This window comes from Artemia franciscana, chromosome 10 (assembly GCF_032884065.1).
Source record: "Artemia franciscana chromosome 10, ASM3288406v1, whole genome shotgun sequence".
In the NCBI taxonomy this organism is placed as follows: Eukaryota; Metazoa; Arthropoda; class Branchiopoda; order Anostraca; family Artemiidae; genus Artemia; species Artemia franciscana.
In genome coordinates this window covers 33,093,572-33,165,660 of record NC_088872.1, presented here as the reverse complement: position 1 = coordinate 33,165,660, position 72,089 = coordinate 33,093,572, and the positions used below count along the sequence as shown (strand labels likewise).

Sequence of the window (72,089 nt, the reverse complement as noted above, 5' to 3'; positions counted from 1 at the left end):
TACATAAATATTGGGCAGGAGGGGCGTGGGAGGCCATCCCAGACACAGGGACACAAAAACAAACGCACAAATAAGAAGATCAAATAATTTAAATTTAAAATTTTAATTTCCATCATCAATGGTGAATAATCAAAATTTTTAGCAAACAATCTTTAATATTTGCTTTTTTAAATTTTAGCTCAGACTTTTGGGATGGATCAAACAGAATTTTATCATTCAGCTTATGATTGTTAGCAATGAAGGGTATTTGGTATCTAATTGAAAACTTTGACCTTTCAGAGCTTACAAAAGGAATTTGATACATCCTAGACCTCCGACAATCTGAACGAGGAAGTAAGATTAACAGAGATTTGTCATAGAAATAATTTTTAGAATTTGTGTGCTTCAGGCACACTAACTTCCCCCTGCCTACAAAAAGATCTAGCAGCACTTCTCCATAACAGCTTATGTAAATTATACATCACTATACATAATTTTATAAAGCCTCAAATGAACCAACTTATTTAAATGAAGCTAGAAATAAATGTTTATATTAATCAGTTATTTTTTATAGACCAGTTGCATTTTTAGGATTGAATGTACCATTTAAATTTTCAATTGAAGCTTTTCCTCCATTGTTAGGACAAAATTGTTGCTTTCACCACAACATAATTAAAAAAGCCACTTTTCTGTGTCAAATTATTTTTCTACTTAAAAACAGCATTAAAACTTTTAATTTACATTTGAATGACCCTTTTAATGATTTTCCAGGACCACTGTTTTGTTATAATTACCCCTTAGAAATATAAAATAAACAAATATTCATGGTTATGTGGTGTTTCTTCTTGAAGAAAAATGCAAAGTTTTGCATTTTTGTAGATATGGGCTTAAAAATTTGTATTAGGGTTCTCTGATATGCCAAATTTGATGGTATGATTTCCATCTGTATCATACACCCATTTGGGAGGGTTTTGCTCCTTTCCCAAAAATCAGGCAAATTTTCTCATGTTTGCAACTTTTGTTGCTAACATTAAACTTATGAATTTTAAATATTTAGAATCACCATGAAAAGTGAATTCTTTTTATGTATATAAGCATGAGTTGTTCCTTGCTTACAACTTATGAACTGCCTGAAAACACAATTTAAATAATCTGAGTCATACCAGGAAACCTTTCCAAATTCAAAATAAACCTGAACAACTTCTGAAAAACCTATGAGTAAGGACTCAGCAGAAGTATGTGGCTCAAAACTCTTTCCTTGAATCTCATTTTTGCTGTAAATATATTTCTGAAAATTTCACTTTTGAAACACAAAGCTTGTCATAGTTAACCAAAGGTCAGTGCTTTTCAGAGGGGGAAAGGGAGAAGGTAGACACTTCAAAATAGCTTTCTGGAGCATAATTCTGGTTCTTCTCTAACAGTTTTTATACACATAAATCAACTATAAGTTTTTAAAATTATGAATAGCCTATCATCAAGAATTTTATTTAAGCCATTGTTAAGTCTAACATGTGCTGGCAACAATTGTTAGAGTAGCAATAATCATATCCTGTAAATAGCACATGCCTGAAGCAAGCTTGTCTTGTAATATCCATCCTTGTTGATTTTGCTTGAGTTAAGCAAAATACAAGACTAATTTGCAAGCCAAAATAAACCCTTGTTATGAATGCTTGACTCAAGTCAAATTAACAATTTTGTAACTAGCAAAATGATACCTGCAAATACAGCATCCCCACTTTTCCCTTGAGGATTTATGTTCCTTAGGTCTTTGTCTCTAGTCTAAATTCTCCTAGCTTGACCTAAGCGATTAGAGGCATTATATCTTAATTCAGTTCTGTGAACAATGAGTGAAAACAATCACAAACAGTAGGAAATTAACCTGGTTACTAATTTGTGTTTCATATTTCAATTCTTAATCTGTAGGCCTATTGTACATATTAATATCATGCAATAAATGTATTAGTTATTTATATTCAGTCTGTGTTTAACTTTTTATTTGACCCCTGGTTTTAGCAGTAGGCCTAACATATTTCTGTCATACCAACAAAAACTGTTTGCTAAGACTTGTATTGTATCTTTTAACCTCTAAAATTTACTCTAGTAAGTCTTTGATATACTGTTTCCTACTTAATAAGGGCATGATTGGCAGCAGTGAAAAGAAGAACTCCAACTCCATGCAAACCAGAGTTGTCATCTATGCGTGAGCAATACAAGTAGATTGACATTACCTTCACAGCATATATTTTATGCCCTGGATTCATTCCTGAAAATTTAATTCACGTAACTTTGTCAGTTTACAACATGGCAGTAAGCCCCCAAACTAGAAATTAACCCAGGATGGTGTACACAGTGATTTAAAAACTTACCAATCTTCAAAAAGTGTGACTTCCTGGTTCCATCATTTGCTAACCAGTTATCAGTAGAAAAAGCGACAATTATAAAGGCAGAGCTTACAATCAGCAGTAAGACTGCTGATTTTGATAACACATTCAAACCAAAATCAGGCATTTTTAAGGAAGTTTGAAACTACTGCTAAATAAATATCACATCTAAGATACTCATATATAGATGGCAGGGAATACATCTTGTTAACGGCAAAATCGGCAATAGAAAATGGAAAGGCACCGTCAAATCCAAACGTATAATTTCCATGTACAGAAAAAAGGTAAATGGTATTGATTAGACCCCAACGCCACAACAGTTTCTTATTCAGTGGTAAATAGCTGATTTTTACAGGAAACAGACACACCGAGTGACATACCGTTCAAATCCGACTAAACAGACAAGTCTATTAAACCCCTTTAGAACTCCGAGGGCACGTACTACATAATGTTGCACGAAAATTCGAGGAAAACGCGACATAAGCAACAACACTTAAAAAATCTGTAGTATTTTTTCAGACTTTTTAATCTCTTTCTTTTCAATAAACGGTAGCGTTCACCTCGCTCCGTATTTGTGTTTTCGTGATACTTCTCGTTGTACTGAAAAAAAAACATTAATCACAGTGTCATACCTTTCAACCGTGTGTATCACTATGTTGATACACTATGGTGAAACTCCTTTTCTTTGTATGCAGCAGAGTGCACAAGAAGTTCGTACCCGGATTGTTTGGAAAAAGAGACACCTACTGGAAATACCTTATAGCATTTAAAGTAGACCCAGTGTGGAGGCCTTGACTAGGACAAGATTTGAACAATAGAAGTTGTAATGCATGTAAATAGAGTTTGATTCAGCTTTCCATCTCCATCATAACGGACAGGGGCGTCAAAAGGAGGGGGGTCCAAGATTCAGAAATACAGTTTGTAAATTTTGCGGAGGAAGTCTGGCAGTGATAAATTTAGTTATTAAGCATAGGTAAAGCCCAATCAAAATTTAAAATCATTCCACAAGTTTGAAAAAAAGTTAAGGAGTGGTTAAATGTTGCGCATAATTTTAATCTTATTACTTTTTTTTTCTGAAAACCAAGCGAATTTTTTGGAACGGATATGGTAAAATGCAAAATTCGTAAACTTTGCATTTTCGTTGTTTCGCCAAATCGACAAAATTTAAATTAAGAAAGTAAAATCTGTTTATCATTTTAAATAAATTATTTGATTATCAAATTTAATGCTTTTGTATTAGTTTGACCGTTTTTAATTTCTCATTTTCTTTCGCCAAAGTTGAACAGCGAGCAATAAAATTAAATAAGCTAATTATGGCCTTGGTTGCAAGAGTTCAGAAATAAAATTTCAACTCATGGCTTCTTAGAAATATTTTTAAATTAGAATCGTTGATCTGAGGTAAAATTTTCATCAGGTGCTTTATTCGGGCGGTGTCAAATGGGGGGGAGGAGGGTGGGTAGTTTCCCCCAATAACATGGAGAAAAACATTATATATCCCATGCCCCTTGACTATCCGGATGTGGACCCCTCTTGCACTCCCCCCCCTCCAATAAAAATGCTCAGTTTTTATTATGTAAAACTCGAAAAAAAAATTAAAACTTTTGTGGCTCTTTCAATACAATCGTAAATTTAAGCAGTTCAAATAGCAATTCAGACATTGTGAGGTTTTTTATGGTGCGAAAAAAATTTTATGGAAAAGGACCATTTAAAATCCTTTAAATTCCAAATATCTTGCCGCTTCGCGACATACTAAGTCACTTGAAAGACGGAAAGTGATAATTCTTATACCCACATTAAAACTAAAAGAAGCGAAAATTGTGTAATGAAATTGGCTGAAAATTAGAGTACGGAAATGGAGTGACTGAGGAAATACAAATTACGGCTAATGACGTGAGATAGGTCTTAAATGTAAATAAATAAAAACAACAAGTTTTTTTCAGCTGAAACTAAGGAGCAACATTATAATTTAGAACGAACAGAAACTGTTCTTCGGACTACCCCGTCCTCAATCCGTCGCTCTTCAAGCTGAAGTTTTTGAGCAGTTCAAAAAAGTATCTTTCTAATTAAACGACCCCTGTGTTTCAAGGAGTCGTTCTTAAATAATTGGGACAAAAAGTCAAACTTTAGCGTAAAGAGCAAAGTATTGAGGATGAGGCAGCCCCCCTTTTATACTTAATAATTTTTGTTCGTTTCAAATTTTAATGTTGCTCCTCACTTTCAGTTGAAAACAATAATTCAATTTCTGATCGTTTTTCTCAAAATGTATGAGTATGTTTAAAAAAATTTTAAAAGAAATATTTGTATGCCAAATGTTTGGTCCCTTCCCTTTCAAGGGAATTTTTGTTCCACCTGGCCTGGGAATTTCTTAAATAAGTTTCTAGATCTGTAAACAAATGAAATATGACTATGAATTGATAATTAATAGCTGCCACAGCACACTGATCATCAGACTCTTCTGCAACTTGAAGATGGCGTGTAGCGTCGTTTTTGGTAGCACTTTCCTGCGGTAATGATGTTAAAAAGCACCGATACTACTTTTTACTTAATTTAACTTTTTAATTTTTACTAAAATTAATCGTGAACATGTTAAATTTTAGATCAAATAGTTGCAGTGAAAAAAAAATTTACGGAAATTTTGAAAAGATTTTGGAAACTCTAGAAAACTGTGGCGGATAAAAATAAATAGTTTCTATTCATTAAACTGAAATTCCCTTGTGTGGGAATCCTTAGTGGAGGTTTTTAGCCCTCTATACCAGAAACTAAATACAATAAATTTTTAACCAGTGTATATAAAATCGCCTTTAAAATACTAAAGTAGAATGCTTTTTTCACACAAAAAAAACCTTTTTTGGTACCACTTCCGTATTATGACTGATGAAGTCACAGCATCACGCTAAAATGCCTCAATATTTAAAACGAATAATTTCAGGTACATCTGTAAAGACAATAGCTTCAATTGTAACTACCGGCAATGGCAAGTAAAGTAAAAATTGAAATAGTAACTATTATAATTGTTATCATTCATAATTCCATTTCAAATGACACTTCTTCTACATATGAAATTTATTTTAAATGTGGTTTAATCCTAGTGTACCCAATTATTAAGTTTGGGACGGAAGTCAGTGGCGTGACTCTGTAAGCTCAAACAGAGTCGACCCAGCTCTAAATGGGTACTTGGAGAAATCTGGGGAAGGTAAACAGGAAGGGCGTGCGAAAGCACAGGATGATTGGCCCCCAACCCCCCATTGCACTTCCTGGCTGAAGGGCCGAGAAACGGAGATCAGCACCGCCGGTGGGGACTGTAAAGTCTAATGCCGTATTCTTTACCTTTTTTTTTTTTACCTTACTATGGATTATGGTTCAATGAATTATTGTATAACTCTGTATTTTTTTTTTAGTTTGGTATGAAACTACAGATGTTAAGAAGTCTATACGGCCGTTTCTAAGAAACCATGTGCCTTCTAGTCTTCGATACATTTCCCCAAACATTATTGAACTCGATGCCATTTTGGAAAATCTAAAGCTAAGTAAGTTTAAGTCATGTTCCGTTGAATTTTGAAGGTTATGGGTATTCTTATGAGTCTGGGGGGTCTTGAGAATTTGAATGTCTGAGTTTTATATCTTCAGTTCTAAAATAAAGAAAGAAAGAAAGAAAGAGATAGAGAGAGAGAGAGAGAGAGAGAGAGAGAGAGAGAATTTTTTCCGATTGATGATCCTAAGCAAATTCAGCTGAAAACACAGAAATTTTACGGATTATAATTTTGAAACCAATTTATTAGACATAGACTAGAAAAATTCCAAAAATATATGCCAAACAAAGAGAAAAAATTCGATGTTCAAGGGGTATACCCCCCCCCACTTCAAAAAACTTACAAACTGATAATGGCGTGAGGGATTAAGCCTGAGCGGGCCTAGGGAGGTGACAACTAGTTAAATTGCTGATTAAAGAGCTGGCAAAGTCTGTTCTTTTGCAAGTACAGGTAAAATCAATTTTGTGCATGTACACTTTTTCGTGGGCGCGTAAAGATAAACTAAACCAAATTCATTGATACTTGAAAAATCTTTATTGCGTCTACAGGCAAGCGTTGGAAGGCAATGGTATATCTGCTTCAAATGTAAAAATCGTGGGCAAACAAACTATGCAATGTTCATGTATGGCTCTTACTTTTCTTCGGAATTGTGCCTTAGACATTTTGAAATGTTAAGACTTTTCCTGTTTCTGTTTTGGTCTTAAGAATAGCTTGATTGTAACTTAAAAGAATCCTTGCTTTTAAAAATTAAAATTCATGTATAAGATAATTAGAAGAGTATTATTTTTCAAGAGGCATATCAGCCTCTTCTTAGCATTCTTATCGCCTCTATTTTACTTATTATTCTTTTCTTTGTTGTTTCCTCCTTACTCTATCTCCTTTCTTTACAAGACAATTAGACAATCTGTAAATGTGAATTCCTTCAAATCTAAGATAAACAAGAAAAATACAAAGATGTTCTATTTAAGCATTATGAGTGATATTCACCTTATTTGCGTTAATGTCCCAAATCCAAGGATCCTTGTTACCGTTATAAGTCAGTTTAGATGAGCCACTTCACCAATTAAGACGGGGTTAAAGCTCTTAGAAAATTTTAATCGCCTCTTTCGCTGATATTGAATCGTTTAAGCACTAAATGTATACTAACCAAAAAAAGCTATGATTATGCTAACGTTGCCTAGGAACAATTAATGTTAATTCTGTTGCTTAAAATTTACCGGTTTTAGTTTCAAAATTTTATCAACAAGGAGCAATAACGTAAGTTTGACTCATATTGCAACTGTTCAAATATTAATAATTTCATCAAACACATACGATGGAATTTATTCCATGGAGTGATGGTTCGTTGAAACCCCTAAATCAGACAAATTATAGGGAAATTGAAAAAACTCGCAGCGGCCCCATGGTTGCGTGATAGATTATGAAAAAAGCATTTTTCCGTATTTTCATGCCTGCCTCTTTCCTGTCCCCCTAGATTCGGTTCTGCCTCATAGCAGTAATCCTATAGCAATGTGATTTTTGTGGCCAATTATTTTAGCTGAAGGCACATTGAATATATACTGTTTTACTTAATAGTTGGTAAAATATTACAATTTTCTACATTTAAACTAACTTCTTGTTGGCTTTTAAGCATCAAATTATTGACTAGTTTTAGATCCCTATTAATTTTTCTCCAGATTTTTGCCAAGTCATTGGCATACTGATTTTTTCTCTTATTTTTTTTTCTATTGGTAGACTCCTTTGTTGAGAGAATTCGAAAACTATTCATAAAGCACATCTTGTGACGCAGAGGGAATGATGGACATCATAGCAAAATAAGGACCATGAAAGCTAAATTCACTTTTGTGAAGTAAGGTTATTGAAGTCTCTTCATTTGATATCTAAGCGCAATATGTTTCTATTGCCCAATAGAATCTTACAATTGTATGTTTTCCACAAAAAGTTGAATTAGCAGCTTTTCCCTTAAAAAATTGTATCTCCTAATCCTTTTCATTTATTGAGAAGACTGATATCTTCAATATTATTTGCGATAAGTAGAGTAAGCGCATTGATCTAAAAATAAAAAGGCAGCCGCCAACCAGCTTCAAGTCTTTTGAAAGCGGCTATTCATGAGGCTCTTGATGAATTAAGATTGAATTAAGAAAAAAATTACGTTAGGACGGTTATACGAATGTCCTCTTACAAAGCTTTATATCCGAGTATGATCACTCTATTCCAAGCAGGTTAATGACACTATTTAGCAAAATTCTTCCAATCAGTACCAAATTTTCTAATGCAAGGTTATAAAAAAAATACACATAAGACCAAAGTTCCACTTTTGTCAGGAACGACGTCATTTTATCCAGACTGCACCATTCCGGCGAAACATACAGCCTATTGCTGCCTGAGCTCAGGTAAAGAACATCCTGAACTGTCTGAAAAATTAAAGTAAAATGCTGCCAAAATACCTGGTTTTCTATAAGCATTAGCCCGTACATTTATGGTGACGGAATAAAGTCTGTTTTTATGCAACTTTTATTCGTAATTTTTTTTATTATGTTCTTTTTGTAAATACACATATATAACGAATATTAAACTCCACAGGAAAAGTTGATACACGTCTATGCGGAAAAGACTTATTTGAATCCGTTTCCGAGTGCTGCAAAGAAATGCTGGATGTCATTCCAAACATTTTGGTCACAATGGGGCAACATGGTATTGCGGTATGTTTTTCGTTGGTCTTTCACTTTTCAAAAGTTAAAACTACAAATTGTTTCTAGGTGTTGATACATCTCTAGTTCTCTAGTTGATAAAATATCTTTGTGTGTTTTAAGTCTAAAAGCAAAGCAAGCTCTCTCTGAAACCTTCGAAAAACACTAAAATTGAAAATATCTTTTGATTGTGCATATTTTTTTTGTAGTCATAGACGGAGTAAATGTGCCGGGCCTTCCCTTAATGTCCACTACCCCTTCCTCTAAAGAAAATTCTTTGATTTTCCCTATTACGATACAACAAAAAATATATAAATTTCTCACTTTCAAAGCCAATCGACTTCAGTTCAATATTGTTTACTTTTCCGTCAAATAATTAATCTCTTATTTCTCATTGTGGCTGGCCTTTTAAAAGTGAACCCAAGTTTTATTGTGTGAAAACGAAAAAATCTGATCTGTTTAAACTTTAACGTCTCCTAATGCTTTGGGAACATAAAAGAATTTTTCAATAGCTTGTTTAGTTCAGTCATTCTTCCATTCAGTGTTTGTCATTCTCGTATACGGTACAAGGCAGAAACAGGTCGAAGCAAGAAGATTGACGATAAAAATCCACAAAAAAAATATTAAAAGATCCGCCATCTTTCCTAATAATGCTACTCAGGTAAGTGAAACTACTCATCTGATGGATTTTCTCGTTACCTGACACCATTTTTTCACCTCACTTATTCCTAATTTGAGTGACTAAGTCATCTTGACATTCATTTTCAAAACTATTTTTGCACCCTGAACTCTCAAAACTCCAAAAAATTTATTTATTTCCTTAACAGTCTTGTCTAGGACGCTTAAATCGTATGTATTATCTAAACTAGGAAAATTTCACCTTTCCATTACATACCATGTTCTCCCATAGGTTTTACCGGATTCCTTGAGACTAGGTTCATTATACTAATATAAAGGGGAGAGGATATAACTCTGTTGAATTCTTGGTTCCACACCAAACCTATTGCTAATACCACATCAAAGCACACCTCACTTCTTAAATTAACCGCAACACTTTTATTCTTGTGCATAGAACAGATCACTTTAATGTAGTTAAGTGGAGCAGCATACAAGGACAGAAGGATAGGACCTTAACCAGCAGAGTCCCTGCAGTAGTAGATGTAGTGGCTGGTACTTTGGCTATTCTCATCAAGGCAAGCTTTGGGAGTAATATACTATTACACGGCCCATTTTAGCTAAGGGATTGCTTTGGTAGACATCAAACGCCAGGATTCTTTGAGGTAACTCGTTGAAAGTCACTACGCACGTGTTTAACCGGTATATTTTGAACTTTGAGATAAGAGGTTTTATATAACCATAATATTGAGCCACTGCAGGATTCATACTTTCAACTCGGGATTAGCAGTATCTTCCAATTGGAATAACTGGATCGTTAAATGATTGATTGTTCATCTGTCTTCAATTTTTCTTTACACATGTACTATGATTGGTTGATTGCGCATATGAGTGATTGATAGTACATCTGTTATCAGTTATTTTAACAAAGATGAAAATTCTTTGCTGTACAAAATTATTAATAATTGATTATTAACTAATATCAATTACGTAACCTTGGATGTCTGCCGGAGCAACGCAAGTAAAGATCATTGTTCGTAAAGGTGGCCTTGGGGGGCAGGAGCAAAAGCCACGAATTTTACTAATACAGGGATTCTACTTTCACCGAAGGTTTTCTATCAGCTGAAGCAAATGCTTGTTCAAAATCTAAATAGCTGAGACTAAAAGGAATTGACTATTCAGTCACTCCTCAAATGCTCTAAAAGTGAAATTTTGTTCGACAAAACATCTGTTCTTGCCAAAACTTCATTGTTCTTCTCTTAAAACTCAATCAAGGTATTTTTCTAATACAGGCGTTTAACCGAAGTTTTCCTTAGATTCCGAGGTACTTCCCTTTTTCAAAAATTAAATAAAAAAAAACTAATTTTTTAGCTGAAAGTAAGGAGCGACATTAAAACTTAAAACGAACAGAAATTACTCCGTATATAAAATGGGTTGTCCCCTCCGCAATCCCTCGCTCTTTACACTAAAGCTTTTAATTGCTTTAAAAAGTAGAATTGTGGCAAAGAGTCAAACTTTAGCGTAAAGAGCGAGGGATTGCGGAGGGGACAACCCATTTTATATACGGAGTAATTTCTGTTCGTTTTAAGTTTTAATGTCGCTCCTTACTTTCAGCTAAAAAATTAGTTTTTTTTATTTAATTTCTGAACGTTTTTGAATTAATGCATGTTTGGTTTTGGCTCTCCGCACATAAATTATTCTTATTTTAATAAGTATATTAATTCTTTTTTTGGCTAAATGACTTTCTCTTAGTTTTGATCAGACGATTTTGAGAAATAAGGGGTGGAGAAGGAGGCCTAGTTGCCCTTCAATTTTTCGGTTGCTTAAAAAGGCAACTAGAACTTTTAATTTTTAACGAACGTTTTTATTAGTAAAAAATATACGTAACTTATAAATTAGCAACTTACGTAACAAACTTTCATAATCTTATATTTTTATTATGTATACGAGGGGGTTTGTATCCTCTTTAATACCTCGCTCTTTACACTAAATCTTAAGTTTTGTCCCAATTCTTTAAGAATGACCCCTGAATCAGAAAGGCCGTAGAATAAATAGTTGAAATTACTAAAAATACTTTAGCATAAAGAGCGAGGTATTTATCTCCTCCTAAATACCGCTCTTTATGCTAAAGTATTTTTAGAACCCCTCATATGCGTAATAATCTCTGTTCGTTTTAAGTTTCAATGCTACTCCTTCCTTTCATTTGAAAAAACGTTTTCATGTTTATTTTTCATTGTTTTCTTATAGTAATGCTAGAAAATCATGCGCCCTTTTCCTTGAATTTTTCTTCCCCCATGACAGATTCCTCCAAGGCAAGATCCTCCAACATAGCCCCCTCTCCTCAGCCCCAACCCCCAAATAAAATAAAATCCCCCTGAAAACGTCTGTACACTTCCCAATAACCATTACTATATGTAAACACTGGTCAAAGTTTGTAACTTGCAGCCCCTCCCCCAGGGATTGTGGGGGAGTAAATCATCCCCAAATACATAGTTATTATGGTTTTCGACTATGCTGAACAAAATGGCTATCTCAAAATTTTGATCTGTTGACTTTGGGAAAAAATGAGCGTGGGAGGAGGGGGCCTAGATGCCCTCCAATTTTTTTGGTCACTTAAAAAGGGCACTAGAACTTTTCATTTCCGTTAGAATGAGCCCTCTTGCGGCATTCTAGGATCACTTGGTCGATACGATGACCCCTGGGAAAAAAAAAAACAAACAAAAAAAACAAATAAACACGCACCCGTGATTTGTCCTCTGGCAAAAAATACAAAATTCCACATTTTTGTAGATAGGAGCTTGACAATTCTACAGTATGGTTCTCTGATACGCTGAATCTGATGGTGTCATTTTCGTTAAGATTCTACAACTTTTAGGGGGTGTTTCCCCCTATTTTCTTAATTGAGGCAAATTTTCTCAGGCTCGTAACTTTTGATGGGTAAGACTAAACTTGATGAAACTTATATATTTAAAATCAGCATTAAAATGCGATTTTTTTGATGTAGCTATTGATATCAAAGTTCAATTTTTTAGAGTTTTGGTTACTATTGAGCCGGGTCGCTCCTTACTACAGTTCGTTACCACGAACTGTTTGATCACATTCATAATCTTCAGGAATTTATTTGTAACGGCGCAACCACCGTATTACAAAAACGTCTTAACCAAACTATCAGCAATTGATGTTCGAAGACAACTGATTATGTCCTTGAAAAAAGAAGAAGAAAAGAACAAGAAAGAAGGAATGTTTTCTCAAAAACGTGACTTTATTATTCTATTGTTTAGAAATCCGGAATTTCTTGGTTCTATTCCCTCAAACCTCCACCGAGAACAGATGGAAGATTTTAGAGCCCAAGTGAGCTATGCCTAATTTTCAGAATCAAAGGGAAACTACCTAGAGACAATAAATTGCGATTACACATTATTATTGAAGACTTACAGTGAGTAACAGCAAGTAATAACAAATAGCACCGATGTCCAACGTTGCTACAAATATAGCTGTAGAGATAGTTCAATTACTCTTTCCATGAGGTTTTATGCTCATGAATATTTTAAAAAGAATCACTTCATGGACTGTCCTAAATTTTGTGACTAACAAATTGTAATTTTCTAATCTACATATGCGAGCAAAACAATGAAATATAAAATTGCCAGACTAGAATGTGTAAAACTTTTGAAGTTGAAAATAACAAACTGATAAAGATATAATTGATTCGTGCAGAAAGTATCTTATTTGTAATATCAAAACCTGAAGGCGCCAAACAATAAGTTATCAATAATTGTCAATTTGGAGCGTCCTTGCTTAAGACGCTCCAATTTTATGCACTAATAGTAGTTGTGTGGTTCTAATTTCAACAAAAACTAGCATGACTAAATCGGCTTTTATTTGTTTTCTGTTGGTTTTTAATCCATTCATTCCTTCATTTTTAAAGTGTAATTTCCATTCATTTCAAACTTGATATTTTATTTAATATTTGTATTTTGAAGGCTATGACGAGAGGAAGGGATCCAATATATTTTCCACCACCAAAAGTTGACCCTGAGGACATTGTAAGTGTTTCTGGAGCCGGTGACTGGTAAGTTGTCAATACAATTCTGCTTAAACAAGATTTGCAGAAAGAGAAAATTTAATGATTTCACCTATTATAATGGATCCTTAAATACGAATTATAGATCTCAAAATGAATCAAAGATACTCGATGGATATATGGAGATGAAGGTACTTCTAGAAATTAAAAAATGTAGTATCTACCTATTTTTGCCTTGAGGCATCTGATTAGGGCTGTAATTTTTTTTATATATTTAAATTAAATTAGCAGCAACATGAATAGCATGATGATACGTTGCTAGTCTAGGAAATTGAACAATAGCCAATTGCACAGATAGTTCACCAAAGCAACAAACACTAATTCTCCAGATACAACATTGCTTAAAGATACAAAATTACTCCTGACAGTTTATATCAAATAGTCCATGATAATATAGAAAGTTATTTTAGACTTTCATTTAACTGAGTTTATTTATTAGAAGCTTCATAGAAATTAGTTACCCTGGTGTATAGCTGTGCATAAGCTGACGAGTAGGAGGGTTAACGGATCTATTTCTATGAGTGGGTAGGGGCCTGAAGCCTCAAAAAGTACATTTTCAGGTCCAAATATTTTTATAGTTTCCATTGATTATTAAGACAGACATAGAAGAAAAAGGGGGAGGGATTGAAGAATCTACTTAGCCTACATTCATTCTATGGAACATTTCTCGACTAAGCCTGTAACATGAGTGCTGCGAGATGACAGTTTCCCTCTTAAGGAAGAACTTTTGTAGGCGTGACACAAAAATTACATACATAAGCTTACCTGGAAACAAAGAAAAAGGGTTGGAGGATCCCCTATAAAAGGGATTTGTAGAACACTCATTGAAAACTGTAAAAATGATTACCCTAAAACTATCTTTAATTAAACTAGTGTTTCAGATGCCCCCCCCCTAAATATTTTAAATGGTACATTTTTTTCAGGGATGATCAAAGGGTTGTTGTACCAATAGACTCGAATCCGAGAGAAAAACAGATGTGAGAGAAGGCATGTCACACTTCCCTTCACAATTAAGAGAACCCTGGATGAAACAGTTCGTAGTAAAAAGCTATAAGTAAAAAGCAACAATTGTCAACAGAAACCATAATTCTACAGGCAAAGTTTGGATTACAATAGTTCAGGAATAATTTCTGTTTTAGAAAAAAAAAATACATTTTCATTCAATCTTGAACAAAAGCGATACAAACCTTCTGAAGAGTTTGGAGCCTGTTGCAGTTGCTGCAGTTGAGCCAATACTATTTACATTTATTTTGGTCAAAGTAGAGATGTCACCTTTAAACTAACCAAGCCTAATGCAAATGTCTAATAAATGAAACTAACATAACTGTTATTGCTTATTTGTTCCCTTGCTTCCCCCAGAATGTATCGGGTGAAAGAAAACTGGGGACAAACCTTCGTTTCGTCAATGCATTGTCTTTACCACTTCCCCCTTCAAGACCACAAAAATTAAGTCAGAATTAGAAAATATGTTACTTAATAGAATGTATCGTTCTATTTTAAATACAGCGTAATTTTACTTGTCAGCCTTGAGCTGTTTTCTGAAATCTATTTTGTTTATTGGTTTTCCTTGGGCAACGGGAATTAGAAGTTTGTATTTCAACTTTAGATACCTTAAGGTCCCAAAATTAGTAGGCTTGTTGTTTGTTTGTTTGAATGTAACTGATTTGTATTTATCTCTCGTATTTGCTGTATTCTGCAACTTAAAATGTAAGATTTTCTTCTTTTTTTTTTTGTCTTTTCGTTTTCAACAGAAGATTTCTGCGGACGAAATAAAAACTTTCGGTACTTATTTATACGGTTTTCAGTTTCTTCGTTCATACGATTTAATCCGTTTACCTATTGTTTTGCATCAGCTACCTGAACCTTTTCTTTTAGTTTTGCAGCTGGTTATATATCGGGTATTCTTCAGAACTTATCTACCAATCAATGCCTTCACCTTGGAACGGAAGCAGCCAAATTGTCACTATTGGACTTCCCAGCAGTTCCAGAAAGTATAACCCCTAACTTGTCAAAACCACGATAAAGATAAATCACGATACATTCCTTCCTGAATTGTATATGAAGATGCTCTTCTACTTTTTATACATGCAATGTGTTGTGTTAATAAACAACGTCATCGACGCTGAAAGTTGTAAATAGCAATATGTGTTGAACATCCACACATGGATGTCTTGACCACAAATCCATGGCAAAATAATAAAACATGGCGACATAAGTAAATTGCATAAAAACGCGGTAAAATCCTTGGTCGTGGTAACTCATTATTTACTGACTAAAAAGCACGAAAATACACTTCTTAACCTGCAAGGCTTTTCAGTATCCTCAATTTTATCACGGTTGGAGCAGCAGATACAACCTAGTAAATAGCCTACTCTTGTCTAGAGTAACCGGAAATTTTAAAATGTGTCTGGAAAAATAATAATAAAAAAACTGTCAAGTGAGGAAGAATTGCAATTTGAAGCATATCAAGGAATAGTAACTATCATTTCCGTTATCTGTTAATGGTAAAAGTTTACTACGAAAATAAATTTATGAGAGTTTCTAGAAATCGCCTGAAACGCAACGAGAATTGCGTCAGATCGAAATAAAACTGCACCATTGGAATCATCATAGCCGAACACCTCATTACAGTCTCCCATCTTGAACACCAGAAAAAGTTATTTTTTTTGCGCGGGAAGCGGTGATGTGTCCTTTTTCTTTTTCTCTCCTTTTTTCTGCACTAATTAGGGCCCTGAGGCTCATTTGAAAATGAATTTTTTATGTCTACGTGCTTTTTATAAGTAATACAAGTTAACATTACAATCAAATTTGATTTTTGACAAAAATGATATCTTTGTATACAAGATGATATCACTCCCTTATTTTTTGACAATATAACACGCGTATCTTCTGAAGGGTTTTAAGAACAAATATATCCAACGGGACAGGATTTGTCACACTCGGTATTAAAGCAAAGGCGTGTTTTCCATATACGCTGTCAAGCATTAAATACGATGTAGTATACGTGGATTTTGAAAACATTGGCAAATATTACAACGCTAGTTTTTATTCAATCGATCACTCGTAATAACTTGCCATGTCTAATAGAATGAGCCCCCTCTGAAGTTTATAAGACAACCCCTTCCATATGAAGTGCTTCTGGGAAAAAAAGTAAAATAAATAAATGATAATAATAAAACATTGAAGCCGTATGGCCTTTACTATAGGCAACGCTATAGTGTTGCCTCTGATTACTGTGTTTACTTTTGAACTTTTGTGTTACATTTTTGACCCTGTTTTCGAAAAGCTAGGAAATCCTTGAACAGACGCTTTAATGGATATTGAAAGCTATCTTTGAAGAATACAGACCGAATCTCGTGCATTGTTAGAGGACGCTCAAACTGCACTATCCAGCTCATATTAGTAATTGGTTACTAAAAAAAACCTTAAAGATAACACTAGTGGAAATCAAACACCCTAAATATTTGCTTTTCCACAGGGTGTAGGATCTTTCTATCAGAATATATGCATCAAGTATCTGTTTTAGGTGAGCTATCTGTATAACCTAAGGCACTTGTTTTGGGGCTGAACGGCAGATGCGTCATCGTAGCCACATCTTTTGCACACTTCAACCGTCATTACAGAAATAACTATTTTGATATTTGAATCCAAAAAGATTTGAGGCAGTGATAAACTAATTACATATAGTTTATTGCTCTTATTTTTTTTTTCAATGCAACAGCCGAGACAAATCTCGTTGACCTTTTCGGTTCCGGTTCATTAGAATTATCTGACATATTACGTGGACAGAGGTCATAGCTCTTAGGTGAGGTGATATTTCATCACCTATTCACTGTCAATAAAAAGGTATCATCCCTATTTTGAACTGTTTTACTTTCGTCATGGAAAGGCAGTGTGATCTTCGAAGTTATCTATATCTATTATAGATTAAATAACAGACCCATTGTGTTATTACAAACCAAAAGACGACTCTAATGCTTAGTTTTCCACTGAATTTGGAGAAATATTCATAATTCTTCATCATCAGCGATTTTCTTAGAACCAGGGGTCACCAGCGGAATAAAGTGCAAATCGATTTTTTTTTTTTTTTTTTTGAAAACACAATTTAACTGATAAAGAATATTTAACTAGTATGCATTTTTATGATAAATTCAAAAACACAATGACATTTTTTTCCCTTAGCTCACTGACATTTAGCCCAAGGAAAAATAAAAGTTTTCCTTAAGAATGACATATTTTACCCTATACATTTTTTTTTTTTTAATTTTCGGAAGTTGTTTTGTGGGATTCATTGTTTTATTTCAGAAAATAAAAGTGAAAAAAAAACAAAAAATATAGCAAAATCGTTAATAAGAGGTTTTTTAATTATTGTCGTATCAGGACCACTTTCTTGAAGTATTCTGTTAAGAATTAAAAATGTCCTTTTGTTTGAAAAATCTTATGCAAAATCGTAGGTGACAGAAAAATTGTGACTGCGTTCCTGAATTCAGTGGCAAAAGTCGCAATAGAAGCGAAACTAAAGTAAGGCGTTGCTGGAAACTGTGTTTCTCAGTATAGTCACTAAATAGTCATTGCCTTGAAAATAAAAAAGAAAATTACGGATATTCAGCTACAGAATGATTAATTTGAGAAACTGTATGACTCTCAGCGATAGCTATCACGTAATCTTGAGGATCAACGCGGTTTTGAGCCTTCCTATTGTCTAGCCTTTCTTTATTGTGGTCTAAAGACCAGAGCGGCGGTAGAAACTTTGGTTCCATTGAGTCGATAAAATGCTTTCTCCAAAGTCTTTCAAGATTTACTAAACCATATTTCTCGGCATAACAGCTTACAACTTTAAGGCCATGGGGTTGATATGCTTCGTTAACCGATCTGAAATTACAAAATTGTAGTATTAAGTCTTTCTTAGTAGTCCCAATCATTCTAACTTAAAGGGTGATCAAACAATTTAAGTTAGAAATCCCCTACAAATATACCTATCCATGTTTCTCCTGAACTCTGTGTCTTGTGTCTTCAAAAAAGCCCAGATTTTATAGCCCAAAATAAAACTTTTATTTGAGATTACGCTCTTTTTCCCTTAGGTAAGTAATGTTGTAACGGAAGACAACATGATCTATTGGGTAATTAACATAGTTGGAAACAATCTGCAAGATAAAACCAAGATTTTTAAACCGTGCTTAAAAGATTCCGGCAGATTCAGCATTACCTAGCAATGCTGAACAATTAAATGTTAAAAAATTACCTGGTATGCTGTTTCACGTCGAAAAGTACATTTTTCATATCTCTATCTCTTAAAGTTTCAAACGAAAAATTTAATACGACACTAAGTCAATATGTGTACTTTTAACAAATCTTGATAACAGTTTTTCACTAGCAAGACCGGCAAACTTTTAACAGCCATTCAGGATATAATTGATTGTTCTAAATGTCGACAATTTTTAACAACTACAATCAAAAGGGTGCATGTGTCACTTGTCATCCTCTGTCTAAATGAGAGCTTGTAGGGCATTATTTTCTAAATCATAATTTGTTACCGGTTTTACTCTATCTTTCAAACTCTTGACAGATTAAGTGTTGTATATTTAAAATTGAACAAAATGCAAAATATTTTAAATAGGTACTCACTATTCTAAGCAACATCTGGAAAGAAAGGAGGAAAAAAGAATTAGAACAGTCATTCCCATACTGGGCGTCACAAACTTTTCCACTCACTGAATTGAAACCTACTTTATGCTACAGTCGTACCAGCCGAGTAAAGAGCGAACCTTGTCCCATAATTTGCTAAAACTAAGGGCTCAACCTAGGGAAAAACATATAATAGGAAAGTGTAGTGTTCGCAACAGGCTCTGTAGGACATTCGATTGTTTTCTGTCAAGAGATAACCATTTTATCGTCACAAATGGGTCTTTCCAGATGGGTAGAGTTCTAAATGACCGATTGGCTCGGGAATTCTACTCATAAGTTCTCTTTTGAGGAACTCCCATCCAAAGGGCCACATTTTGACAACTACTAACGTCTTACCAGTAATAGTAATGATTTTTAGTAAGGAAAGATAAAGTATAAAAACGATAATAAAAAGGGAAAAAAAAAGTAAAAACCAAAGGAAGAAAGAAACCACCAAAAATAGCATAGTCAAATTATTGTTTAGAGGTTAGCTCCAGGAGAACTAAGGAGAGAACACGATTTTTTGAATTCATACATCGTAATGACTTAGATTCCAAAAAGACATCCCAAGCGATTGTTTACTTATCAAATCATTTATTTGCTTAAATGAAATTCATAAAATTATCTTCGTAATTCTTTATTTACCTTTGAACGGCCTAGACGATGAGAGTAAAAAGGGAGTAAATGGAACCCACAAAAATACGTAATTAAGAGGGGGAAAAACGTCCTTAAAAACAGTCAAAAAAAAAATAAAAACATAAAAGTAAAAGACGAGCCCTTGGTTATTCCAAACTGTCAGCAATATAGGAAAATGAAGTTTGGATGAATAAAATCAGAGAGTGAGAATACAAGTTTTACAAAAGAGCGAAGAACGAGCTTACCGTGTTCCTATCCTTAGGGCTTTTTCGAGAACATCGTCATTTAAGAAACTGACATTGTAATACTCAGTAATTCTGGCTTCAAGTTCAGAAAGCCTGTCTGCTGGAATTTTATCTTTAGCAGATTTGATGGCTCTTGCCGCTGACACAACTTTCTTCAACAAAAAATCTTCAGTTACCTAGAATAAAGGTTTAACAGGTAACAAAGACTTGAAAAACCGAATAAGGGACAACAATGCAACTATAGGCATGGAAAAATAAATAACAGCTACAAATGCTAAAGTATTAGTTTAAAAACGGCATCCCCAACAGAATATCTCCTCCTAATAATGGGCGTTTAACATAAATGAGCGTCAAAATGTGACCGTTAGTTTGCGGGCTTAAATCTTTTAAAGAAGAAACTTGTGTGGTCTGAAGGACTTAGAAGAACAAAAAATGCTATTAGCATTTGGCAAATATATATAGAATGATACTGAACTTAGAAAAAATAAATAAAATGAAAGAGAACAAAGAAGCCAAAAATTGTTGACCGAGAAATGGGCAAATACGAGTAATTTTATTTCAGGACCATAAAAGAGAGTGTTTAACATAAACTTATAAAAAAAAACTAAATAGACATGGCAAAACCTTCGAACCTAAAATTTCTTAATTAAAACACAATCTTAGTTATTCCAGAATCCACACTAAACTAACTACTAAATTCAATTCCTACCTTAAAAGCAGCAATATTGCTCTTATATTCAGCAAAAATCTTTTTAATGTGCCAATCGGGAATACGATACAAGGATCAGACCATCCATCCAAGACTTTCATCTCAGAATAAAATGCCTGTTCATAATCTGTTGATTCTGGCATAACATGCCTATCTGAGATACTATGCAAATAGAGTACCTTCACTAAAGCTTTCCGTCACTGAATCTAACGTCTTTTCATAATCTATAAAACCCAGGACCAAAAGGCTCAGATGATTGAGGTACTTCTCAATTATTGATTAACCGTGAAAGCATCACACGATATTCCCATACCAAAAGCGCACCATTCCTTACTTTACACTTTATCGACAGCCCCTCTAAGTCCGATAAGGATACTTATACTAATCAATTACAACTATATTCAAACTGAATATAATGGTTGGGCGAGAATAAATGAAACACAAGAGAAAAATAAGTATTTATCGAAAAAATCGGATAAGGCTGCGGCAAGGAGACAAATATGCACACGACGCACACCATGAGTATTTTTTTGCCACACCTCTAAGCTTGAAATTATACCGGAAACGCTTGAAGTACTCACAAGAGACTGCTTTTTCTTGTCCGAGGTGGAAGATTAAGAAAAAGAAGATTAAAAAAAGATTAAAAAAGAAGAAAATTTAAAATTTAGAACAGTTTATTCGGATTCTATTTATATAAATTATTCTTCACTTCTAAATTGTCATTCATATTCACAAATATAGTTCATCAACGTCATAACTACCTGGTATGTAGTTATCGTTCCTAATACTAGCTTTAAACTAACTCTGGATACCGCTAGATGGTGACCTATACTTCGTATATCCTTAACAGCAGTTATATATACTTGTCTTGAATCGCTCCTGCCAATTCACAATTCCTGTCTTCAATTCACAATTGAAAACCTTTGGAGGTGATGGAGTTCGTCTGGAATGATGCAGACAATGTCTGTTGACCACGTACCTCTGGATATGGGGTTTCCCCTAACTAATCGCTCCGATCAGGGTGGCCTCAACCTCATGAGGTGGGTGGAGCCCACCCCAGGATTCTCAGTATCCAGGTAAATCCTGGCTCTAATCAGAATCCAGGCCTAGGGTCGGTTGGGCCTGCAACCCTCCACCTGAAATCGATTGCAATGAATAGCTTAGCAAATGCCTCGGATGACCGATCTTCTTTTATCCCATCACGACCCTTGCTCGCCCCTGGACTGAGAAGTGACCAGCGTTTGAATCTCCTTGACCATGGTGGCCTCCGGATTGCCACCTGAAATGTATTGACATTGAATTTTCCCGGAGCAAAGACGCTTCTGGCGATGGAACTGAAGCGATTCCGCATCTCTATTGCTGGAATAACAGAAACCCACCTAGCCGGGAATGGGACTGATCCCATAGGTGAGGGATACCACCTTCTATGGTCTGGACAGACAACGACTAGGAGAAATGGGGTCGGACTAGTACTTGATAACAAGTCCATAAAGTGTCTACTGTCATTTAATCCCGTCTCGGATAGAATAGCCAATGCTCGACTGAGTCATAAGCAAGGAAAAATGAAAGTCCTTGTCTGCTATGCTCCGACAAATGAAGCCGACGACGAAGCAAAAGAAACTTTCTACTCTGCCCTGGCTAATGAACTGTCCAAGATATCCCCCCACGATATTGTCATCCTTTTGGGTGATATGAATGCAACAGTGAGCGACAACCACGACCTATGGCGGCAAGTCATCGGACCAGTTATTCCGGACCCTCTAAATGACAATGGGCTAAGGCTCCTTCAACTGTGCAGCATGCATAACCTTGTCATTACGAACACGTTGTTCGCAAGGAAGGATATCCACAAATACACATGGTACAGCAACGACGGCCGTACCAAAAAAACGATCGACTATATCATTGTCTCACAGAGATGGAGATCCTCGATTAGTAACTGCAGGACGTACAGGTCAGCCGAGATTGGTAACACTGACCATCGCCTCGTTGTAGCTAATATGCGACTGAGGCTCCAAGCCCGGCGCTCGCAACCTAGACCGACCAAGATTGATGTCTCTCGTCTCTCCGATCAAGAGATACGGTCCAAGTATGCCATTGATGTCTCGAACCGCTTCGACGCACTCCTGCCATTTGAAAGTTCTGACGACGCATGGATCTCGTTTAAGAAGAATGTCCTGGAGTCAGCGACCGCAAATATTGGAAGGGCGAAGCGTGCTAAGAAAGCGTGGGTTCAGTTCGATACGCTTGACGTCATTGAGCAGAGACGCAAGGCAAGGCTTCTGGGCGACATGCCGACCTACAGGCGCCTCAATGGTGTCCGCAACAAGCTGATACAGCGAGACAAGAAACTGTTTGTGGAAAGGAAGGCAAACGAGCTGGAGGGCGCAGCCATGAAAGGGGACGTCGGGAGCCTCTACAAGCACCTCCGTGACCTCTCAAGCGACAAAGCCCCCTCAGTTGCATCTGTTGTCTCTGCGAACGGCCAGCCACTTAGTGACGAGGCCGCTCAGGTCAGTCGATGGAAAGACCACTTCTCAAGTCTCCTCAATGCCGATGCTGTAGCACAGACTGACCAGGAAATCGCACGCCTAGCTGCCAGCACTCAGGAAGTGCCGTCAAATGAACCAGAGACTTCCTTCACGACAGCAGAAATCCACTCTGCTTTGAAACGTCTAAAGAATAACAAAGCGGCAGGCGTATGCGGAGTATCCGCTGAGCTCCTGAAGTATGCTGGACCGGCGATGTTACTTTGGCTGCAAATGCTGTTTTCCGTGGTGTGGCGCACAGAATGGGTCCCGAAGGACTGGCGACTTGGCATAATCCTGCCCCTTTGGAAGAGAAAGGGGAGCAAGAGCATCTGCTCTAATTACAGAGGTATAACCCTTCTCTCAGTCCCTGGAAAGCTCTTTGCCATGACCCTGCTAGACAGATGCACGAGTATCCTCCGAAGAAAAAGGAGAGTTCAGCAGGCCGGATTTATGCCAGGGAGGTCCACTGTCGAACAAATCTTCACTATGCGCCAGTTAATTGAGAAAACTAGAGAATTCAAGAGGAACGCATACGTGGCCTTCGTAGACTTCAAAGCTGCTTTTGACTCCGTCGATCGCAACTCTGTTTGGCTAATACTTAGATCGACGGGTCTACCTGATAAATACTGCAAGCTCGCAAAACTGGCGTTCGCCAAGGGTGTGCCGCCGCCCCGGAATTGTTCAATTGTGTGATAGACTATGTGATGACAAGAACTACAAATCGCCTGCCCTTTGGTCTGCAGTTTGGAGATCGCATTCTGACGGATGCGGACTTCGCAGACGATCTTGCTCTCGTTGCCGACTCAATCGACCAGCTGACCGACGCTCTGGAAGTCCTGAAGGAAGAGGCAGCAAAAGTGGGGCTGAAAATCAACTGGCTCAAAACTAAGATTATGGCAATTGAACCCCCAGGTCCAGTCTCGCACCCTGATACCATAACTGTCTGCGGAACACTTGTTGAAGTCGTTAAAAACTTCACTTACCTCGGCTCTGTGCTGTCCAATGATGGCTCCGTAGACGAAGAGGTATGCAGCCGAATATCGAAAGCCTCTTCCATCGTCGGTAGACTCAACAGTCTATGGAGAATGCCGCACATCTCAAGGCGTACGAAAATGCGAATTTATAACGCATCCGTAAGCTCCGTCCTGCTCTACGCGGCGGAAACCTGGCCCCTCAAATCAACCATCCTTAAAATGATAGACGTCTGTCAGACGAAACAGCTTCGCCGGATCGAGGGATTCCGGTGGGATGATTTTGTAAGCAACGCAAGGTTGCTTACTCTCACCTCCCAGGTGCCATTCTCCGTCCAGATAGCGCAGAGGTCTCTCAGATGGTTCGGACACCTCCTACGAATGCCGACATCAACGCCAGCCCGAATAGTGTACGACTTCGACCCAAAAGCCCATGGCTGGTCTCGCCCGAGGGGCAGACCTCGGACAAGGTGGAAAGACAGCCTCGACAAATTCTTGGTGATGGCCAACATTGCTGTCGACGAGGCGCCTCATTTAGCAGCAGACCGGTCCGCCTGGAGAAGTCAAGTTGCGAAGCTCTCTACGCCGCACCCCATGCGGCAGGAGCCTTAAGTCAAGTAAGTCAATTCACAATTACTAAATCATCAAGGCCAACCATCTTACCAGCGTCCGAGTAAAGCGTTTACTTATGGGCCATTTTAAAACATGCGGTCATGGTTATAATTAAGCTACCAAATCGACAGAAGGTAGGAGAGCTTCTATACCTATTTATACCAATATGGGGTTTTCATGTCCCACTAATGAAAATACTATATATATATATATATATATATATATATATATATATATATATATATATATATATATATATATATATATATATATATATATATATATATATATATATATATATATATATATATATATATATATATATATATATATATATATATATGTACCAAGAAGCGTCTCTATTTATTTCAGCAACAGTGCACAAAACCCTCAGCGTTACTACCATCTCCGGCAACTTGTTCCACATGGAGTATACCTCAATGGTTGATATCTTGCAATTTTAATAATATAACATGGAACTAAAATATCATCATAAACACCCTCTCAAACTAAACAAGACCTAGAAGCTTCCAGGTTTGCCATGAATCCTACTTGACTTGACTTGACTTAAGTCTCCTGCCGGGTGCTACTCGGTGTAGAGAGGGACGTCTGCCTCCTCCATCCACTTCAGTCCATGGCGAGTATTTGTTCATCGCCCTGTCTGATGTTTGCCCTCGTCAAGAACTCGGAGAGGCTGTCGAACCAACGTTTCTTCGGTCGGCCGCGAGGTCGCTTCCAACCGACTTTGATAGGGTCAAAGTCGTAGATCGTCTTTGCGGGTAGATGTGGTGGCATTCGAAGGAGGTGCCCGAACTATCGTAAAGTTTGCTCGGCTGCTTGAGTCAAAAACCAAAACTGCTTTGTGAGCTGCAGAAGTTTTTCGTCGCTAACCGAAGTCGCACCATCGTAGGCCCTCGACCCTCCTCAGGCTCTTCGCATGAAATGCGTCGATTTTCTTGAGGGTTGCAGCTGATGCTTGCCATGTCTCAGCTCCGTAAAGCCTCACAGAACCGACTAGAGCGTTGATGATCCACAGTTTCGTTTTACGACTGATGTTCGGCTTTCGCCAGAGGTGACGATTCAGTCTGCCCACGACGGAAGACGCTTTGGATAATCTTACTTGCAGGTCGGGGAGAAGCGAGCCATTTGAAGAAAGTATGGAGCCCAGGTAGGTGAAGTGTTGAACAACCTCGATGCCAGTGGTGCTGTCTAGGCTAACTGGAGAGTTAACAGTAGGAGAAGACGGGTCTATGGCCATAATTTTAGTTTTGTTCCAGTTTATATACAGTCCTACTTTGGCAGCCTCTTCTCCTAGAATTCGAAGCGCTTCCAGCAGCTGCTCCATGGAGTCCGCTAGAATGGCCAAGTCCTCGGCAAAATCAACATCTGTGATAGAACGATCTCCAAATTTGAGCCCAAATCTGAGACGTGAAGTGGTTTTTGTCATAATGTAATCTCCGATGACATTGAAGAGCTCTGGTGCCACTGCACATCTTTGGCACACCACTATCGTGATTTGAAAGAACGGACTGCACTGACCATTTACTTGTACACAGCTCTCTGTCCTACGGTGCAGCGCCTTGAGAAGTCTGTCATATTTCTCAGTTAGGCCAGTCGACTCTAGAATCCGCCAAACAACTTTTCGGTCGACTAAGTCAAATGCAGCACGGAAGTCGACGAAGGCAATAAGTGTTTTCTGTTGGAACTCTGTAGTCTTCTCTACTATTAGTCGAATCGTGAAAATCAGCTCGATGGTTGAACGATCCGACAAAACCAGCTTGCTCTGGTGGCCAGATTTTTCTAATGATACTCCAACATCGATCAAGCAGAAGCATTGAAAACAGTTTGCCAGGGACAGACGGTAGGGTTGTTCCCCGGTAGTTGGAGCAGTCGCTTCTTGAGCCTTTCCTCTTCCATAAGGGGATGACGACACCCTTCTGCCAATCCTCGGGAATTATCTCCGTTTGCCAGACTGTAGAGAACAGGGTGTGGAGAAAACGAGCATTGCAAGACCTCCATATTTTAGCAGCTCTGAGCTTAAACCGCAGATACCAGCAGCTTAATTATTCTTGAGCCTTTTAACTGCATATCCGATCTCTGAAGGGCTGAAAGACTCGTCTGGAGGAGCATCTGTTTTAGGTCTTTGTTAGCAAGGTTGACTGGGACTATAATTAGGAGGCACAGACGGGCTAGTATTGTTGAGGAGCGAACAGAAGTGGTCCTTCAACCGCTCAAGACAAGAACCTTAATCAGAAAGAAGTGTCCCATCCCTGGACAAGACAGTACCCAAAGTGGGTGTTTCATTTTCCGTGAGGTCTCGGAGATGGTTGAATCGCCTGTCCATGTCTTCCTTTTTCGCAGCTAGTTCAATTTCATCGGCTTTTCTTGCAACAAACTGGGTTCTATCCCGGTGAATGAGTCTGTTCCGCACTCCATCGAGCCTTAGATATGTGGTCATGTCTCTAAGAAGTCTTGCCTTCCGTCTTTGCTCTATGACTTGCAATGTTTCATTAGTTAGCCGCGATTTCTTTGGGTAACTCCTTTTGCCAAGCAATAGTTCTGCTGCTTCGCTGGTCTGCGATTTAAAATGCTTCCATAGATCTTCGCTGCTATTAAGTGAGTCAAGGGGTTCAAAGCGATTCGATATCTCAATACCGTACTTCTGGAAAGCATACAGTTTCTTTAGTTTCCCAATATCTTCAGAGACAGGTGTTCTTTCCGATCGTTGTGCATGAAGGCGAAGTTGGAGATCGGCGCATACAAGCCCGTGGTCTGCATTTCCAAGCTCTGCTGATCTGTAAGTTCTGCAGTTCTTCACCAATGATCTCCAGCGTTTGGAAATAATGACGTTGTCAATCATCTTCTTTGTACGACCGTCGTTACTATACCACGTATACTGATTAATATTTTTGCGTTGGAAGTAGGTGTTTGCGATGCAAACGTCGTGAGATCGGCACAGTTCAAGTAGGCGAAGCCCATTGTCGTTAAGTAGGTCGAGGGATACAGGACCAACTGTGCCGTGCCATACACCCCTATCATAGCGCATTATCGCATTGAAGTCGCCAAGGAGAACAGTTATACCATGGAGGGGGACACTGTCACAAGGCATCTGGACAAAGCAGAGTAGAAATCCTTCTTAGTCCCATCATCAGAATCGTTGTTTGGGGCATATCATTCGATGACAGTCATCTTGCCGTGCTTGTGTCCAAAGTGGGCCTTCATTAATCTGTCAGGTACAGCTTCCTGTAAAAGTAAGGCCTTTCATGTAAGGCTATTTAGTGCAAGACCAACGCCATTCCTTCTCGCGCTTTCTCCTGACCAGAGCAATGAGTCACTGTTACCTATTCGCTCTTCTCCGCTTTCGGTAAGACGTGTTTCTGTAAGACCCGCAATCAACACTTTATTCTTGCGAAGTTCTTTGGTGAGTAGGTTCTTTGACGCCGGTGCATTGAGAGTCAAGACATTCGAGGTGGCTGTCCGTAGCCCCCTTTGGTCCGTAAGCTTTAGTCTGCCAGTCTTTCTGACGTTGTCAGCATGTCCGTTGACACGCGATGGTCAGGATCTTAAAAGGAAATCCGGGTCCGAGGCTATGTTGTCACTTTTCGTAGCACTTAATTTTCGGGTGGAGGGTCGCTAGCCCAACCGATCCTAGGCCTGGAATCTGATTAGAGCTAGGTTAAACCTAGGTACTGAGATTTCCAGGGTGGACTCCACCCGCCACATGAGGTTGCAGCCGTCCTGATCGGAGTGTTTAATTAGGGGAGAAACCCCGTATCCAGAGGCACGTGGTCAGCAGACAGAGTCTGCCTCATTCCGGACAAACTCCATTCACCTCCAGGGAATCCTACTTCCTGCATATATACCCTATCCTTGCAAACAGAATGACTACGTTCCATATCACTTAACTTCGTGTTTCCTAACTCTAAGGGATGAGTTTCCCATGCTCCTGCCAACATCCAGTGAAAAACACTTGAGATAGTAATCCAAACAGCGGTTTCCAATCCTAATATTAAATTTTTGATATCTCATTTTTTGGTATTGATATTGATTTACGTCCTGACGTCTCATGTCATATTGTACAAGCCTGCGAGCCTTAAGAAAAGCATTTGGTCAAAACAGTGTAGGCAAGGGAATCATAATACATTTGCAAGTCTATCAAAAACACTTCAGCCAGCCTACGGCCGGACGGCAAGATGTACCCAGAATCTCCAATGGAATGTAGACTTTTGGCCAAGCATTAACCCATCTTGGTCATGGCACTATTTTCAGCACTTCCTACTAACAAGGTTCGTCACTTTTTGCCAAAATTTTTCAGGGCAACTATCTTTAAATGATCGATTAGTTACACTATCTGTTATCTAGAAATGTTACACTATACAGGGAGGAAACGATTATAAATTGTATAGCAGAAGAGGTTATATAACACACAAAAGTCACACAAAACAATAGAAAACATGCCCGTCACCAGTGGCGTCAATTCACAATTTTTTTTTGGGAGGGAGGGTAAATGTGTTTTTAGCATCTAGAGGGGGGGGGGGGGCAAATTTGTCTTTTTTTCGTTCTTTCAAGGAAAACACTAAAAAAGGCAGAGTGAAGAGGGGATACGGCTCCAACCCCAATTGATATCACCGCCCGTAACTCAAAATCGAGTTACGGGCAGTGCTTTCTGTATATATATTGTATAAAATGAAATATATTAACAATAACATTTGCCTTGCATGATTATTTTTCTTGCTTCTATTTGTAAATCATTACCAAAGAAAGCCTTAAAATTTATACAATATAGGGGAGGCAACTAGTAATACAATTGGATAGTAAGAGAAGGTTAACCAATCCAGAAATTCCCTAAAAAAAAGAAACTCGAAAAAACTACCCACTACTCAAAATTGAGCTTAACTTGCGGCGTCAACTAGGTTAGAATTCCATCAAGGAGACCGAGCCACCAAGGTCACCGTTACGGTTCCAGTTGAGCAGACTTATTAAAAGTCCACGCGTTTATGGGGCTGCTGGCAAGGTACAACTGACACATCAATAGTTGTCTGTTAGGCAAATTTAATCAAGTCTCAGTTAGGCAGGTAATTCCCTTTTGAAGACGGATCATAAAGGGCAAAGGTTTTTTCCTGCTAAGTTAATAATCTAATGACAATATAGTCTAGATACATGAACCAAAAGTCATACCCAATAGGGTTTTAATTTCCCACTGAAAATTCTTTATACTTGTATATCTATGAGCACAAAAACCTTGATAATAGCGACATCTCCCAAACATTATAAAAGCATCAAGAGTGTGTAACACCAAGGTTGCAGCGGTGATGTAACCTAACAAAGAAAAAACTACGGTCCATGGTAACAAAAATTCAAAACACGTTTTAATAAATTGCCTAGTGAAAAAATTGTCATTTGTAGCTGATTCAGGAATGGTAACTAATTATATCGAATAGTATTAACATCAAAATATTAATTCAAAAAGAAATTTATGAGAATTTAAAAAAAAATATCATAAAACCCATAAACAACGGCGTCGGATTGAAACAAAGAGTGCACCCTTGGTATTATCATGGCCGAAAACCCTGTACAGAAAACTTAGTCTTCTGGCTTGAATAAGAAGGAATACTAGGTTACCAGTAAGGGTAGCACTAATGTGTCATTTTTTTCACCACTGCTGGCAGGGCACTGGAACATTACAGAGAGCTCTTAAAGGGATCATTTAGAAGGAAATTTTTGTATCTAGTATCTAAGAAACGAAAGCTTCGTAGAACAACTTTAGACAGTCCTACAGAATCAAAAACCATAAAACTTTATTTCAGCAGCCAGACTTTAGCCTCCACATCATTGAAAAATGGGACCATCACTTTTGACCCTTGAAAAGAAATTAAATAAAAAAACGAGTTTTTTTTAACTGAAAGTAAGGAGCGACATTAAACCTTAAAACGAACAGAAATTACTCCGTATATGAAAGGGGATGTTCTCTCCTCAACGCCCCGCTCTTTGCGCTAAAGTTTGACTCTTTTTCTCAACTCTACTTTTTAAAACAGTAAAAAAAATCGTTAAAAGGGGGAAGAGGCCTAGTTACCCTCCAATTCTTTGGTTACTTAAAAGGCAACTAGAACTTTTAATTTTTTACGAACGTCTTTATTAGTAAAAATATACGTAACTTACGAATTAACTTACGTAACGAACTTCTATACTTGTATGTTTTTATTATGTATATGAGGGGGTTCGCCCCCTCGGCAATACCTCGCTCTTAACACTAAAGCTTAAATTTTGTCCCAATTCCTTAAGAACGACCCATGAATCCCAAAGGCCGCAGAAGAAATAGTTGAAATTACTAAAAATACTTTAGCATAAAGAGCAAGGTATTAGGAGGAGGTGAACTACTCACAAGAGTAATAATTTCTGTTCGTTTTAGGTTTTAATGCTGCTCTTTACTTTCAGTTGAAAAAACTTTTTCATATTTATTTTGTCATTGTTTTTTTTTTCAAATGCTAGAAATTCTTGCGCCCCTTCATGGAAATTCTCTTCCCCCATGACAAATTCCTCCACTGAAAGTTCCCACCGCATAAACCCCTCCCCTCAACACCTCCCTCACAACCAAAACAATCCCCCTGAAAACGTCTGTACACTTCCCATTAGCCATTACTCATTGTAAGCACTGGTCACGGTTTGCAACTTGCAGCCCCTCCCATGGGGACTATTGGGGAGTAAGTCGTCTCTAAAGACGTAGTTATTAGGTTTTTCGACTATGCTGAATAAAATGACTATCTCAGAATTTTGATCCGGTGACTTTGGGGAAAAAATGAGCGTTGGAGGGGGTCTAGGTACCCTCTAATTTTTTGGTCACTTAAAAAGGGCACTAGAGCTTTTAATTTCGGTTAGAATGAGGCATCTTGCGACACTCTAGGACCACTGGGTCAATACGATTACCCTGAAAAAAAAAAAAAAAAAAAAAAAAAAAAAAAAAAAAAAAAAAAAAAAAAAAAAAAAAAAAAAAAAAACATGCATCCATGATCTGTCCTGTGGCAAAAAAAAATACAACAGTCCACATTTTTGTAGATAGGAGCTTGAAAATTCTACTGTAGAGTTCTCTGATACGCTGAATTTGATGGTGTGATTTTTGTTAAAATTCTATGTCTTTTAAGGGGCGTTTCCTTCTATTTTCTAAAATAAGGTAAATTTTCTCAGGCTCGTAACTACTTGATGAAACTTGTATATTTAAAATCAGCATTAAAATGTGATTCTTTTGATGTAGTTATTGGTATCAAAATTCCGTTTTTTAGAGTTTCGGTTACTATGGACCGCTCCTTACTATATATCGCTCCTTACTACAGTTCGTTAGTTACCACGAACTGTTTTATATACGCAGCTTTCAGAAATTAAATGCCATGCTCATTAATACTTTATGAGGTCCAAGCTTTCTGTTGGAATCGTAAAGGTTATACTTTTTGAGCTTTTCTCGCAATATACTCAAACTGCCAACACAGGGAAAAACTGTCCTGCAGTACCGCAGTGGATTTGAAATTAGCTTGGCAATACGGGACCCAGAGATCGAACATTGCTGTAGCAACACACACAGAGCCAACACAGGGACCTTAGCAGCCAAGAAGTGTTGTTAATCCGATTACTTACTAGGATAAAACAATACACACTATAAGAAGATAATTTTGGTCATTTCTGCAATGACCTATTGATGATAATTGAAAATAGTAATGTAGGATAATAGCATAAGGGTAGTAGGATGTTACAATCACAAGTTCAGAAAAGCCATACTTTGGGTTATTACGAGTCACTTTTGAATCATGGTTATGGCCTCAGACATAGCATACTTATGGCTGCGGCGTCAGATGTAACCATGTAAAGAACAAACAATAGCCCATAGTAAATGAAAATCTGAAATCATGTTTTGAAAAAAAATGTCAAGTGGAGGCGTCATGTAGTGGCATCGTGGGTTTGACCCTAGTATGGTAATGCCGGACCAAGAGATTGAACATGCTATGTACGAGAATAACACCGCATGAAATCAGGAGTAAAGCGAGGTTGTGTTCTATCCCCCTTCATATGGATCATTTTGATGGACTGTGTCTTAAAGAGCACAGGAAAGGCAATGGGAGAACATGGAATCAACTGGGGAGAAAAAACTTTCCTGGACTTAGATTATGCTGATAATTTAAGCATCCTAGATGAAAGTGTAAACAAAATAAATGAACTTTTATAAGTTTTGAGAGTTCAGAGTGCTAGAATAAGTTTGAAAAGTAATGTTAAGATGACTAAGTCGCTAAGGCTAGGAATAAGTAAAGATGGAAAGGTGACCTTGGGTAACAAAAGATTGATCAGGTGGACGGCTTCATTTAATTTGGTAGAATTGTTAGTATAAACGGTAGGAGCAGTGAAGATGTTAAAAAATAGACTAGCCAAGGCTCAGGGTTTTTTTCACAGTCAAGAAAAGTTTGGAAGAATAGGAAGATAAGTGTGAAAACCGAGATTGATGGCTTACACTGATATAAACGATGGATCAATTTGCAAACTTTTTAATATCCCGAACTTACTTTTCGTCTATCATCAGTAGTGAAAATTATTGCAAAAAGATTAGGATAGTGAAAATGTGGAATAGCCAACGCTTTATACAATCTTTTGTTAATTACAGAAGTATTTACATATATCAATTTCCTTAAAATGAGCCCTTAATCTCTCTATTATCTTTCATTGTCAGCTAGCAGTCGAGAAAAGAAACGAAGAAAAAAAGAGGACCCATCCATCCTATCCGCGCAAAAAAAACACATTCCTTGTTGTCCAAGCCAAAAGACTGTAAAAAGCCAGTGCAAGGTTTTTGGCCACGGTGACTTCAATTGCTTTTTCTTTCAATCCGACACCATTTTTAAAGGTTTGAGGCTATTTTTCAAACCTTCCATAGATTCGTTTTAGGAATAACAGTTCGAGATAAAAGTTGCTGATCCCTGAATCGGCTACAAAGGTAAACTTCTTAATTTTTGGTTAAAATGGGCCAAAGTTCGTTCTTTACTAGGTTGTAGCTTCCTATTGATGTCACAGGGCCTGATAGACCTATATTGATGTTACAGTTTCTATCTCTTCTGATAGCGTCCTATTGATCACCTTTGATAGCTTCCCGTCCATAGGTCTGCAATATTATAATTTCCCTTTACTTGACTCTTTATTTTATTTGCTGTATCGTGGTCACTTTTCTGACAATACATCCAACCTTGATTATCCAAGATACTATCCCAAGGATATAGAAAAAACTAATAGGAAAACTATAACAATGAGATTCCTATTTTATAATATACAGAATGTTTCCATTCATCAGATTACTATGTTTCCTTCGATTGTTATCCACTTTCTTAAATCCATTCAAGTAATATTTGTTTGGAGCTTGATTATCAGGAAAAATACCTCCAAATGGCAAACGTAAAATTCAGAACACAAATTTGCCTTAACACCCCCTCTCCCTACCAGTAAAAAAAAATGTCCCTGATTATTCAAAAACGTAATCCCTAAACTATCTTACAAAAACTACAATTTTGAAACCACTTTTTGACTGTTTCTTGAGGTTCTGAAATAAAGTAAGGACAGGGAATCGCATCGAACTAATGCCGACCAGAAGAAATTAAGAGAGGGTTCAATCGATCGGACACTTTGAGTTCTAGTGCCCTTTTTAACCACTAATATAGACCATGACATCAAGGTTTCCGTTTTTGGCCATTTTTAGCAGCAAAGCCATAAAATTTGCACAAGTTAGGTATAAGTGCCTTTGGATGGAAATTCTCATCTTTCAAGAGCAAATGCATTAAGATGTTGGCGTATATTGTGTCATGATGTATGCATAGAAAAACGGTGAAATTAAAATGGGATAACATGAAATTTTATGTGGTCGATTGTTGCATTTGGTTACAATGAATTCAAAACATTCCAGCTCATCGTCACCATAGTAGTCCTACCTTCTCCTCACCATCATCAATGGTTAAACAGTTAGTACTTTAAGTTCATGCAACAAAATTTAACTTTATGCTAAAAATAAACAAAGTTTTTTTTAAAGAAAAAAGAAGGTGGTTCTCGATTATTTGCCATAAACTGTAAATAATACTACAATTTATGATATGTCTTGGAACAAGTATTTTCAAACTCCTAGGGATGGTGAAAAGATAAGAGAATTTATCCAAACTAATCCGCTGGCGAGGGTGAACCTATTTTGGGTGAATTTCATTCTTGATTCGGTGAAATTGATTGATTTTTTTTTGTGCTTTTTCACTAGGCTGTTAAAACTTAATGTCATTATGCTTAATCAAACGTCATTGACCACATCGATTGATAAACTACGTCATTATTTATCTCGACGCAGGTTTTCCTAGGATTTATTGGACCTTTTTTTGATGCAAAAAATTAAAAATAGCAAAATAATTTGATTCTTTGGGGTTACAGATGTTGGTGTTCAAAGTTTTGATTCGTAGAATAATAAAATAATACATACAAAATTCTTTATCATTTGTCTGCCACTTAAAAATTACTATTCAAAGAGCTCAATTCTTCTCTCTTAAAGCTTTTGAACATGGAATCTGAAGGAACTTGTATATTGAAGGAGGTCCTAGTGAAGGAGGAAACACTAGATACGGTAGGAGCACAAAATGTCACTGAACAGGATATAAGTACTCTTCCGAATTATAGCCCAACAAATCCCTCTTATTCATCAACTTCTCCAAATTATAGTCCCACGAGTCCCGGACACTCACCAACTTCACCAAGCTATTCGCTGTCATCCCCACAATATTCGCCAACTTCGCCTGACTATTCTCCTACTTCTCCGAGCTACTCCCCTACATCTCCGAGTTACTCCCCAACATCTCCAACATATTCCCCGACATCTTTAAGTTACTCACCGATGTCACCTAGTTATTCCCCTACGTCTCCAAGCTATTCGCCCACACCATCAAGCTATTTACCCACGTCATCGAGTTATTCTCCTACATCGCCTTCTTACAGTCCAAGCTCTCCATGCTATAGCCCAATTTCCCCCAGCTACTCCCCTACGTCTCCAAGCTACTCACCGAGTTCTCCTTCTTATTCTCCTACGAGTCCTAGGTATTCACCAACGTCGCCAAGCTACCCTCCCACTTCATCAAGTTACAGTCCAACATCTCCATCGTATAGCCCAAGCACTCAAGCTCAGTCGTATTCATTTTCACCAGCTGCTCCAAATTATTCTCCTACTACACCTTTGTATAGCCCTACGAGTCCTACTTACTCACCAACGAGTCCTACATATTCGCCGACCAGTCCAGCTTGCCCACCAACGAAAGATGACTCCGAAAGAAAAAAGAAGAAGAAGAAATAAGTATAGCTTTACTTTTGCTTATGTCTCTGCGAGAGCAATTTTTAGTTGTATATTTTGTTCTTTGAAAAATATTCGAGTAATAACCTTTTAGTGTCATGTTTAAAAAAAAAGTTCTAATTCTGTTTGTCATGGTCTTATTTGTTGGTGAAAGACAATACGTATTTACATTGAACGAAGCAAAGTTTTGTGTCTATTTTCTCTTTTATAAATCAGAGCGATAGAGATCAACAGTATCCAGAAAATCTGGTAAAGACAAATCCTCGTCAGGATTTAGAGTGCTTGTCGGAAAAAACGCGCAACTATCCTGAATATACAAGTAATCATTACAGAGGCAGATCAGGCACAAATAGTGATAACCATGGAAGGGGATTTGGGCGTGGCATGAACAGAGGCAGAGAACAAGCATGTCACCCTAACAGAAATAGAGGCAGCATGCATGATGTACGCAGAGGTATAAGAATGTCTGATTCAACAGAGGTAGAGGAAGGCCAAATTTAAATCAAAGTCGAGGAAGATCAGAGTTTAGCAGCAGTAGCGAAAGAAAATATTTTAAATACGACAGTGGAAGGCCATATTTTAACAGAGTCAGAGGAAGAGGGAGATGAAGTAACTATGTGATAAACATAGGTAGTTACGTTCATAGTAATATTGAATTCAAGAAAGATACTTACGATGGCAAAGCGAACAATTTTGCAGATAGAGGTAGAAGAAATGGAGGATTCAACAGAGGGCAAGCTAGTTGTTATAGTAGAAACATAGGAAGGGAGAATGAGGGATGGAGATGGAGGTATAACAGAGGAGGTTATTAAGTTCTACTGGCCCTAGGGATAAAGCACGGACAGATAATAGATAGACATATCTATCTATTAACAAATGAACTAACATCATTTTCATACAATCCTAATAAGGGCGCTAATGCCAGAATTGCCTCTCACTCAATAGGACTATCTGTCTTGGCTAATTGTAGAAAAAGCCAAGACAGATAGTCCAATTGAGTGAGAGGCAATTCTGGCATTAGCCCCCCTTATTAGGATTGTATAAAATGATGCAAGTCTATTTCTATCTATTATCCGTCCATGCCATTCCTAGGGCCGGTAGAAAGTCATAGAGCTAGATAGATATGTCGTTTTAAAATAAAGTGAGGATCGAACCGCGTCGAACCAGTGCCGGTCAGAGGAAATTAAGAGAGGGTTCAATCGATCGAAAATTTTGAGTTCTAGTACTCTTTTTGACCAATAACAAATATCGAGAAATCAAAAATTTTCGTTGTTGGCCATTTTAGTAACAAAACCGTAAAATTAGCCCAACTCAGGTTGAATTGCCATCGGGTGGGAATTCTCATCTTTCAAGGGCATACACAGTACGATGTTGTAGTATTTTGCGCCATAATGCATGCATAGAAAAAGAGCCCCCACCAACTAGGTGTTGGGGTTGCGCGAAGCGCCACCCCAACAGCTAGTAGAATATAAATATATCGTATCTCTTTAAACGAGAAACAATTGTGTATACATGTATGTATCATGTATTTTTTATTCGAAAACGGCTCCATATTTTTATGGCAAGTTGGCATCCTTGGATTTTCTGGCCAAAAAAAAACCACAAAAAAACCGACGGCCTATGGTTTTTCTTGTAATATAGTAAAGTAAATTAAATAGTAATAGTAAAGTTGTAATAGTAAAAGATCAATCAAAGGGAGTAACGCAAAACATCAGTCAAATATGACAAAGCACCCCAAAGAAGCAACATTTAAAATATACTTGGGTATGACGTCATTCATCATCTTGTATGCAAAGATGCAGTTTTTTGTCAAAATACTAATTTCATTTCAAATACTGCAAATTGTTATTTACCAAAGGCACTAGATATCGCAACTTATTTTCTAATGATTGCTTAAACAACTGTCTACCGTGGTTGCTGCGTGGTTGCCCCACTAGCTGCAGAGAAGGAAAAAACGAAAAAAAATGCTTCTCATGCGAAAAAGAGATTTTCGTTGTTTTCAAACGAAGGAACTGTAAGTTTCCAATATGGGGTTTTTGGCCAAGTTAATTCTAATAGTGTATTTTTTCTATTGATCCGACACCACTTCTAGGGTGTTTCGGGCTATTTATTTGGTTAATATTGGTCACAGTGACAGGTATATACATCTGACTTATAGTCTAAATTTTATAAAGAAACCAATATGAAAAACTGTATATGTAAATCTTACCCTGACGTTGTTTTCGGTTCCAATTGGAGCATCGCATTCTTCAGCCAATCGCGTACGTAGCGCCAGATCGTAACTGTTACTGATTTTATGACATGTGACACATAACAAAAGAACGTCGTGAGACTGGTGATTCTTCATGACGTCTAAAATAAGCAATATGAAACATTTTGTATTCTTTAAACTTATCAAACAGTTCGTGGTAACGAACTGTAGTAAGGAACGACCCGGCTCAATAGTAAAAGAAACTCTAAAAACGGAATTTTGATGCTAAATATACATCAAAAGAATCAGATTTTTATGCTGATTTTAGATATATAAGTTTCATCAAATTTAGTCTTTGTCATCAAAAGTTACGAGCCTGAAAAAATTTACCTTATTTTAGAAAATAGGGAAAACACCCCCTAAAAGTCACAGAATATTAACGAAAATCACACCATCGCATTCGGCGTATCAGAGAACCCTATAGCAAAATTTTCAAGCTCCTATCTACAAAAATGTGGAATTTCGTATTTTTTGCCAGAAGACAAATCACGGGTGCGTGTTTATTTGTTTGCTTTTTTTCTTTTCTTTTCCCCAGGGGTTATCATATCGACCAAGTGGTCCTAGAATGTCGCAAGAGGGCTCTTTCTCACGGAAATGAAAAGTTCTAGTGCCCTTTTTAAGTGACCGAAAAAATTGGAGGGCACCTAGGCCCCCTCCCACGCTCATTTTTTCTCCAAAGTCGATAGATCAAAATTTTGAGATAGCCATTTTGTTCCGCATAGTCAAAAACTTTAATAACTATGTCTTTGGGAATGACTTACTCCCCCACATTCCCTGGGGGAGGGGCTGCAAGTTACAAACTTCGACCAGTGTTTACATATAATAATGGTTATTGGAAGTGTACAGTCATTTTCAGGGGATTTTTTTTTTGGTTTTGGGGGTGGGGTTGAGGGGAGGGGGCTATGTGGGAGGATCTTTCCTTTGAGAAATGTATCATGGGAGAACAGAAATTCAATGAAAAGGGCGCAGGATTTTCTTAAATTACTATAAAAAAACAATGAAAAAATAAACATGGAAAAGTTTTTTTTCAATTGAAAGAAAAGAATAGCATTGAAACTTAAAACGAACAGAGATTATTACGCATATGAGGGGCTCTAAAAATACTTTAGCATAAAGAGAGAGGTATTTAGGAGGAGATAAATACCTCACTCTTTATGCTATAATATTTTTAGTAATTTCAACTATTTATTCTACGGCCTTTCTGATTCAGGGGTCATTCTTCAAGAACTGGGACAAAACTTACGATTTAGTGTAAAGAACGAGGTATTAACGAGGTTACAAACCCCCTCATATACATAATAAAAATTAAAGAATATAAAAGTTTGTTACGTAAGTTAGTTCTAAAGTTACGTATATATTTTGCTAATAAAAAAATTCGTTAAAAATTAAAATTAATAGTTGCTTTTTTATGTAAACGAAAATTGCATGGCAACTAGGCCTCCTTCCCCATCCCTTATTTCTCAAAATCGTCTGATCAAAACTAAGAGAAAGCCATTTAGCCAAAATAGGAATTAATATGCAAATTTCATTTTAATAATTTACGTGTGGAGAGTCAAAATAAAACATGCATTAATTCAAAAACGTTCAGAAATTACATAAAAAAACTAGTTTTTTTAACTGAAAGTAAGGAGCGACATTAAAACTTAAAACGAATAGAAATTACTCCGTATATGAAATGGATTGTCCCTTCCGCAATCCCTCGCTCTTTACGCTAAAGTTTGACTCTTTGCCACAATTCTGCTTTTTAAAACAATTAAAAGCTTTAGCGTAAAGAGCAAGGGTTTGCGAAGGGGACAATCCATTTCATATACGGAGTAGTTTCTGTTCGTTTTAAGTTTTAATGTCGCTCCTTACTTTCAGTTAAAAAAACTAGTTTTTTTTTATGTAATGTCAAAAAGTAAAAGAGAGGAAAATCTAACGAGTTGGGTCAGAATAGTACATACTGCTCAACATTTATGGTCGTGAAAACCCTCCGTATCTCACCATCGCCAAATCAACCTAATTTGCATGTTTTGTAATAATCATTTGCTTAAAATATTATAACTCAAATTATATGAGAACAACAAAACCATTCTCACACCATTTGAATCCATCTGCCTTTGAGAAAACTCCTTGCAGTACCAAGGACACAAAAATGAAAACATTTTTGCCCCCCTTGATTCATCTTAAGTCTGTTCGAATTTGAAAACAGCAAAAACAAAAGTTTTTTAGACAATACCAAATCGTCGTCAGTGTTGCCACATTAAGTTTTAAAAACAAATGACAAAAATCAATTAGTTAAAATTGACAATACCTTTTTTTTTGTAATTAAACTTTATTTAAAAAAAAAATACACAATTTAATCACTTAAAAAGTAGCCGTCAAAGAAGAAACATGTGTAAGAATTCAAATACTAACAATATGATGCTTAATTGTTAATATTACCTTCACATGGCACAATTAATAGCACCTTCACATGGAGGCAGCACCTTCTTAAGCTGTTTCGTGATATTTCATTTTCAGCCTATTTTTGTTGGATTTTCACCCAAATTTTGGAAATCTGGAATTGAATTTCCAATTTTTTCCTATGTCTTTTCAGATAAAGGTTGTGTAAATTTCCATTCATCTACCGCACAATCAGATTTCATTTTTACTGTCTTAGGTACTTCACCATTTAAAGGTTTAAGCATTTAAAAATTGCAGTTTCAAACCTATTTCTGCTGGCTTCTGTGCTATAATAATTATAACAAAAACAAATATTATAATATATAAATAAAAAAACCAGATCACTTAAAGAAATTTTTCAACAAAAACTTATTATAAAACAAAAGTAACTTATTTTTCATTAAACACATATGAAACCAGTCATTCAATATCTATCTAACCAGCAAAAAGTCACTGATTTTTTTTTTTTTTTTTTTTTTTTTTTTTTTTACCTGGAAAATGCTTTCGATATTCTTGCGGGACAACATTTTTTCTCACGTAGGATTCACCTTTACCACATACGACACAGCAATTGTCTTTAGGGGTCTGATAATATTTGTCACATTCTCCCACAGGTCGACCCGATGGTTCAAACTTCAATCGGATTGTCAAAGGGTCGTCCTTCACCTGCTCGGCAATGCCTTTACTAAGGTACCTAGGAAAAAAATAACGTATTTTGAAAACTGTAGCAGTATAAAAATCTACAAAAGCAATGCACTGCAGAGTCCATTGATGGAACTTATCTCATCATTTATATATCCCCCTGTGCCCCCCAGCGTCCCAGTCGTCATTTATAGTCGACAAAGATGACGTCAGTCGACACACAAACATGACGTCAGTCGACTAACACGTCCCAGTCGTCATTTGTGTTCCAGTGTCCCAGTTTTTATTTTTATTTTTTTAGTTTTCTTTTTCTCCTTTATTTTTCAGTTTTTTTCCCTTTTTTAGTTTTTTTTTCTTTTTCAGTTTTTAGTTTTTTTATTTTTTTTAGTTTTTTATATTAGTTTTTAGTTTTATTTTCTTTTTAGTTTTTTTTGTAGTTTTTACCTTTTTTCTTTTTTAGTTTTTTACCTTTTTTTAGTTCTTTTTAGTTTTTTAGCTTTTTTAGTATTTTCTTTTTAGTTTTTTTTTGTAATTTTTACCTTTTTTAGTTTTTTTTTCTTCTTTTGTATTAAGCTTGAATACATTTACCTTTTTTATTTTTTTTTATTTTTATTTTTTTAGTTTTCTTTTTCTCCTTTATTTTTCAGTTTTTTCCTTTTTTTAGTTTTTTTCAGTTTTTTTGTAGTTTTTACCTTTTTTTTAGTTTTTTCTGTTTTAGTTTTTAGTTTTTTACCTTTTTTTTAGTTTTTTAGATTTTTTAGTATTTTCTTTTTAGTTTTTTTTGTAGTTTTTACCTTTTTTAGTTTTTTTCTTCTTTTGTATTAATGCTAAAGCCAAGGTTCGAACCTGGACCCTCTCGGACCTAGAGTCTGGAACATAACGCTTTACCAACTCAGCTACTTCGGCTTGAATACATTCGTTTTTGAATTGGTATATGATGAAATAATTCAGACGTCATATGCGGACAGACAGACAGACTCACAAACAAACAACTATGTAGTTTATCAGTGATTTCAACTTTTGCCGGAAGACACGGGCCGTAATGTCATGTCTATGAACCGCCGATTGTCCTTGAAGTAAAAGCTGAGGCATCTCGTCCCAAGAATGATTACCTGTAAATGAATAAATATTTCTGGACGACCATAGAGACGAACATACGCAATAGCATCTTGAGCATATTCATGCATATGACGGGGACTGCCAGCATATGACGAAGGTAAAATCGTTAATCTTCCAACGTTTGTGGTATTACCGTCATTTACAACTGCATCTCGCAAATGAACGCATTGTTCAGAACGGAGCTTGGTCTGATTCAGACGGATAAATAGCAAACATTCTGATTCAATTTTTGCATACATATCAACGATGTATTGGTGAAACAATTGACGGCATTTTAAAATATAATTGTCTTCATCCTGCCGAATCATTAGTCTATAACTTCATGACTACATACAGCTCAATCCTTATAATGACGTCAGTAGACAGACAGACAAACAACTTATTTTTATATATATAGATTTCAGAGCGATGCATGAGAGGCAAGAGCATTAATAAAGCCGCATGTTGACAGACAATGATTTTCGGGAACGGTACAAGCGGAAACACAATTTCTTCTGCTGTGAGAGCTAAATTACTTTTTCAGGTGACAGTTTTTTTAAATTTTAAGCCATTTTCCCCTTTTTTGGTGATACTCGCCGTGTCATTAAGTCTTATGAGCCCAACACACTTAAAGAAATGCTCCTCTGAAATCCCACTCTCTTCGAAGCTTCCGCTTTAATCAACTTCCAAGAAATCCCCGACTAGTACGGATATCTTGAATCTTGATTACAGAAACATAATCTGAGAAATGAATCTTCTTAATTATCCAAGACTTTCTAATTGTCAAAATAAAATAAATAAAAACTGCAGTCTATCACTGTCCAACCCAAAGTTTGAACTAAAAAAAGACAAAAGCCGAAACAAAAGACAAAAGTTAGCGAAAACAATACAGAAATGCTTCATCAATCGCAATAATACTGTTAGAGGAATAGAGCGGAGATGAAACACCCTTTTGAATTTGAGAAGCCCGAGGTTGAATATATTTGTTGAAATTCTAAAGACATTCGTCCACAGGTCGCTGTTCTAAGATATTATCTTACCTTGTTTTATTTTATTTAAGAATTAACGACGCTTGTTGACTACTATGATCCCTGCGCCGTCCCTGCAGTGCATTCCTGCAGCGTGATTCGATCTCTGGGTCCGGTATTACCAAGCTAAGGTCAAATACACTGCGCCACCACAGGATATCTTACCTTGTTCCTATCTTTGGATGACGATTTTAAAAGAATGACGTTTTTGGGAATCCCTTCGTTGTAGTTTTAACTACAATATTACTACTAACAACTCATCATAGCTCAAAGCCTACCTTTGTTAGAATTGCACAAAACAGAGCCCGGTTTGCCAATATTTACCTGAAGGGTCACCACTCATTGAGCGAGGAGGCCATGAGACATGTAGATTTGAGCCATGGTCCTCTGAGTTATGATCCTCCAGAGAGTGATTCTATACCAGCTTTGGTGAAAATAAAACACTATTTGTGAATCATTTACTTATAATATTTTGATTCCTGAACTCCTTACGGCGGCACTAGCTTCATAATTGCAATTAATATCCCACAAATCTTTAAGTACTAGGCTTGGTGACAAGCAAATAATACTTTCGAAATATACGGTTAACATGTTTTGTCAAGGGCCTGAAGGTCCTACTTTGGCCACCTAAAATACACATGGGAAATCCTTGTATAGCTCTAATTTCTTCCGGGTGTTTGTAATCAGCAACTTCAGAAACTACTATCTTACCTGCTTTTGCAAGCACAAAACACTGTATGTGAAATGGGGCTCAATCTGTGTTGATTTTGAATTTGTAAGTTGCAACATTAGCCTCAGATTTGTAATCAACAAGCCCACAAATCACTGAATACTGAATTAGGTAGAAACCAATGGCCATTTGTAAAATACATACATAACAAATTTAAATTTAGATCAGTCATGCCAAACTCTTATTGGTTTTTAGGAATAAAATAATAAACCATTTATAACCTTTTCTTTTCGGATGGAAATGGAACCGAGAGCTATTTTTGGCCTGTAATCATACTGATTGAAAATCTTTGTGTGACTCATTTCAAGAAAGTGCAACCATCCACAAAATATGAAATATGTAGTGCTTTGTTTGAACGTCAACCTTAAACAGTTAGCCCAGATTTGAAATCAGCGAAGTCAGAAATAATCCCTCGATTTAGTTAGAACCCAAACTCCATTTTTTAGCTACACATTTGAGTTGATTTGGAACAGCCTTACTGCAATCTTATGGATACTTAATGATTAAGGTCCAATCCATCCATAATCTTTCATTGTCTATGGATCATTTCTATGGATCACTGTCCAATCCATAATCTATGGATCAAAACAAGTACAGCAAAAAAAAAAATTAAGAAGCGATTAGAAAAACATTCACCAGGCAGCTTTTCTAGAATCACAGGTGCACAAAATCTCGCCATCTGGTGCCTCCATGTAGCAGTTTGAATACAGCGGCCCTTTCCTTGGCTGAAACCCATTTTTATCTCCCTTCAGAGGATACACTTTGTATGAAACCTTGTTCTCGATTGTTATTGACTTTTCTTCTATTGCCAGATATGTACCAGCTTTGAAATGCTTGTCCAGGTACGGTTTGACGATTTCTCGGGCAATATCCCAGCTCTGGAAGTACAGGAAGAAATAAATAGTGGTTGCATAAGAATAACAGGCCTGATCAGGGGTGAGCCGAAGGCTAAAACACTCTCTCCCCCGATTTTTTGTTACGTTTTGACATCAACAAAGTCTCGTGCACTTTTCCAAACAGTTCATGGCAACTATCTATAAGTAAGGAGCGATGTGGTTCAATAGTCAACGAAACTACAAAAACAGTTATGACAACAATAGTTACAACAAAAGAATCAAATTTTTACGCTGATTCCAAATATATAAAGTTCGCTAGGTTTAATCTTACCCATGGAAAAATTAACACCCTGAGAACATTTCCCAAATGTTGGAATAAGGGGTGAGAGGCACCTCCAATAGTTTCGCCGTCTCATTAAAAATCAAACCATCAGATTCTGCATAGAAGAGAACCCTACAGAAGAGGTTTCAAGGTCGCTTATACAAAAATACCGAATTTGCATTTTTTTTTTTGTCAGAAGAAAGATCACAGATATTTTTTTTGTTGTGTTTTTTTTTTCAGTGGTAATATTATCGAACCAGTGATTCTAGAAGATCGGGAGAAGGCTCATTTGATCATAAACCAAAATTTCAAGTATATATATATATATATATATATATATGTACTAGCTGTTGGGGTGGCGCTTCGCGCCACCCCAACACCTAGTTGGTGGGGGCGCTTCGCGCCCCCCCCCAAGCCCCCCCGCGCGCGTAAGTCGTTACGCGCCATAATAGTTACGCGCCATTGTAGTTGTGTCCCTATGTCCCACGTCCCCGTTGTAGTTGTGTCCCTGTGTCCCGGTCGTCATTTATATTCCCTGTGTCCCGGTCGTCATTTGTATCCCGGTGTCCCGGTCTGTATATACATTCGTTTTTTAGTTTTGTTTTTCTCCTTTATTTTTTTCCTTTTTTTTTCTTTTTTAGCTTATTTAGATTTTTAGATTTTTTAGTTTTTTTATTAGTTTTTAGTTTTTTTTTCTTTTTAGTTTTTTTGTCCCGGTCGTCATTTATATCCCCCTGTTTCCCCCGGTGTCCCCGTTGTAGTTGTGTCCCTGTGTCCCGGTCGTCATTTATATTCCCTGTGTCCCGGTCGTCATTTGTATCCCGGTGTACCGGTCTGTATATACATTCGTTTTTTAGTTTTGTTTTTCTCCTTTATTTTTTTCCTTTTTTTTCTTTTTTAGTTTATTTAGATTTTTAGATTTTTTAGTTTTTTTAGTTTTTTTAGTTTTTTTAGTTTTTTAGCTTTTTTACTTTTTTTATTAGTTTTTAGTTTTTTTTGTAGTTTTTGCCTTTTTTTAGTTTTTTCAGTTTTTTTTTTAGTTTTTTATTGGTTTTTACCTTTATTTTAGCTTATTTTTTTTTATTTTTTTTATTAGTTTTTAGTTTTTTTTGTAGTTTTTGCCTTTTTTTAGTTTTTTCAGTTTTGACGTCACCTGATCCAGTTTTTTCAGGTGACGTTACCTGATCCACGATCCACAGATCCACAGACAACTTATTTTTATATATATAGATAGTTTTTTTTTTTACTTATGTCCTGGTCGTCATTTATACTCCCTGTGTCCCGGTGCTTTGTTGATTGCTAATCGAACATTCCTTTTGTCCTGGTCGCTTTCTCTTTGAGTTTCGTCATTTATTTTTTTCTTTTTTAGTTCTTTTAGTTTTTACCTTTTTTAGTTTTTTTTTGGTTTTTTAGATGAAAATTTTTTTTAGTTTTTTCCTTTTTTCTTTTTAGTTTTTTATTGGTTTTTACCTTTATTTTAGCTTATTTTTCAGTTTTTTCCCTTTTTTTAGTTTTTTTTTATTTTTTATTTTTTTTTGTTTTTTACCTTTTTTTAGTTTTTTTAGTTTTTTTAGTTTTTTAGCTTTTTTACTTTTTTTATTAGTTTTTAGTTTTTTTTTGTAGTTTTTGCCTTTTTTTAGTTTTTTCAGTTTTTTTTTTAGTTTTTTATTGGTTTTTACCTTTATTTTAGCTTATTTTTCAGTTTTTTCCTTTTTTTTTAGTTTTTTTTAGTTTTTAGTTTTTTTAGTTTTTTACCTTTTTTTAGTTTTTTTAGTTTTTTTAGTTTTTTAGCTTTTTTATTTTTTTTATTAGTTTTTAGTTTTTTTTGTAGTTTTTGCCTTTTTTTAGTTTTTTTAGTTTTTTAGCTTTTTTATTAGTTTTTAGTTTTTTTTGTAGTTTTTGCCTTTTTTTAGTTTTTTTAGTTTTTTAGCTTTTTTATTTTTTTTATTAGTTTTTAGTTTTTTTTTGTAGTTTTTGCCTTTTTTTAGTTTTTTCAGTTTTGACGTCACCTGATCCAGTTTTTTCAGGTGACGTCACCTGACACATCCACAGACAGACAACTTATTTTTATATATATAGATATATATATATATATATATATATATATATATATATATATATATATATATATATATATACATATATATATATATATATATATATATATATATATATATATATATATATATCATTTTTAATAGACAAAAAACATTGGAGGAAAACTATCCCCCCTCCGAAGTCATCCGATCAAAATTTTTAAATAATCATTCTGTTTAGTATAGTCGAAAGGTCCAATGACTATGACCTTGGGGATAAATTGATCCCCAAAACCCATGGAACAAGGGCTGTAAGTTACGGAATCTACCAACTGTTTTCGTGTAGTATTTGTCATTGGGAAGTGTAGACATTTTTTAGGAGGGAGAGTTCTTTTTAGGAGGATTTTCCACGGTCAAAGTTTTCCGTCAGGAGGGACGTTTCCCTCAGGAAACTTCCGTCAGGAGGGTATAAAATCGTTTATACCGTGTGAATTTGCCAGAATTCCTACATGAAATTCATTTTATTTGCCTTACTTTGTCTACGCCGAGTCAATTTTACATGTGTGGATGTTCTGGGGAAAATTTCAGCGGGTTTGGAAATGCCTGGAGGATTTTTCTACAAAGGGAAGGGGAGTTTTCCAAGGGAGAAATTCACCATGGGAGAATTCCGCGGGAGCAGCTTTCCACTAAGGGTGGCGGGACTTTTGATGAAAAACTTCCACGAAGGAGGGAGATTTCCAGCATTATTTGAAAAACGATCGGAATTTTAAAGTCTGTTTCAAATGAATGTTTGCTAAGGAGAATTTTTCAGGCGGAATCTTTCGCAAGAAATTTTACGGGGATGGGGGGTATTTACGTGGGAGGAACTTTACTTTTCTATGGAAGAAAGGGAACTTTAATGGAGAGGAGCTTATTTGCCGACATTATTTGAAAAACAACCAAAAATTAAAATGAAAAATAAGTTTTTTTCCACTGAAAGTAAGAAGCAAAATTAAAACCTAAAAGGAACAGAATACGAAGGAAAGCGAAAGACATGGATAAAATTGCCGAGGAGTATTAGTCGACTCAAATTTTCACACACTTCTCAAATTTTCTATTGAGAAGTGCTTGAGATGTCAAAAAATTTGAGCAAGCGTTCGATTCTGTTGACAGAAGAGCTTTAGCAAAGGTTTTATTCTTGTGTGATATACAAAAAAAATACATTAGTGATTAGTGCTATGTACGAGAATAACACTGCTGCCGTTAAGGTTGAAAATGAGATTAGCAGCTAGTTTTATATGAAATCAGGAGTTAAGCAGGGTTGCGTTCTATCCCCCCCCCCTAATATGGATCATTTTGATGGATTTTGTCATAACGAGCGCAGGAAAGGCAATGGGAGATCACGGGATCAAATGGAAAGGAAGAACTCACCTGGGCTTAGATTATACTGATGATTTAAGCATCCTAGATCAAAATGTGAGCAAAATGAATGAGCTTTTAGAGATTTTGCGAGTTCAAGGTGCTAGAATACATTTGAAAATTAGCATTAGGAAAACTAAGTCCCTTAGGCTAGGAATAAGTGAAGATGAAAAAGTGACGTTGGGTATCGAAAAGATTGATCAGGTGGGCAGCTTCACTTACCTTGGTAGTATTATTAGTAAAGACGGTGGGAGCAGTGAAGATGTTAAAAGTAAAATAGCCAAGGCTCAGGGTGTTTTTTCACAGTTAAAAAAAGTTTGGAAAAATAGGAAGATAAGTTTGCAAGCCAAGATTAAAATATTAGAAGCTATAGTGCTGACACTGTACAGTCCCGAAAAGTGGATGAAAATTTGCTAGATGTTTTCCAGGGAAATTGCCTACAGATTGTTCTGGGTACCCATCTGAATGACCGTATTCCAAACAGTAGGCAGTACAAAAAATGTTGTTCAGTCCCACTTTCTAGGGCTACAGTGACAGAAAGGTTGAGATGGCTAGGGCACGTTTTGTGGATGAAAGGATGACAGATTGCCGAAGGTTTTTTCAGCCAACCTTCTAGGAATAAACGGAAAGCAGGTCGTCCTCGTCTGGGGAGGACGTCACAAAGAAAGATTTAAAGGAACTGGGAACTTCCTGGGAGTGTGTAAAGAGAGAGGCTTTGAATATATTGGGATGGAGGAGGAGTGTGCGTAACTTTGTTGACCTCAGGCGTCTTGGTGCTGGGGCGAATAAGTATTAGTAGTAGCAGTATCTTTTCTTCCTTTTTTTATGAGGTGAAATATTTTATTCAACTATGATAATCACAGAATGTCTAAAAATTATGATGAAAGAAGACATGGAAATTAAATTTTTTTTCTACTTCCCTCTTTAATACCAAGGTTTTTCCTCTTCTAATTCTCTTTTCTCCCCTCATTTTGTTATAGAAATTAGTCAATATTAGCAATTTTTTCCTTTTATGTCACATGTATAGAGAACAAGCCCCTCTACCTTCGAGAGGCAATCCTCTCACTACAAATCTAGGTACTTGTTAATTAAACGAAAAACACCCAATGAAATGATAGATTATTCCTAATTAAATATAAATTTCATATAGCCTTTAGCCTGTATAATTATACAATACGGACTATATACTTGCAGAATAGGGGGTGGGGAGGTGGTTTATAAAGTATTTTGACAGCGCCCTTAACCTAACCTTACCCACCCCCACCCCAACCTTAATGTGCTAGTATATGGCCCAAATTATACAAGTCCGATGCATTCTGTCACCCGTCATTTGTCTTTGTGACTTTGAAACTGGTTTTCTGAAATCATATATTCAGAAAACTTCTCGACTTTATCTTATAATCATCAATACAAAAATTTTCTTTTTACTTATTTTTATTGTACATTTCCAACGAAAAGAAAGGAAAAATTCATCACTTAATTTAGTTAGCCTATATACAAATATATAGGCTGCATAATCTTACCTCTGAAGCAGCAACAGGAAAAAATCTTGTCTTGATGGATAGTTGGTATAAATCCTTAATAAGTTCACAGAAAATGGGCACTGAAACAAAAGCATCAAGGGAAGCATAGTCAATCTGCCTATTTGTCAAGCGCGGTGCTTCCCAATCACTGCAACTGATTCGGAAGTCTTTCTCGAGGGCTATATCGAGGAGTTCTGCTGATAGTCCTATAAGGATAAACAAAATTCAGAAAAGGATAATATAAAGCCATATTATGACGTGACACTCTGACACATCTCGCTCTGATTGCCTGAAGAAAGGAAACATAAAGAAAAGAATTCCAGAAAACCAGCTTTGTTCAAAATAGGTATGCATCTAGTGCTATTTCCCTAAGCAAGTTGTTCCATCAAAGCCTTTTGTCAATTTTTTAAAGCGAAAAATCTATGAGAAAATAAGCGTGGGGGTTAAACCCCACAAAAATCAAGCAGCCATCCCCGACGCTTTAAATATGCCGATAGTGGTGAAAAAAAGCGATACAAAATATCCACTGTTTTCTCCAAACTACCAATACAACTAACCATATATTGCAACATCCCTATTCTAGGCAAATAAACTCTATATAACAATCGTGGTTGACATTTGCAGGACAGTAAAAAAAAAATGTTGATATAAACGAGCATATCTGATGACTTGATTTAAACTTATGCATTAATATATAACATATCCTTCCAAAATTAATATCTTCTTCAAATTCCAGCCTGTTCTTATTATTTTTTTTTTCGTTGATAACTTCTATTCTTTCCTATAGGCCTATTTTATTAATTTCTCCGTCCAACACTTTACACAGAAAAGTGTTGGCAACGAGATACTTGAATGAGAAGTAAAATCAACTTTCAACATTCTGCGACATCGAAAAAGAAATGGATAATTCGTAGGGGCTCACCGGCCCCACTCTTAGAGAAAGTGGGCAGAATCTAATATATTCTCTGGGTGAAAGTCAAAAATCCAAAAACAGCTACTTCTGCCAGTTTTTGGTCAAAATCCAAAAGTATAATTTTGTTTTCACAAATATTGAATTACCCATGTGCATTTGGGAAGAAAACGAAAAGTCCCTCAAGCTTGATCTAAATGATCACCTTCCAGAAAAGTCGTAAAATTGTAGGTTTAAATACGCTCTTTTTTTCTATTGTCAACACCACTCCTCTAAGAAAAAACATTAACACCTCCTCCCCCCTACCAAATTCAGACCTGTGTGCCTCTGTGTCTGCATATATTCGTCTTCTTTAACCATCGAATATGTCTAAGTGACGCTTTCAAGCATTAATAAACATACGGCGGTGTCCAATTTGCAAACAGAGACAGCCAAACGACGAAGTTGTTACTGCAGGGGAGATGAGAGAAATTGTGCGCACTGAGATGAGCAGCTTTTCCGCTAAATTCAAAGAAGAATTCAAGTTCGAATTAAAGAAGGAACTGGATCCTATCATTCAAAGAATTTCTAACCTTGAAGTTGAAATTCAAAACAAATACTCTATGGATGATGTCAAGCAAGTCGAGATAGAAACAGCTAAACAAGAATTACAAAATCTCAGCATAAATATTTCTACTGACATTACAACAAAGCTAGAGGCAAGTGCTGCGCCATCTAGTAAAAGCTCTCAATACTTGTCAGATATTATTCACAAACAGAAAAATCTGATGGTTTTTGGTATTGCAAAAAACATGCATTTGCAGACAAGCGATCAAAATGTCGCCGATTTGGCTGTTCTAAGCGACGAAATATTGCAGTTTTTAAGTGCAGTTTTTCTGTGAGGCTTAGAAAACCACAAGAGAACAAAGATAGACCAATTAAGATCATTCTTAAATCTCCAGTAGAACGTGATACCACTTGTCATTTCCTCCTATCGAATTTGAAATTATTTCAAACTTGACGTCTTCAGTTCGGGATATCTCATGACCGAACCAGTGTAGGACTTGCTGAGCAAAATACTTACGATGCATTGAAAATACAGTTCGAGGAAGAGATGTCAGCCGGCGAAAAGAGTTGGAAAATACGTCGTGGCAGTAATGGACCAGAACTTGTAAAGTTGGCTAATTTTCGTTCCCCATAGGTAGGACAAGTTCAAAATTGATAAGTTAAGTGTTTTGTACACTAATGCTGACTGCTTATGCAATACGTTGGATGAATTTGGTGTGAAAGTCTCTGAGAGAAATCCGCATATTATAGTAGTCACGGAAGCTTTACCAAAGAAATTGTAGTGATCCATCTGTTTACCATTTGCCCTTAAACAGTTATTCCCTTGAAGTTAATGCTAGCGCAAAGAGAGGGATTTTTCTGTACATATCTCGTTCATTATCATACAGCATAGTGCAGGATTTTCAGTCTTCTGGTTTAATTGAGTCTATTTGTCTAATGTATATGTTACTGGCCCTAGGAAAATAATTCGTTTGGTTGCGTTTTATAGAATTCCTTCGTTAAATGATGAGTTTGAGTTTTTGAGTATTTTTGGGAATTGTCAAAAATAGCTGTCCAGTCCTAGTAGTTGGTGATTTTAATCTACCAAAGATAGATTGGCAAAATCTTTGTACGGAAGCTTCTGAGAATAGTAGGGAGCATAGTTTTCTATCTGCTGTTGTTGAAAATCATTTTTTTTCAGCATGTAATTAAGCCAACAAGGTTAAGGTCTGATCAGACTCCCTCAACACTAGACCTAGTTTTAACCAAGTCGAGTGATTTCGTATCAAATATTGATGTTTGCCCACCGTTAGGAAAAAGCGATCACATTGTTTTAGAAATTAGTTTAAGATTGTCTATTCCGGAAGTTAAATCGACGAAGATATGGTATGACTATGCGAAAGCTGATTATGATGGGTTTAAAAAATTTATTATTGATTTAAATCTATGTGATTAGTTTAGGGAACCTGATCTATCACAAGATAGGATTTTCAATATTTTTCTCAAAGCAATATCACAAGGACTTGAAAAATGTGTCCCCAAAATAAATTTCTGCCCAAGGTTTAAAAATAGAGTGAGGCTTCCTAAACCAGTACTCCAAGCAAGAAAAGGAAAAAATATAGCTTGGAGGGGTTTCACTGCTGATAGGAGTGATGTGAATATGGAAACTTACGAAAAGGCTAGAAATCATGCGACCAACTGTTGCGTGAAAATAGGCGAGAGCTTTATTAATCTTGAGTAGGAATTCTGAAAAAAAAATCCGAAAGCATTTTGGCGGTATGTTGGTCGTTTTTCAGGAGATCAGTCACCGTCATCCAGTATTTTTAGGGAAAGTACCATTCTTATAGAAAAGGAACAGTAAAGTCAAGAAGTTCAACTGTATTTTTAGTAGTAGCTTTGAAGTTTCTAGGACAGAGAGTTCTACAAAAAATGAGTTGGAATCTAGTAACAGGATACTCCAAATGGAGTATCTGATGACCGTTCATTTTCTATTTCTGAGGTTTTGAAAGCGCTGAGAACGTTGGATACAGGTAAAAGCCCGGATATTGACGGTATTCCATATATTATGTTAAAGAATTTGGCATCTGTTTTATGTTAGCCGCTCGTCATATTGTTCAATCGGTCGTTGTCGGCTGAATCTCTTCCAAGCAGATGGGAAAAAGCTCTTGTGAAACCACTATACAAGTCTGGTAGACGTAATTCTAGTATTTGATCCGTTATTAAAGCATGATGAACATACGAGAATCTTCTCAGGTAGAGCACGGTTTACATTGTCTAGAATTAAAAGAGTATTTTTAAAGTTTAATGTGAAATGTTTTTTTAAACTATACAAGCAAAGGTTCACCCTATCCTTGAATATTGCTCTCCAGTATGTTACCCTATAAATAAAGATGATAGGAAGAAAATCTAATCAGTAAAAAGACCTGCTACAAAGCTAATTCCCTACCTGAGGCATTTGTCGTATTCAAAACGTTTAGAAGCGTTAGGATTGCTGAGTCTTCACTTCCGTCAGAAGTGCTCTGATCTTCTCAGTGTCCACAGCATCGCAAACGGCATTGTAAATTTGGATTCAGAACATTTCTTTCAAAGAAACCATTACATATCAGCCACGCAAAACGCCCTGAAATTTTACCCTCCCCCCCCACACCACAATCTAAAATAGGTGAGATATCTTTTGTAAATAGATCAATAAAACTTCGGAACTCATTACCTGATAGTTGTGTCACTGCTTGTACCGTTCCTAGTTTTAAGACTGAGTTAGTAAACACCTCTTTTTACAGTGATGTATATTGTCAACAATAAGTCTACCATTGGTTTTTGTTAAATATTCCAGAAGTTGCCACTTTTGATTTTTGATTTTCATTTTGTATGTTATGCATACAAGCTTTTAGCTTACAAGCTATTGGATGAATAAATAAATAAATACCTGCAAGTCCCATTCTCTTTTTCAATTTTTCTTTGTTCTGATGGCTAAAAACAAGATGGCGCAAGTCTAAACATCCACGAACAGAGACTCCGGATTCTCGCCCCATTCGATGTGCGTCACCTAGAATCCCAACTCCAACTTTAAGTATTTCCTCATTTTCAAGTATTTCCTGGAAAATAAGATGGGGTTGGAAGTGTATATAGGTAATTGACAAAACAGACATCTCTGTCATGATACGTGTAATAAATGATCATATTGCATTTGTACACATTTGTACACTTTATAGACTGCAAAATCATAATATTTCATGGTACGAGGGGAAAAGAGGAATAGAGGTAAGGGATCAGATAGACAAAAAGACAAAATGTTGGGTTAAAAGCAGCTTTGTTTTAGAGTAGCTTAGGCATACCTCGTATAAAACTTGAAGACACGTATAGTATTTTCTATAGACTTCTATCATGGACTCAAAATTTCCACTATTAGCTTAATGACTGTGAGTTTTATTTGTCTTGATTAAACCAAGTGACTTAAAACAGTCTCTAGGAAAAATGCCTCAAAATCAAAATCAGTGCAATATGCGGTGTATGTTGTATATTGCAAGTTGTGCAATATGGGATGGGATATGTGACACCTGTATATCACATATGATATGCGATATCTTTCAGTAAGAAAGGTATCACTTATTGATGTCTATTTATGGCTGTAACTTTCGTCTGTTCAATTTTCCCAGTTTTTCGAATACAATCTTCGTTGGATACCAAAATTTCAACGTTAAGGAGAATAATTTAATAAAATGCAAAACCTTCCTTCTTGGGAGGAGAAGCAGCCAATAGCCTAATTTCAATAACTAATAAAAAGGCTTTTAAGCTTTTAAGAACAATTTATTCATTAGAGCGATAAAAAAAAACAAAGATGCATGAAAGCATCACTTTTTTTCAATGACAGATAAGATAGTCATAAGCAGCACTTTCAATTGGAAATTCAAAGTCCTAATGCCCTTTTTAAGAGTCAAAAGTGATTAGAAGGAAACCAGACCCCCCTCCTTTTTCTCCCCTTTCAATGACAGACAAGAAAACTATAGGCAGCCATTTCGATTGGAAATTAAAAGTCACAGTGCCCTTTTTAAGGGTCAAAATTGATTAGAGGGAAACCAGACTCCCTCCCCGGTCTTTTCTGTCCTTTCGATGACAGATAAGATAATCATAGACAGCACTTTCGATTGGAAATTAAAGTTATTAGCGCTCTTTTTCAAGAGTCAAAAATGATTGCGGCACAACCAAACCCCCTCGCGCCTTTTTCCTGCCCTCTCTCAAAGACATCAGCTCAAACTATTGAACAGCCATTTTGTTCAAAATAGGTATTATTATTAGTAGTAACAATGGCAATAGTAATAACAGCAGTAGTAGTAGTAGCAATAGCAGTAGTACTGGCAGTGCAACCAGAACTCCTTCAACTTTCTTTGCTGCCCTCCTCCAAAGACATCAGCTCAAAAACTTTTATATTGCTATTTAGTCCAAAAAAGTTGAAGGGTCCAAAAATTATGCCCCTGGGATGACATAAACCATCAAAACCTCTGGAGCAATAGTCTGAAGTTATGCAAGTGCCCACTGCTTACATACATGGTTTGTTATTGGGAAAGTGGGGCATATTTGATCCGGTAATTAATGCTACAACTACTACTACTGCTTCTAATTCTACTAATACTACTGCTACTACAACTACTTCTATTGCTACTACTTCTACTGCTACCGCTACTATAGCTGTTACTACAACTACTATTTCTATTACTACTACTTCCACTGTTGCTAATAAAGCTACTACTACTACTATTGTTACTGCTGCATCTACTACTAATATGAAACTAAATCCAAAATGTTGAAGAGCAGCTTTGTTATCAAAATGTTATAGATACAATGCCTCAGGAACAGAATTGGGTATTAAGTTGAAACTTTCAGGGGAAGATGATGGGAATGTAGAACTGAATCAGAAGGCACTAAGTACATTCAGGTTACCAAAAAGACGTATCATCAACATCTTAGGAACGACTGAGGATATTAAGTTGAAATTACGACTACTTCAACTACTACTGCTACTACGACTATTGGACTTAATCAAAAGAGTTTAAGCGCATCCAGGTCGTCAAAATAGCATAGATGCAATATCTCAGGAACATAAAGGAGAGTTAATTTGAAACTTTCAGATAATTTTGAGGGTGATAAAAAACTGAATCAGAAGGCAGTATGTGTATCAAGATTGTCAAAAGATCGTCTGTGCAACTTCCGAGGAAAAGCTAAGGGCATTATTTTGGAACCTTCAGGGTAGGTGATCGGAGATGTTGAACTAATTCAAAAGATACTATGTGTATCCAAGGTTGTCAAAGGGGTTTATCTCCCATATATCAGGAAAGACTAATAAGTAGAAACTTTAAGGTCATGTATAGGGGAATGTTGGACTAAATCAAAAGAAACTATCTGCGTCCAAGTTGTCAAAAGAGCGCATCTGCAATATATCTGGTGGACTAAAGGTATTAAGTAGAAACTTTCAGGGAGCGTTGGGGGTAGATGCTGCACTAAATTAAAACATATTATGCTCATGAAGGTTGTCATATGGGCGTATCAGCAATATCTCAGGGATGACTAAAGATATCAAGATGAAACTTTCAGAACTACAACTAATTTTGGTTTTACTGCTACTACTATAACTACTACTACTGCGACTACTTATGACAGTGACAGTGCCTATTTGAGACTGCGACTAAGACTACTTGCTACAGTGATTGCTTCCGACTACTTGCGATTTCATCTACTTGTTATTGCTGGTGACTGAGCAGTAACTGATTGCTACTTCCCTTCCTGCCCCTTCAACAGAAGGGCTGTCCCTTCCTAAACCCTTGCTCTTTACGCTAAAATCTCAAAGTTCTTTAAGAATAATTTTCATTCAAATTGAACAGTCCTTGCGTTTGAGCAGTCTTTCTTAAAGAATTTTGACAAAAGGGCAAACTTTAGCGTAAAGAGCGAGGGTTAAGGAGGGGACAGCTTCCTCATATACGATATAGTTTATATCTTATTTTAAGTTTTAATGTTGCCTTTAACTGCTCATGAGATATTGTAGATACGCCATTTTGACAACCTGAATGCACAGGGTTTCTTTTGGTAAGGTTTCACACCTTTTGGTTAGGGGGCTATGGGAGTCATTTCTTCCCCAGAAGCATAGCTAATGGACCTTTTGACTGTTTGGAACAAAATTACTCTCTCAAATTCTGATTAGTTCTGAGAGGAATGAGGGCATCTTAAAAGAACTGAGGGGCAGGTTGTCCATCAATCACTTCTCAACATTCACCGCCACATGTGCTGAAAGTGGTAACATAATACTGTACCCGTTCTGAAAATATTGCAGATGCGCTCTTTTGAAAACCTGGACACACATAGTGTTCTTTGATTAAGTTCAACGCCCCCTTCAACAATCCCTGAAGTTTCATCTTAGCTCTTGGACTTTTCAAACCTACCCAGGATCAAATATTCCCTTCCCCTTCCTAATAAAAAATCCTGTAAGTAAAAATGGGCAAATTTAATAGTTTACAACACTTGCACCAAGGGTTGTGGGGGATCATGTCTACTCAGGAAGTCTAGCTATTGGACCTTTTGACTATTGCGAAAAAGGCTATATCGAAAGTATGGTCAGCGTTGAGGGGGTCTGAAAGGGGTGAGGGGAGCGGGCTGGTTGCCCTGTCACCACTTTTCAATATCCCAATTACACTCCCTAAAAATTTTAACTTAACATCTTCAGCCGTTTCTTAGATATCGCTGATGTTCCTTTCTAACAACCAGAATACATCTAGTGTGTTTTGATTTTATTCAACAACCACCCAAAAACATTTCAACCTTGATGCCCCAAGTCTTTTTGGGGATTAATACCCAAGCCGTGTTCAAACCTGCCACCTTACCATAGAAAAAACAACTCTATGAGTAAACAACAGGGAACTTTAGCAACTTACAGCCTTTGAGGGGCTTTGGGGGGTCGCGTTATCCCCAGAAGCATAGTTTTTTTTACCTTTAGACCATTTTTAACATGATGATTATCTCGAAATTTTTATAGGACGTGTTTAGAGGGAGGGCAGCTAAAACAGTCGTGGGAGGGGGCTGGCTGCCCTTTGATTACTGTCCAACATCCTCTTAAACATGCTCTGAAAGTTAAAACTTAATACCTTCAGCTTTTCCTGTGATATCTTAGATACACCTTTTTATAACCTGAACACACAGAGTGTCTTTTGATTTAGTTTGATACCCCCCTCAACATCTCCTGATGTTTCACCTTAAAACCCTTACCATTTTTGGATACACCCAGGATAAAACATTCCTCCTTTCTCAATAATAAATCCTAAATCGAAATAACGGATAAATTGCCTAATTTACAGAGCTTGCCATGAGGGCTGTAGGAGGGGGTTGACAGCGGGTATGCCATCCCCGTACGCATAGTTATTTGACCTTTCGACTGCTTTGAAAAAGAATGCTAGCTCAAAATTTTGGTCAGATATTAGGTATCTAAAAAAGGCAAGTTGCCTTCTAAAGAAAGTTTCAACTTCATACCCTTAGCCGTTGTTGATATATTGCTAATACACCCTTTTGACAACTATCATGTACTTAGTGTTTCGATTTTGTTGAACATCCCCCCAACATTTCCCAAAATTTGCACATAAATACCCCTAGGCCTTTTGGAGACCAAGGACCAAGCATGCTCTTGTTTTCCTAAAAATAGACCCTAAATGTAAGCAATCGGCAAATTGCATGATTTATCACCCTTTCCTCAGGAGCTGTTGGTGGGGGGAGGGTATACCATCCCCAGAGGCGTAGTTGTTTGATTATTTCGTATAGTAGTCTGACTTGGCCATTCTTTACAAAATTGTTATTGGAATATTTTGATCGGAAGTGGCGAGAGGGGGCTGGTTGTCCTTCAATCACTATTGTCTCTTAAAAGACGACTTTTAATTTCCAATCGAGTGAGTTTCCTTTGAAGTTACTATGATCACCCTTCCATGTGAATTAGTACTAGGAAAAACTAAATAAGATACTGAAGCCTTATGGCCCTCTACTATAGACACTAGAACATTGACTCTGATCACAAAACGTGTCTTTTTGTGTCGGTTTTGGTAATCAAACATTTCGGGGTGAAGAACTGAAAGCAAGGAGCCCCTCGATCGAATAGCAACCGAGACTACTTTTTATAACAATTGCTGCATCGAAAGAATTGGCTTTGGCTTTTTAAGTTGCTTTTTAATCGGCATTTAAAATTCATCAAGTTTAAACTTACCCATCGAAAGCTACAAGCCTGAGAAAAATTGCCTGATTTTCAAAAGAGGAGAAACACCCCAAAAGATAAGCGATCTTGATGAGATCCCACCATCAAACTCAACATATGAGAGAACCCTGTTAAAGAGGTTTCAAGCTACTATCTACAAAAATCTGAAATTTTGCATTTTTTTTTCCAAGAGGAAAGATCACTGATGCATGTTTTTGTTTTCCCAGGGGTAATTCTATCGAACCATTGGTCCAAGAACATTGAGAGAAGGATCATTCAAACGTGAATTAAGAGTTATATTGCTCTTTCAAAGTGTTAAAAAATTTTGCCACCGCGAAGTGGCGTTCACTGCCATTATGTGGCACCAAACTATGGTTTTCCCCAAAGAGAGCTGTAACAAACAAACATTTCGAGAAACGATTCCACTTTTCCATTCCACATAAAATATGACAATTCATCTGAGGACCCGTGACAGGTCACAGCAGTGCATCCCAATACTAGAAGCAAAGAACTGTGTGTAATTTTCCCTTGATTCCAAGAAAAACCAAACAAAATTGTTACAACGACACAAAGACGCATTGTACGATGACAAAAGTAATTATGTTTTTATAATAACAAGACAATAAAATGGAAATTCGCCTGTTGACAAAACCGAAAGCGCTTCATCGATGACAGAAAAGAACGATGAAGCTTTATGTAAAGACTATATGTAATAACATGTTGTACTATCAAAAGTCTAAAAAACAGTAGTCTACTAAAATTATACCATTGAACAGGTGCAATAGTAAATAAGGTATATTGACAGTGAAAATACAAAAATTAAGGTGAAATCAGTTATAAACTCTGTCTGCATAACCTCTACTTCTTAAACAGTAACAAAAAATGAAAAAAAACAAATACATACTCTTAAAAAATTAAGCAATGTGAAAGATAGTAACAATACCAAAAAGCTGCATGAATTTAAAAAGCCAAAATGGGATAAATAGTCAAAGTTGTTTAAAATTTAAATTTGAATAGTGACGAGAATTAAAAATTTTTAGGGAAGATAAATACCTGAATTTTTGGCGAGATTTTTTTAACTTTGCAGAATCGGACTAAAACACATTCTCCCGATTGCGAAGAAATTTGCATTAACGCAACAGGCTCTTTGGCATCTCTAGACACCCACTCACAGTCCAAGCCCACAATCTTGGATTTCTCCACTGACCTGAAATGAAATTTCCCTCATAGTTTGAAAGCTGAAAGTACAGCAGTTTCTTTGACTCTACAAAATTCCAAACACTTTTTGTTAGTGATTACTAATAGATGTAAATGAACTATTTATGAATAACTCAGATTTACTGACACTGATTTAGAAATTTACAGATCAAGCAGCAGCTATGACAATAATGACAACTGAAAACTCAAAGTTGCAGTCCTACAAACTAATAAGAAGCACTACCAACGTGTTTTATATTTCGCTGAGTTACATATCAATTCCCCCTTAAAGTTTAAATGTCTATATGATGCATTATTCAACCGATCAAGGAAGATTTTATTCGAATAAGCCCCCTCCCGAGTCATCACAAGAATTCTTTTCTTTACAGCTTGTCCAGAAAAATATTATGTGGGAGATACATTGTTCTTTACTATGTCAATGCTAGAATGTTCACTCTGGTATAATGATATAAAAATTCGGTACTTGTTAATTAAATGAAACACACTCGAGAATTACGCTTAGAATAGTTTTGATGAAACCGGTTTTACAGCCAGAAAGACAAGTGACAATAGATAGAAAATATATAATTTGGGCTATATATTTGTATATATAGCACAAGGAGGGGTGTGCGAACTCTTCCTTTAACAGGAAGGGTGTGCGAAAGCACAGGATGGCTGGCCCCAAGCCCCCCACTGCACTTCCTGGCTGAAGGGCCAAGAAACGGAGATCAGCACCGCCGGTACGGACTGTAAAGTCTAATGCCGTATCCTCTTATATATTTGTACATTAGGGGGTAGAGGTAAAGTATAGCGGGTCTGCATGTAAGGTGTGTTAGCTACAATTATTCTGCATATTATGAAGTAAGAATTGTTCTCTAGCTTCACGCTGTCTAAATACTTTACCCCCACAACATCCCAAACCCCCTAATGTGCAAATATATAGCCCAAATTATATATTTCCCATCTATTCTGTCACTTGTCTTTGTGGCTATGAAACCGGTTCTCAGATCTAACCTAGGCGCAATTCTTGAGTGTTTGGCGTTTAATTAAAAAGTACAACTTTTTTCCTTTTTAGGGTTTTGGCTACTATTACCACAGGTAACACTTTACTTACATTTTGTAAGTAACTGTTTTAAAATAAAACAAACTATATAAAAAATAAAATACGAGTATTCACATAGGTTATCAGCATCACTTACCTAAAAAAAGACGGTAGTATTTTGACCCAATCCTCACTATTTTCAATCATGAAAATTTTGAGTCCTTTGCGGTGAATTAACTGTTTACATTTCTTACTTTGAATTCGAAAAAACTGTTTACCATGATATTTAAGGTGAACAAAACTTGCAACTGTAGTAACTCCAATCACGAGTGCTCCAAGGAAAAAAGAATTTCTTGAATTAAAAGAAGGTTCTGCCATTTCCAATTAACTATCTGAAAAAAATAATATTAATGTATTTCAAGGCTACATTTTGTGAATTTTCGAGTTTTTAAAGAATTATATTCTGTAAAAGATCAGTATAAAATCGAAATATTTTAAAAAATATAATTGAACTTGACTTTTGGACAATATCGAACCTAATGGCTCTCTCAAAATTTTAATCTAATGCATTTGAGAAAAGAAAGGGCGCGGGGAGATAAGTTCATTTGCCCACTGATCAATTTTTACTCTTAAAATGGGAAGTTTAAATTTTAGTTTCCAGTCGATCAAGCCTTCTCCAAAGTTTATACGACCACCTCTTCTATAAGAACCTTATATGCCTAAGGGGCAAAACTTACAATCCTTGCCCCCAGGCCCTGGAGGGCTTGGTCAACCCCAGAAGCATATATATAATATTTGGACTATTTCGAAAAAAACTGCCATTTCAAAATAATGATCGGATATATTCGGAAAAAAGGACGTGTGAGGGGGGGGGGTCGTTGCCCTCCGATCATTTCTGACTCTAAAAAGGGAACTAGATCTTTCAATTTCGAATCAAATAAGCTTCCTCAAAAGTTCTATAAAAACCTTAAATGAAAGGAAAATGTCTTGGGATGGCTTGATTTCATTATGATTGACTCATGGCAACTCATTAAAATTATGTGATACATTTTTTAGATGTATTTTCTTTAGTTTATTTGGTAGTAATTCAGCTGAACAAAATAATGATCCTTTCATGTGACGCAGAAAAGACATGGAGTTTATCAAAAGCTTAGTTTTCTTATGCTCCACCTTTTATTAAGTAACCTGTAAGTTGTGTCTATTTGTTTTAATAAAAAGCATAAAGTTTATTCCTTTTCCTATAGAAACTTCAAGCCTGAAAAGTTCAAGCATGATTAAGGAAACAGATCCTTCTTTTTAATAGGAATTTTGAAAAAATAGTATATCACGTAAAATACGCCTTGCATCATAAGTAATTGCAAAACATTACTAGTCAGGTATTTCTCTTCTAGACTCTGAAGTAAGGTCGATTGACTTCAGAGACATGTGGCTGAAAATAAAGACACGCGGCACAGAAAAATGCTATCGATTCTGCCATTTAAGATAGACTTAAGGTATATTTCAATTATGGCCCGGGACCTCACCTAGGACCATAAATACAGGTTGAGGAGGAAGTAAGCCTCTCATATATACACTCTAAAGGGTCCACCGGGGTGTCCACACGTCCCGTAAGTTAAAAACCTTCTCCTAGTATTTGGTTAGATTGCATAGTGACACAGAAAACCATCGTGGGAGGATCCTCTATAGGAGGATAACTGCGACAGGGCGTAAGGTCCCTTCAAGGGTACATGCAAGACTGAAGACCTTGCGTCTATTCCCACTTGAAGAGTGGCACCCCTAGCCTAGTATTATAGCCTAGTAAACGACACAACATTCGCACGGAATTCTGATTGATGGATAATTTTTCCAGACTTGGATGGTTTTGACGGGTTTTTCCAGGCTGAAAAACTTTTCCTGGTAATGCATCTACTATGGTTGCTGCAATACTTTACCCATCCCAGATGATTTGGAAATATTGCACGTGGGAGTTTCTGTAGAATGCAAATTCAGAGGCAATTTCAAAGCGGAATGAGCAGTTCTCCCACCAGCAACGTTGCAGCTATTCCGGACGACGCAATTGCCAACGCTATATCATTTTTTGATCGAATTGATGCCAGAATCAGTTTTGTCACAAACGTTTTACCAGTACTCCTGGCGCATCCGAAAAGAAAATTTCTCCAACGTTGTTATCGACACAATGCATTATCGTATCATAAATATCTTTTTTGTTCCGACGTTAACTTAGAAATGTCATTTTGTACATACGACAATAGATCACTCGTGCTGTAACTTTGTTCACGATCCAATTCTACACATGTCGATACAGCAGTGGTACGATTAGATGAAGGCATTCCCAAATCCTGAAGAGGTTTGTTTGCCATACATACCCACAAATCTTCAATAATAACTAAAGTGTAGTTATAAATTTCTGATGTAAAATCAAAAGTCATATCTGACGTCTCTAACCGTTTTCGATGGAGTATATCTTCGGACATTTTCGATTTATATTTTTCCCATAACTCTGAAGGAGCTGAAGGAGAGCAAGTTGTTAGTATGATTCCAAACAATGCACGAATTTGACTTGGAGTTGACGTTTCGCACGCGTCATTGATGCAGTTATCCGAGTGTTGGTCATTCTCCAATAAATTCAGAGCTTGGCATGCACTAGGGTAAGTGTCATGTATAGTATCGGGACCGGGTACATTCACCAAAAGCAGGTATAGAAAGAAGCATTCATGTTGATTGGGGTGAACGGTGTAGTCTTCCTATCGTGGTATCTTTGAAGATGGTAGGTTGGCCGTCGACTGACTTACCCTGTTTTCGACGTTCAAATACTTTATTTTTAGTATTCCACGTGTAATACGAAGGTACTTCAGTATACAGCAGTTTTTTTGCAAAAGAATCATTTTTGGATAGCGAAAAGAAAGCAGTTAACGTTGTATCCGGTGGATTCAGGGCTCTTTGTTGCACGTTGGATTCCGAAAAATAAACACGTTGATCATTCTGTAAATGTACCGCTAAGTGAACAACAGCTGGGCTACGTTCGTGTATCGGAAATGAAAGAATTTGCCAAACAGCTTCATTACTGCTTATGTATCTTCCAGCCTGATATTGTACGATTTTGTCGATATCACTGATTTCGGTCTGCAAGCCAAAAACTGCCATGTCACTGCCTTTGTTGACGTATTTACATATGTATTTGGTTGCCTTTACGGAGTTACAGTATTCAGCGTTTATGTGTTCATTAAATGTTTTTGATAATAAAGGGGAATATGGAACAACCCACTGGTTATCTACTTCGATGGTGGTACCGTTACGCTTCTTTATTATTGCTGTTTTACCGCCATCTTCAGTAGATCTTCTTCTATATTGTGGGTAACCATCATTGCCAGTAATTGTATTGGGTACTAAAAGTCGAGGATATTGCTTTGTGCACCTTCCTTTGGCCATGCATGTTGATTTTTCGTTCAGTGCACCGCAAGGTCCATGTATCATATTTTTGACCACAATACCATACAAGCCCTTATCGACATTTTCATCAGGTATTTCAGCGGAAATCACTTCATCAATTTCATTAGAAGTAATTTTATAATGTAGCCAGATTAGTATATGTGCGTTTTTGCCATTCTACTGAATACAGTGTCCCATATTCTGGATGTTAACCTTTCATTCTCTGTTAAAATCATTTTCTAAGGTTTACATTAAAGCTAGAAACCTCATTCACGAGACTATTTGTTCAGGAGCCCCCCCCCCTTTACTCGATCTCAAATCACTGCATATTCTTTTATGTGCATGTTTAAATTTTTCTCTGCTTCATGGTGACCTCCCCCCAGCCCCCAAGCGTTCCGTCATCTTTTACTCTGATCAGAATAATTACAATTCTCGCAATACAACATATCATATTCAAGTTCCTTTTACTCTTTGTGTAAGGTAAAAATTTAATCCCTTTACTGGTGAGTCATATTATATGGAATAAGCTGCCTGAATCAGTTCGAAGGAGTCACTCATTCGGTTTGTTAAAAAAATTATTAAAAGTTCTTTGGCTTCTCAGAAGCTATTTTTATCTATTTATTTTTTTAATGTTTTATTGTTTTATTGGAGTCTATTTAATTAATTTAATGTATTCAATTTGTTTAGTTTTTGGTTTTTTATTTTTATATATGTCTCTTTCTCTGAGTGAGTGACTTGTTTGTCTTCTCCCTTCGTTACAGGCAAATGAATCTTTGGAGGAATAGTAAAATGTACTATTATACGTGTATTTATCAAACAGTTCGTGGTAACGAACTGTAGTAAGGAGCTACCCGGCTCAATAGTAACCAAAAGTCTAAAAAATGGAATTTTGGCACCAATAGCTACATCAAAAGAATCGCATTTTAATGCTGATTTTAAATATATAAGTTTCATCTAGTTTAGTCTTACCCATCAAAAGTTACGAGCCTGAGAAAATTTGCGTTATTTTAGAAAATAGGGGGAAACACCCCCTAAAAGCCATAGAATCTTAACAAAAATCACACCATCAGATTCAGCGTATCAGAGAACACTACTGTGGAAGTTTTAAGCTCCTATCTACAAAAATGTGGAATTTTATATTTTTTGCCAGAAGGCAGATCACGGATGTGTGTTTATTTGTTTGTTTGTTTTTGTTTTTCCCAGGGGTGATCGTATCGACCCAGTTGTCCTAGAATGTTGCGAGAGGGCTCATTCTAACGGAAATGAAAAGTTATAGTGCCCTTTTTAAGTGACCGAAAAATTGGAGGAAACCTAGGGCCCCTCCCACGCTAATTATTTTCCCAAAGTCAACAGATCAAATCTCTGAGATAGCCATTTTATTCAGCGTAGTCGAAATACCTTATAACTATGTCTTTGGGGACGACTTACTCCCCCACAGTCCCCGTGGGAGGGGTTACAAGTTCAAAACTTTGACCAGTGCTTACATATAGTAATGGTTATTGGGAAGTGTACAGGCGTTTTCAGGAGGATTTTTTGGTTGGAGGCAAGGGCTGAGAAGAGGGGGATATGCTGGGGGAACTTTCCATCGAGGAATTTGTCATGGGGGAAGAAAATTTCCATGAAGGGAGCTCAGGATTTACTAGCATTACTTAAAAAAAAAAAAACAATGAAAAAATAAATATGAAAAAGTTTTTTCCAGCTGGAAGTAAGCAGCAGCATTGAAACTTAAAACGAACAGAAATTATTACCCATAATACCTCGCTCTTTACGCTAAAGTATTTTTAGTAATTTCAACTATTTATTCTGCGGCTTTTGCGATTCAGGGGTCATTCTTAATGAATTGGGACAAAATTTAAGCTTTAGTGTAAAGAGCAAGGTACTGACGAGGGGGCGAACCCCCTCATATATGTAATATATATAAAAATAAGTTGTCTGTCTGTGTGTCTGTCTGTGGATCAGGTGACGTCATGTTTCTGTGTTGACTGACGTCATGAAATTAGTTGTCGTCATTTTTGCTTTGACGTAGATATTTAAGACATATGTTCACGTAGAAATCTATTAATGTTTAAGTTTACAATGACTGATGAACTTACCATGGCAAAAGCCGATGAAGATGCTCAAAGAGTCTATGCCAAAAAACTTGCTGCTGATAGAGAAAGTCAGAAAAGAAAGCGTGCCGAGGAATCAAAAGAACAGCAAGGAAACAGGCTTGAGGCTGATAGAGAAAGAAAGAACAGAAAGCGTGCCGAGGAATCAAAAGAACAGCAAGGAAACAGGCTTGAGGCTGATAGAGAAAGAAAGAACAGAAAGCGTGCCGAGGAATCAAAAGAACAGCAAGGAAACAGGCTTGAGGCTGATAGAGAAAAAAAGAACAGAAAGCGTGCCGAGGAACTACCAGAGCAACGCGGAAGCAGACTTGCTGCTAAAAGAGAAAGTGAAAAAAGAAGGCGTGCCGAGGAATCACAAGAACAGCAAGAAATCAGGCTTGCTGCTGATAGAGAAAGTAAGAAAAGAAAGCGTGCCGAGGAATCACAAGAACAGCAAGAAATCAGGCTTGCTGCTGATAGAGAAAGTAAGAAAAGAAAGCATGCCGAGGAATCAGAGCAACCTGAAAGTTACCGCCTGGCATTCAGGTACAACCCATTCGATGATTATAGCTTGAGTAGATGTGTTCAAATCGGGACAATGTCTAAAATTTGTCCCTATTGCAAGGCCTTGAAATTCAATGGTGAAACAATGGAAATGTGTTGCGCCTCAGGAAAAGTTAAACTTCCTCTATTGGCTGCACCACCAGAGCCATTGAAGACGAATGAATGCTTGCCTGAAAAATTCTAATTTATGGGCACACGTAAAAATATTAAAATTAACTACAAATATGCGTGTCCGATTGCAAAACGATGACTCTGGTCAAACATTTTCAGATCAATTGCTGACAATTGGAAACGGAAAGCTCCCAGTAGACTCAATTTCAGGACGTATACAACTACCTGCTGATTTCTGTAATTTAGTGACGTCCAAAAATGAATTGATTGAAAAAGTATTTCCGAATATTCTAAAAAATTATAAAAATAATAAATGGCTAAGTGAAAGAGCGATTCTCGCACCCAAAAATATAGACGTCCACGAAATCAACAATATTGTTTCGACTTGCCGTAAAAAAAAACAATGGAAAACCTAATAGAGGCCACAATCTTGACAGGGCCTTTTGAGGGTGAGGCTGTTCTTATTCCTCGCATTCCCATGATTCCAACGGATCTGCCTTTTCAATTTAAAAGATTGCAATTCCCAATTCGATTAGCATTTGCAATCACCATTAACAAAGCTCAAGGTCAATCATTAGAAAAATGTGGTATAGATCTTAATACTGATTGTTTTTCCCATGGACAATTGTACGTTGCATGTTCGAGGGTCGGTAAACCTGACAATCTATTTATATGCAGCGACAATTGGACAGCGAAGAATGTTGTATATTCGCAAGTTTTACGCAGTTAATTTGTATTGTATCTATCTATCTATCTATCTATATAAAAACGAGTTGTGTGTATGCATGTTTGTTTGTTTGTAAAAAGAGCGTTTGCATATGATGTCATTATTAGTACATACGGCTTTGTATATGCAGAGACAATGGGAAAGCCAAGAATGTTGTATATTCGCAATTTTTACGTAGTTTAACTCCTGCAGACGAAATGAATGCTTGCCTAAAAAATTCTAATTTATGGGCATACGTAAAAATATTAAAATTAACTACAAATATGCGTGTCCGATTGCAAAACGATGACTCTGGTCAAACAGTAGACTCAATTTCAGGACGTATACAACTACCTGCTGATTTCTGTAATTTAGTGACGTCCAAAAATGAATTGATAAACAATGGAAAACCTAATAGAGGCCACAATCTTGACAGGGCCTTATGAGGGTGAGGCTGTTCTTATTCCTCGCATTCCCATGATTCCAACGGATCTGCTTTTTCAATTTAAAAGATTGCAATTCCCAATTCGATTAGTATTTGCAATCACCATTAACAAAGCTCAAGGTCAATCATTAGAAAAATGTGGTATAGATCTTAATACTGATTGTTTTTCCCATGGACAATTGTACGTTGCATGTTCGAGGGTCGGTAAACCTGACAATGTATTTATATGCAGCGACAATTGGACAGCGAAAAATGTTGTATATTCGCAAGTTTTACGCAGTTAATTTGTATTGTATCTATCTATCTATCTATCTATATAAAAACGAGTTGTGTGGATGCATGTTTGTTTGTTTGTAAAAAGAGCGTTTGCATATGACGTCATTATTAGTACATACGGCTTTGTATATGCACAGACAATGGGAAAGCCAAGAATGTTGTTTATTCGCAATTTTTACGTAGTTTGAAACACATATATAAATCTATCTATATTCACAGGTGGGACACAGGGACACAACTACAATGGCGCATAACTAATATGGCGCGTAACGACTTACGCGCGCGGGGGGGCTTGGGGGGGCGCGAAGCGCCCCACCAACTAGGTGTTGGGGTGGCGCGAAGCGCCACCCCAACAGCTAGTATGTAATAAAAACATAAGAATATAAAAGTTCTTTACGTAAGCTAATTTATAAGTTACGTATATCTTAATTATAAAAAGATTCGTATAAAAATTAAAAGTTCTAGTTGCCTTTTTAATTAACCGAAAATCGGAGGGCAACTAGGCTTCCTCCCCCGCTCTTTTTTTCTCAAAATCATTCGATCAAAATTATGAGAAAGCCATTTAGCCAAAAAAATAAATATGCAAATTTCGCTTCAATTATTACTCTGCGGAGAGCCAAAATCAAAACATGCATTGATTCAAAAACGTTCAGAAATTAAATAAAAAAAAACAAGTTTTTTTAATGAAAGTAAGGAGCGACATTAAAACTTAAAACGAACAGAAATTACTCCGTATATGAAAGGGGCTTTTCCTTCTCAACGCCCCGCTCTTTACGCTGAAGTTTTTTACTGTTTTAAAATGTAGAGTTAAGAGAAAGAGTCAAACTTTACCATAAAGACCGGGGCGTTGAGAAGGAAAAGCCCCTTTCATAAACGCGTTAGGTACAATTATTCTGCATATTATGAAGTAAGAATTGTTTCTTATCCCCCTCCCCTAATGTGCCAATATAAAGCCCGAAATTCTTTCATCATTAGTTTCTCATCTATTCTGTCACTTGGCTTGTCTCATGCTAAGCTAAAAAAAAAAACGAACGAACGAAACTGGTTCTACATAAATGAACCACTTGAGTGTTGTCGGTATAATACACAAGTACCATCTTATTTCACGTAGTCCCACTATGCTTTACCCCAGCCCTCCTAATGTGCAAATATTTAGCCCAAATTATACATTTCAAATACATTCCCCCACATTCAATCTGGTTTTTCCGGCTCTTGTTTCGCCACAGTTGATTCAATGTACGGTTTTACGGGTACATGGGTTGAAACAAAAGAAATGCATAGGGAAAATTATGGGAAAACCTATATACGGCTATATATTGGCACATTAGAGGGGGGGGGAGATAAAGTGTATCGGGTCTGCATGCACATTATGAAGTAAGAATTTTTTTTCTTAACACATTTTCTTCTCATTAACCCCTAACCTAGATTTTTACCAAAAAGTTTTATATGGCCTTAGTCTATGTATGAAAAACTAACATATTAATCAATGAAAACTGATTAAAAACAGATTAACATAGAAAAAAGCAAGGACATATGATTAATTGATACTTGTCGCATATTAGAAAATAAGAATTCCATCAATTTTTCGGTTAGTTTCTTTTGTATAGTCTAAAATTATATGAGACTATTAGATTTGGGCTGGAAATGAATTGTCAAAAACACAAATACAACCCTAAGAATAAGCATGGCACTACCAATCTAAAAATGCGTCTCTCCATGTTTTATGATATCTCCTCCTAAAGAACTTCTATTTTTAACCTAATTTCTTAGAATATTTTAGAATCAGTATAAGCTAACAATATTTCGGGTTAGTTTCAAAGACCACAATAATTATCCTTATTCAATAAGTTATCGTGATTAATTAAAATAATCTCATGAACGCGGGGCTACTCTCAAGTCCAAAACTGGATATATCTGTAGTAGAGATCCATAAGCCTTCAATGTATTATTCATTTAGTTTTATCTAGTTTTTTTTCTCTCGGAGCCACTTCAATAAGAGCCGGTCCTTAAAAGCTGAAAGGCTCTGAAACTTTAGAGCATTTATCTAATTGAAATTGAAATCTGTAGTCCGCTTTTCACGACTCAAAGTAACTAAAGGGATACCAGGCCGCGCTGCTTGCTCCTTTTTGTTACCCTTTTCAAGTTGAGAGGTAGGGAGAACTAAATCACTACGTGCATTTATGGTACCTTCATATTAAAGGGGTCGTCAAGAAACCTCTGGAGGGGACTCAATCGTATTCGAAATTTAAAGTTATAGTACACTAGCTGTTGGGGTGGCGCTTGGCGCCACCCCAAGCCCCCCC

General features: G+C 36.6%; 4 protein-coding genes across 7 annotated transcripts in view; 2 read left to right on the top strand and 2 right to left on the bottom strand.

Annotated features, from left to right (window-relative positions):
• Positions 1-2,522, bottom strand: part of LOC136032101 (uncharacterized) — a 20,080-nt gene extending 17,558 nt beyond the window's left edge. The window contains exon 1 of the mRNA XM_065712249.1: positions 2,346-2,522. Coding sequence (XP_065568321.1) covers positions 2,346-2,487 — 142 coding nt within the window. The 5' untranslated portion in view covers positions 2,488-2,522. The remainder of the gene's footprint in view (positions 1-2,345) is intronic.
• Positions 1-15,407, top strand: part of LOC136032096 (uncharacterized) — a 438,713-nt gene extending 423,306 nt beyond the window's left edge. For all 4 annotated transcript variants that reach the window (XM_065712239.1, XM_065712241.1, XM_065712240.1 and 1 more), the window contains 4 exons: positions 5,759-5,887; positions 8,474-8,592; positions 13,179-13,267; positions 15,155-15,407. In XM_065712239.1, the coding sequence (XP_065568311.1) occupies positions 5,759-5,887; positions 8,474-8,592; positions 13,179-13,267; positions 15,155-15,302 (485 nt within the window). In that variant the 3' untranslated portion in view covers positions 15,303-15,407. The remainder of the gene's footprint in view (positions 1-5,758; positions 5,888-8,473; positions 8,593-13,178; positions 13,268-15,154) is intronic.
• A 2,146-nt stretch (positions 15,408-17,553) lies between these two features.
• On the bottom strand, positions 17,554-68,415 carry LOC136032098 (exonuclease 3'-5' domain-containing protein 2-like). The gene is made up of 10 exons (XM_065712242.1): positions 68,206-68,415; positions 62,326-62,560; positions 60,983-61,136; positions 54,635-54,803; positions 50,274-50,479; positions 44,795-45,036; positions 41,152-41,354; positions 38,195-38,337; positions 19,825-20,000; positions 17,554-18,151 (listed from the first exon to the last, which is right to left on the bottom strand). Exons 2-10 carry the CDS (start codon positions 62,544-62,546, stop codon positions 17,875-17,877), a joined length of 1,791 nt encoding a protein of 596 aa, XP_065568314.1. The 5' UTR covers positions 62,547-62,560; positions 68,206-68,415; the 3' UTR covers positions 17,554-17,874.
• Positions 35,180-36,169, top strand: LOC136032095 (uncharacterized). The gene has a single exon (XM_065712237.1). The coding sequence runs from the start codon at positions 35,206-35,208 to the stop codon at positions 35,986-35,988; it is 783 nt and encodes a 260-aa protein (XP_065568309.1). The 5' UTR covers positions 35,180-35,205; the 3' UTR covers positions 35,989-36,169.
• Positions 68,416-72,089: the final 3,674 nt, after the last annotated feature.

What these genes read in the sequence shown, in the direction of transcription:
- LOC136032095 (XM_065712237.1), top strand. Translation starts at nt 35,206, where the DNA reads ATGGAATCTGAAGGAACTTGTATATTGAAGGAGGTCCTAGTGAAGGAG.
- LOC136032098 (XM_065712242.1), bottom strand. Translation starts at nt 62,546, where the DNA reads ATGGCAGAACCTTCTTTTAATTCAAGAAATTCTTTTTTCCTTGGAGCA. An exon ending in ATACTACCGTCTTTTTTTAG is followed by an intron (nt 61,137 to 62,325) that starts GTAAGTGATGCT and finishes ATTTCATTTCAG; the next exon opens with GTCAGTGGAGAAATCCAAGA. An exon ending in GCCCTAAGGATAGGAACACG is followed by an intron (nt 18,152 to 19,824) that starts GTAAGCTCGTTC and finishes TTGTAATTTCAG; the next exon opens with ATCGGTTAACGAAGCATATC.